Source organism: Schistocerca cancellata, chromosome 7 (assembly GCF_023864275.1).
Source record: "Schistocerca cancellata isolate TAMUIC-IGC-003103 chromosome 7, iqSchCanc2.1, whole genome shotgun sequence".
Classification (NCBI taxonomy): domain Eukaryota; kingdom Metazoa; phylum Arthropoda; class Insecta; order Orthoptera; family Acrididae; genus Schistocerca; species Schistocerca cancellata.
In genome coordinates, this window is record NC_064632.1 from 530,579,440 (window position 1) to 530,651,528 (window position 72,089).

The window sequence follows — 72,089 nt, forward strand, 5'->3', positions numbered from 1 at the left end:
AGTCTGTGGGTTCGGAGAGCCGGGTGCTGAATGGAGGTGGCGGTAAGTCGGCGAAATATTCCTCACTGTCCAGGTGATGTCTCATGAGTTGATCTGGAGACAGCCACTGGACATCTCCCCTTCTCCCAGAAATCCGCTATTGGTCTTCTGTAAATGTGTACTCTTTAGTCTAAAAGTTTACGGTGTCCAGGAACTATTGCCGTAGTCTCTACTTGCTGTTCCTTAATAAATAAACATTTCACACTTTCTATCCGAAAGACGACCAGTTTGGCCGGCACTTCTACGCTGAGCCGCCTGATGTCTCTGACACCCAAATCTCCAGATGTCGGACACCCAGATCGGTACCAAACGTTGTGTGTCGGTAGAGTATCAACCAAAGCACCGATTTAGTTCGTGCTATGTGCTGTCGTCCAGCGGATCATGCGTAAAAGGTAATTAAAAGTAACGCCAGAAATTCGGAGCCGAGGAAAAGCATATCTGTGAGAATTTATGTTATACATCTCCCGTGGGTCAGTAGGTAGAGCGTGAGGTGGAAGTATCGAAGGTCCCGCGTTCAACCCCGACTGATGGGCACTTGAGACAGAACATCACGTTTATCCGTACACATGTACTCTATAGGTTTGCTTCTTGCAACTAACGAAGCGAAAGCAGACTGCCAAAAGAATATTGCTTCAAAATCCTAAAAGTCGTTTCACACGTTAGGAAAATGTTCTCTCACATAACATTTTCACGCTTAAACAGTTAAGAAATTTGTCAGTCTGGTCTGAACGCGGAATCTTTGATACTTTTTTTTCATTTTGATCGTTATTGATCGTTGTGATCGGTCGTTGCGGACGTCGCAAGACATCCTGTTCAAGTTCAGTGGCTGATCCTTCCACTCAGTTTTTTTTATTACAGAGGCCAACCGGCTCTCTGACCGATCACGCTGAGCTAGCATGGCGGCATACTTCGACCTCAAGCTCTACCAACACACCCGCGGGAGATGTGTAGCGTAATTTCTCACAGACATGCTTTTCCTCGGCTCCATATTTCTGGTGTTACTTTTAATTACCTTTTACGCTTGTTCTACTGGACGACAGCACATAGCACGAACTAAATCGGTGCTTTGGTTGATACTCTACCGACACACAACGTTAGGTACCGACCTGGGTGTCCGACATCTGGAGATTTGGGTGTCAGAGACAGCAGGCGGCTGAGCGTAGAAGTGCCGGCCAAACTGGTCGTCTTTCGGATATAAAGTGTGAAATGTTTATTTATTAAGGAACAGCAAGTAGAGACTACGGCAATAGTTCCTGGACACCGTAAACTTTTAGACTAAAGAGTACACATTTACAGAAGACCAATAGCGGATTTCTGGGAGAAGGGGAGATGTCCAGTGGCTGCTGCAATCCGATACGCCAGTCTCCAGATCAACCCACGAGACATCACCTGGACAGTGCGGAATATTTCGCCGACTTACCGCCACCTCCATTCAGCACCCGGCTCTCCGAACCCACAGACTGACCACTGTGGGGAGCAGTTATAACTTCCAGCAGTGATGAAAGAGAACTGCAACTCTCCCACATGGGACCTAGTTTCTGCCTTGTCTGAAGCCGGTTGCACTTCACCTGGCCGCGATAGTGTCCATTGCACCGCGTTGTGGCACCTCACAGAAGATGAAAAGAAATCCTACTCACAATTTTTAAATTAATTTGCCGCATCATGATAATTTCCTGACTCGTGGAGCGAAGCCATTTTAACTCTTCTCTTGAAGGGAGGGCTAGGGTTTCCCTCAGTAGCTGCGTAGGAAATACCTTGAAACCTATGATCAACCGCTGCCTTCTCTGCGTCTTAGAGTCAAGATACCTATTTAGTCGCTTTCAGCGTCGGTTCCGGATGTCTCATTTCTTCATTTCTCATTTGATAGCCTAGCCATCCTGAAAGCACCAATAGGTTCATTTTTTGCCTTATAGAAGGCCTTTGGTACAACTTGGAGGCACAATATCCTTGGACAGCTCCATGAATAGGGCTTCTGCGCACGTCTTCCCGTCGTTATACGGTCCTTCCCCCCCTCCCCGCGTTATTTTAAATATCGTATTGGCGACGTCCTTTCTGACTACTTGAAACAAGAAATGAGGTGCAACTATTTTCATTTCAGGTGCCACACCCACAAATTCATTGAAGGACAGTTCTATTTCATACCCTGGATGTCATAAAATCACTGTCGTTTGTGCCACGATTAGCAGATTTGTGCTGTTTTATGGGTGAGTGCAAATATACATCGATCATTTTAATATGTAACCACTATTGCAGTAAACACGAGCGAGAACAGTATTCCATAATCGTCAATGGCTTAAACGTTGATCTCTTTCTTGTTTACTACGACAGCGGCTACATGTTAACATGATAGATGTACATTTGTGTGCATCCACAAAAAGCGGTGGTGTGAGTTTACTAGTATAGGACATGAAAATAGCAAACAGCCGAAATGAGATGATCGTGGTATAAATGACACTGATTATATAACAGCTAGGGTGGAAAATGGAAATACCCCCTATGAGTATATCTTTTCCATAGCTGTTAATAGTATAACATCGACAGTGAAAATTCCTGCAAGATTCGTTGTTTGTGAACGATTTCTCCGTCATTTGTTCCACCTCCAACTTTACAGGAACACCACCGGGTCATTTGCAGCTGTCAATTACAAAGACAGAGGAATGGATGGAGGAGAAAGATTTTAATTTTTCAAGCGATAAGTCTGTTCGTTTACTTTTTAACCGTTCACGTTCCGTTTTTTATTTTCCTGAAATGAGGGTAAGAGACATTGCTCTTAATTTTAAAGAAGTGGTGATATTTCTGAACCACGCTTTTGATTTTAAGTTGGGGACCGTATTTCAAATTACATTACCTTTAGCTGGCATGGATTAGACCGAGCCCATCTGCTCCAGAAGTAAGGACCCGGACCCTTTGGTGCAATCTCGTCTTGATTGTGGACGAGGACACCCATACCCGGGGGCAAGGGGAGGGGGGAGAGGGTCCATGGCACCTTCCTGCACCCGCCCCGCCCCCCCCCCCCCCCAGAAAGGAAACAAGTATAGTCTAGTCGCGTGTTTTTCTTTCAAGAAAATGATTTTAAAAAGACGATATTACGCAGATTTTTAACAGGCTATTCACCATCACCATTCGCCTCTCAAAATATTAAAAATACACCTAACCCCCAGTACTAGCCCACCTCTCTCCTACAAACTATCGTACGGGCACCATTGATTGTGGGTGCATGGTTTAAGCGTCTGGAAGACCTCACATTTATAACCATTGGATAATGAGGGAATTAGGCTGAACACAGTAGCCCTTAGGGCCACCCCTGTTCCGTGTCTCTGTGTCTCTGTGGCGTGTCACTAGCTGAGAGCCCGCTGCTTCGCTCGTGCGGACTCTATGGTCTGCACAGATTTTTTGTTTTGTTTTTCTTTAATCGAATTTTTATGTTGTTTAAAAACTGCAACACCTTCCAAACTTTTCAAGCTAATTAAGGCCAAACAAGCATGGCCTTTCCCGAATATATTTCTGACCAAAAATCGATTTTTGTTCCTAGTGCCTTTTGCGTTCTTGTGAAAATATTTCCACAGAAACTTTCATCCCTTAACACAATTCTTTATATCAGACCGAGAAGTGAAGCATCAATTTTCATAGATTTAGCTCTAAATATTATAAACAAATTTTTTAAAAAATTTTCACCACCTACTTCACGCTCTTCAGGGTTTGATTTCCAAATGCAGTGAAATACATTTTTTTAAATATCTAACAGCTTTGAAGGTGCTTTCATAATTAAATAATTTCGTAATGCTTTTCATCCCCTATTTCACATCCTGAGTGGGTTGGACAGCCAAAAACACCGAAACACGTATCTTTTTTTATTTTCTGACCGAGAAGTCAAATTCCAGTTTTTATAGATGTAGCATTAAAATGATGTAGCAGTTTCTTTGATAATGATTAATTTTCCAAAAATCTTTCACTCACTATTTTACCTCCTTAGTAGCTGAATTTTCAAAAACGCTGAAACACGTATTTATTTATTTCTGATTGAGAAACCAAACATCAGTTTTTGTAGTTCTAGCTTCATAACTGCCTTAACAGCAACGTATTTTCGGAAAGCCTTCCATCCCATATTTCGGCCCCGTAAGAGTGGAATTTCGAAGAATTTCTTCTTGATCGATTCCTAGAATGTAAGATCGATACTCTCTCCGAATTTTAAGTTTCTATCATTAGCGGTTTGGGCTGGACGATGATGAGTCAGTAAATCAGTCCGGCCTTGTTTCACCTCCTTAGGAGTTGATGTTCCAAAAACAGTGAAACGCATTTTTTCATTTCTAACCGAAAAACCAAACTCTAATCTTCAAAGATATAGTTTAAAAATACTTTGACAATGAAAATATTGTCATGAAACGTTTCATCCTCTCTTTAACCGCCTACCTTACAAATACACTGAAACACATACTTTTTATTTGTAACCGAGAGGTCAAATACGAGTTTACGTGGATGTAGATTTAAAAGTACTTTATCAGTTCGTTAATAATTATTTATTCAAAAGAAACCTTCCGCCCTGTAGTTCATCGCAATAAGAGTTACATTTCCAAAAAAAATAAATTTCTTTATTTTCGACAGAGAAACCAAATACCAATTTTTGTAAGTCTAGCTTCAAAATTGCCATAATAGCGACATATTTTCTAAAACATCTTTCGTCCCCTATTTCACCGCTGTAGGGGTGGAATTTCGAACTATGCTTACAGTGTAAGATCAACACCCTCTCCAAAACTGAAGTTTCTATCCTTAGCGATTTGGCCTGGGCGATGACGCGTCAATGAGTGAGCGAGTCAGTCAGTCGCGACATGGCCTTTGTGTATATAGAGGTGGGAAAAGCCTCCAAGCCGGCCGCTGTGGACGAGCGGTTCTGGGCGCTTCAGTCCGGAACCACGCGGCTGCTACGGTCGCAGGTTCGAATCCTGCCTCGGATATGTATTCTGTGATGTCCTTAGGTTAGTTAGGTTTTAGTAGTTCTAAGTTCTAGGGGACTGATGACCTCAGATGTTAAGTACCATAGTGATCAGAGTCATTTGAACCATTTGAAAGCCTCCAAAACCATATCCACGCCACTGACGTCTATATGCCATACCGTACTCGTCCGCTAGTGGCACAAGTATTCCGCAGCAGAACGCGAGCAACGTGGCCTCTTAGGATCTGTGCGGAGGTCTAACTTTCGGATATTATTGGTTTCAAAATTTTACGCCTCGATCTGAGTAAATCTCCACGTCGTCTGCTAAAGAGGCCTAGGATTATTTTAAATTCGACAATTTCAAGAAGGAGTCCATGGTAGATTCAAGTCCTTGTTTCATGATATTTTAGACGGCCAACATGATTTTAATGTAGTATCCGCTGATGGCTCGAAACAATTGGACATCCATAGCTGTCCAATCGTTTTCTTCGACCACATGACCCAGTTTTCTAATCAGTACATTGTATTTACCACAGAAGTGCATGTGATGAGTTGTTATCAAAGCAAAAGAACTCTTACCTGCACTAATTCATTCAGTGCCCTACAAGCTTCGCAGCAGATGTACACTACTCGCCATTAAAATTGCTACACCAAGAAGAAATGCAGATGGTAAACGGGTATTCATTGGACAAATAAATTATACTAGAACTGACGTGCGATTACATTTTCACGCAATTTGGGTGCATAGATCCTGAGAAAGCAGTACCCAGAACAACCACCTCTCGCCGTAATAATAGCCTTGATACGCCTGGGAATTGAGTCAAACAGAGCTTGGATGGCGTGTACAGGTACAGCAGCCCATGCAGCTTCAACACGATACCACAGTTCATCAAGAATAGTGACTGGCGTATTGTGACGAGCCAGTTGCTCGGCCACCATTGACCAGACGGTTTCAATTGGTGAGAGATCTGGAGAATGTGCTGGCGAGGGTGGCAGTCGAACATTTTCTGTATCCAGAAAGGCCCGTACAGGACCTTCAACATGCGGACGTGCATTATCCTGCTGAAATGTGAGGTTTCGCAGGGATCGAATGAAGAGTAGAGCCACAGGTGGTAACACATCTGAAATGTAACGTCCACTGTTCAAAGTGCCGTCAATACGAACAAGAGGTGACCGACACGTGTAACCAATGGCACTCCATACCATGACGCCGGGTGGCGATGACGAATACACGTTTCCAATGTGCGTTCACCGCGATGTCGCCAAACACGGATGCGACCATCATGATGCTGTAAAAAGGATCTGGATTCATCCGAAACAATGACGTTTTGCCATTCGTGCACCCAGGATCGTCGTTGAGTACACCATCGCAGGCGCTCCTGTCTGTGATGCAGCGTCAAGGGTAACCGTAGTCATGGTCTCCGAGCTGATAGTCCATGCTGCTGCAAACGTCGTCGAACTGTTGGTGCAGATGGTTGTTGTCTTGCAAACGTCCCCATCTGTTGACTCGGGGATCGAGACGTGGCTGCAGGATCAGTTACAGCCATGCGGATAAGATGCCTGTCATCTCGACTGCTAGTGATATGAGGCCGTTGGGATCCAGCACTGCGTTCCACATTACCCTCCTGAACCCACCGATTCAATATTCTGCTAACAGTCATTGGATCTCGACCAACGCGATCAGCAATCTAGCGATGCCATAAACCGCAGTCGCGATAGGCTGCAATCCGACCTTTATCAAAGTCGGAAACGTGATGGTTTGCATTTCTCCTCCTTACACGAGGCATCACAACAACGTTTCACCAGGCAACGCTGGTCAATTGCTGTTTGTGTGTGAGAAATCGGCTGAAAACTTTCCTTATATCAGCACGTTGTAGGTGTCGCCACCGGCGCCAACCTTGTGTGAATGCTCTGAAAAGCTAATGATTTGCATATCACAGCATCTTCCTCCTGTCGGTTATATTTCGCGTCTGTAGCACGTCATCTTAGTGGTGTAGCAATTTTAATGGCCAGTAGTGTATTCAGCGAAAGAAATTATAGAAACAGCGCAGCACAAACTACTCCCTCTCCAAGAGCGAGGGAAGCATGTATCACCTCTCTGGATACCAAGGCATGTGGGAATCTGTGGGAACGGCAAAGCAGACCAAGCAGTCAAGGAGGCCTGCAGCAGGGATAACGATGTGCCATTCCCCTGCAGGCTGTCAGCTTTATCAGAGAGCCATGATCGTTGGAGGAGGAGTGGCTAGCAATGAGGGAGGACGAGCTGCCGTCAATGAGGCCACCCAGCCGGCCTAAACGTACCTCATACCGGTCGCACTGGTACGCTAAAGTCATCCTGACGTTCCTCTAAATAGGGTGAAGTCAGATGCCTCATGGCCTCATACTCCAGCGAGAAGATCCACAGTCGATGTCTGTAGTATACAAATCACTGTTCACCACGTTTTAACTGAGTATATTCTATATTTTAATGAGAGTCCAGAAGAAAATTTTGGTGGGGACGTGACCTCTACAATCAGCTGACGACGAGACGCGTGTAGTAAAACTTTTAGAATTCTGTGTAGTGTCTTAGAACAGGGGTATCCAACCCGCGGTCCGCAGGTCGCATGCGGCCCAAATCGAGTACCAATGCTGTGGTGTCACCGCCAGACGCCACACTTGCTAGGTGGTAGTTTTAAATCGGCCGCGGTCCATTAGTACATGTCGGACCCGCGTGTCGCCACTGTCAGTAATTGCAGACCGAGCGCCACCACATGGCAGGTCTAGAGAGACGTACGAACACTCGCCCCAGTTGTACGACGACTTTGCTAGCGACTACACTGACGAAGCCTTTCATTTGCCGAGAGACAGTTAGAATAGCCTTCAGCTAAGTCCATGGCTACGACCTAGCAAGGCGCCATTAACCATATCTAGAGAGAGTCTCACTTGTATCATCAAGAATGCTGTATACAAATGATGGATTAAAGTTAAGTATTCCAGCAGTTACGTACTTTTCTTATAGCATTTATTACGTATCCTGTTTCAGACATAACGCCAGCCAGCGTGTGTAAACGCGTGCCTTTCGGTTACCCGTCACTGTGGACTGGCTGTCTTGTCAGTCCACAACAAATGCGACCCAAGAAATTAGTGTCCATCACACGATCGTTAAAAAAACTGTAAAATTTCGTTTACGTATAGTTATGGTGAATACTGTCAATATGAAATGAAGTGACCCATTGTGGGATGGTGCACTCCCAAAGAAGACAGTTCCCAGATAGCCCTGAAGTACACTAATTATTTCTCTAAGGAAGCAGCAAGAAAATGTTAACGACAGAAATTGAATCTCTGCAAAAGAACACAAGAAGTCGTCCTGACATAATAAGAATACTGTTATTCAGTGAATGTACACTGGTGTCCAAAGCTAAAGCAACAAACAGGTTGCGTTTATTTTGCCACAAAACCGTGTAAACAGGTGACAGTAAAGCCGAAACTATGTAAAGAATACGGAACGTAAACAATCGCAACATCCATACGGTAGACAAAAATGTTCTTCGTTATTTTCCAACGCATTTGCACAGACATTCCGACAACTGGTTAATGTGCTCAGTATGTGGAGTTGCCACCTCTGGTACCAGTACAGGCCTAACAACGACGGAGCATGCTGTGACTGATGTCTTCAGTCTCATGTTGAGACAATAACGCCCATTCTTACTGCAGTGGTTGGTGGATGCTGCCATGATGCAACCCGACTACCTAGTGGATCCCAGACATGCTCTATGGGAATCAAATCAGGAGAGCTAGCAGGCCACGCCATACATGCAATACCTACTGTTTCCAAGCAAACATCAACCACCTGTGGTCTATGAGGTCGTGCATTATATATTCTATTAGTACGAAGTCAGGGCCCACAGCACCTCGCAACAACCGCAAATGAGGTTCAAGATCTCGTCATGATACCTGACGGAAGTTAAACCTTGCCGATTCTCCCATACAATTTCATGAAGAGAGGTTCGAGTGGTAAACATAATCCCTACCGACACCATTAGGGATCCTTCTCGATATCGGTCTGTTTCCACAATGTTTGGGTCCCTAAATCGTGTTCTGCATTCCCTCCAGATGCGAATCCATCGAGAATCGCTCTCCAGACTAAACAAGGACTCATCTGCGAAAACAACATTGGTCCACTGATCGACTGTCCACTCTAGATGCTCTCTTCTGTGAAGACGCGTCGGAGGTAGACATACAGCAGGCCTCCGACAATAAAAGCCACTCTGCCGAAGGTTTCTATGCGCCTTTTGCCTCGATACAACACGTCTGGTGAATGCTGCCATCTCACATGCCAGATGCCGTGCAGTACTAAGGCGGCACTGTTGTTCCCTCACAACCAAAGAATGGTCCTCTCTTCTGAAGTCACACGTGGTCGGCACTGCCCTGGTCTTCGGGATAGAGCTTCTGTCTCTGTAAACTATCGCCGCATCCGAGAAACAACAGAACGATTCACAATAAGCCGTCGGGCCCCATCAGTTTGCGATTTTCCAGCTTCCATTCTTCCCCTGGCCCTCCACCGCAGAGACTCTGGCAGGCATCTTCTTTGTGCCATACTGCACCGTCTGTGATTGTGTACGCAGCGATTGTGGATGTGGTGCTACCCGGCAAATACTACGTCGTTTGGTAGGTGCCCTGTCGTCATCGATGGCATGGTTGCCCGTTCACCAGAATGCCATCTTCGGTGCAGAGCACGATCGTAAGGACACCTTGCATTGGTTCTTTATTCACGTGACCATTACGGCACTCCACCCCCAGTTCCCGATACCAGTAATATCGTACTACTTTTCTGCGAAGTAACAGACATATTTTTGTGACAATATTCACATTTGGTTTCATTAATGTATAGGTACTCCGATATATCGATATATTACAGTGATATGGTTGTTGTGTGTATTCATTTCTGTGAGACTGTCATAATCTTTGACGTACTTGTCACCGTTTTGGCGCGAATGCGCACAGAGCAGTCTTTGTTTCACTTTGCAGAAGTTAAGTTGTTATTTCGCTTTGTAAAAGAACAGACAAGTCTTGTGTTTGGTTAAAGTGGAAATTAAATATATGAATATTGATACAAAATTGTTTTCTTGATGTGACAATTAAGAAAAAGTATATGAGAATTTACAAGAAGTTTAATAAAAATGTGGATCGTGAACACCAAGTCAAAAATTATTTCTACCATACCATTGTTCTGATCCGGGATTGTTTGATCATTAAGAAAAAATGGCTCTGAGCACTATGGGACTTAACATCTGAGGTCATCAGTCCCCTAGAACTAAGAACTACTTAAACCTAACTAACCTAAGGACATTACACATATCCATGCCCGAGGCAGGATTCGAACCTGCGACCGTAACAGTCGCGCGGTTCCGGACTGAAGTGCCTAGAACCGCTCGGCCACCAAGGCCGGCTTGATCATTAAGAATTTCCTGAAAAACGCATTTGCTAGGTCTTCCAATATTGCTAAAATACAGATCTGCACCTTTTAGCAGTCAAAGTGGAATCACCCTAGAATCAACAAGATGAGCCATAACAACTTCGACGAAATCTACGTGGGAGTCCATTCAAGATATGTGTCAAAATTAATGACTTTTTTACTGTGACTTCATTATTTCCATTCTGACGATACCATACACAGTCAATAACTTTGTTGTTGCCCGATAAAGCGAACATATGCTACGTGAGCAACATTATTAATCTGATTTCTAACCTACTTTGCAAGTGGTGGTATTGTTAGAACCTGGTTGACAGTTTGTATCATTATATCGCGAATTAGACATAGGGCGGGGAAACAGCTGTTTGTTGCTTTAATTTTGGACACCAGCGTAGTTCTGCGAAGGTACAAGAGAAAACACACAGTCTGTCACCATCAATTACTCTCCAAGATCGGAATCAGTTGTGGTTCCGCTCGGCGGTGCATTGTCGTTGTCTTCAGTCCGATAGCGCTGTATCGGTGAGTCGTTTACTCGGCGGTGGACTCGGAGGGAAAAACGCTTTAAATAAAAAAGAAATGACCTTGGAAGGTCACAAGCCTGCTATCTCGTACGTCACATCTACTTGTTAAGCCTAGCAGACAGAATAAAAACGTGATGCATCTCTGTCGTAAATTAAACGATCAGCCAAGATTAACCGATTACTACCTGATCTCAGGATTTAAATAGAAGACAAGCATGATGACGATTTCAAAATCGTACATCCCGTGACGCAACTGGCTTGCTCCCGAGATAAAAACCGGAGGGTATATACCCGGAGCTCCTGCCGGACACGCCTGCTAGTGGTCAGAGCTTCGGGCGTCCACCTCGCCAAAGCCACTCCAACGCAGGTGAGTCGCCTGACAACCTTCGGCAGTTCGCCCTCAGATGCGCGCCTCCAACATGCATTCTGTTGTGCCGGGCGTGACTGGCATATTAATTTTTTTTTAGCGGCCCGTCGCGAATTCCTCTCTTATACCAACCTCTTCATCTCACAGTAGCACTTGCAACGTACCTCCTCAATTACTTGCTGAATGGGTTTCAGTCTCCGTTTCCCTCTACGGTTTTTACCCTCTACAGGCTCCCTCTAGTAACATGGAAGTCATTCCCTGATGTCTTAATTGATGTACTGTCGTCCTGTCCATTCCCTTTCTCAGTGTTTCCCACACATTCCTTTCATCTCAGATTCTGCGCAGAACCTCCTCCTTCCTTAAATTATCAGTCCACCTAATTTTCAACATTCGTCTGTAGCACCACATCTCAGACGCTTCGATTCTCTTTTGTTCTGGTTTTCGTGCCGTCCATGTTTCAGTAACATACAACGCTGTGCTCCAAACGCACATTCTCAGAAATTTCTTCCTCAAATTAAGGCCTATGTTTGACACTATAAGGCTTCTCTTGGCCAGGAATGCCCTTTCTGCGTTGGTAGTTTGCTTTTGATGTCCTCCTTGCTCCGTTCGTCACTCCTTGCACAAGTATTCCGCAGCAGAACGCGAGCAACGAGGCCTCTTACGATATCCGCGAAGGTCTGACTTGCGGATATTATTGGCTTCAAAATTTTACGCCTCGATTTGAGTAAATCTCCACGTCGTCTGCTAAAGAGGCCTAGGATTATTTTAAATTCGACAATTTCAAGAAGGAGTCCATGGTAGATTCAAGTCCTTGTTTTATGATATTTTAGACAGCCAACATGATTTTAATGTAGTATACGCTGATGGCTCGAAACAATTGGACATCCATAGCTGTCCAATCGTTTTCTTCGACCACATGACCCACTTCTCTAATCAGTACATTGTATTTACCACAGAAGTGCATGTGATGAGCTGTTATCGAAGCAAAAGAACTCTTACCTGCACTAATTCATTCATTGCCCTACAAGCTTCGCAGCAGATGTACACTACTGGCCATTAAAATTGCTACACCAGAAAGAAATGCAGATGATAAACGGGTATTCATTGGACAAATAAATTATACTAGAACTGACATGTTGGTTAGCACACTGGACTCGCATTCGGGAGGACGACGGTTCAATCCAGCGTCCGGCCATCATCATTTAGGTTTTCCGTGATTTCCCTAAATCGCTCCAGGCAAATGCCGGGATGGTTCCTTTCAAAGGGCATGGCCGACTTCCTTCCCTGTCCTTCACTAATCCGATGAGACCGATGACCTCCTTGCTCCGTTCGTCACTGCTTATTGTACTGCCTAGGTAGTAGAATTCCTTGGCTTCATCACCTTCGTGACCATCAGTCCCAGTTAAGTTTCTCGCTGTTCTTTTCTCGCTGTTTTCATTTCTGCTACTTCTCATTACTTTCGTCTTTCTTCGATTTACTCTCAGTCAATATTCTGTACTCATTACATTGTTCATTCCATCCAACAGATCATGTAATACTTCTTCACTTTCACTCAGGGTAGTAATGTCATTTGCGAACCGTATCACTGATATCCTTTCACCTTGAATTTTAATTCCACTCCTGAACTTTTCTTTAATTTGCATCATGCTTCTTCGATGTGCAGATTGAACCGTAGGGGCGAAAGACTACATCCCTGTCTTACATCCTTTTAAATCCGAGCACTTAGTTCTTGCTCGTTCACTCTTCTTATTCCCTCTTGGCTCTTGAACATATTGTATACTACCCGTCTTTCCCTATAGATTACCCTTGTTTTCCTCAGAATTTCGAACATCTTGCACCATTTTACATTGTCGAACGCTTTTTCTAGTTCGACAAATCCTATGAACGCGTCTTGACTTTTCTTTAGTCTTGCATCCATTATCAACCGCAACCTCAGAATTGCCTCTCTCGTGCCTTCACCTTTCCTAAAGCCAAACTGATCGTCATTTAACATAGCCTAAATTTTCTTTTCAGTCCTTCTGTATATTCTTGTCATCAATTTGAATGCATGAGCTGTTAAGCTGATTGTGCGATAATTCTCACACGTGTCAGCTCTTGCAGTCTTCGGAATTGTGTGCATGATATTTTTCCGGAAGTCAGTTCATATGTCACCAGATTCATATATTCTACACACCAACGTGAATGGCAGTTTTGTTGACACTTCTCCCAATGATCTTAGAAATTCTTGCGGAATGTTATTTATCACTTCTGCGTTATTTCATCTTCAGTCCTCCAAAGCTGTCTTAAATTCTGATTCTAGCACTGGACAGGTAACGTACAGGGTGTCCCAAGAGGAGTGGTCAGTATTCAGGGATATGACAGAAACGATCATTCCCTCCAAGAAAATCTAGTAAACACTGACTGTAAAATGGCTGCCTTACGAGCTGTCAGCTCTACTTCGTCTTCGATGCTTTGAAACAAATCATATTTCTTCTACTGAACAAGCTCATGTTTACTAGAAATTTCTTGTTGGCTTGGTCCATATTACATTCTCCCAAAGTATGGAAAGCAAAGAGGAGGAGGAGATTAATGTTTAACATTCCGTCGACAACGAGGTCATTAGGGACGGGGAAGGCGAAGTGTTTCTTCAAATTACCTATGATGAAGAAGTGCTCACAGCACTTAAGGTATCAATTTTACAGACTATGTTTACTAAATTTTTTTTCTTTGAATGGACTTTCTTGTCAAGTCCCTGAATATTGGCCATTTCACCTTGGACACCTGTACTTTACAATGATAAACATGTGATACCATTTTAAACTTTAAAGACTTCCAGTAATGTTGCAGACTGAGGAAACTAATTGCACCATAGTAAAATTTTAGCAGCTTTTGGTAATGGAAAATTTTCACAGACTGATAAAGATTCTCCTCTGAGGATTGAAGTCCAGAGGCAAGTTTAGTTCCTTTCATTTTGTATTCCTGTTACCTCAGCAGCTCGTGGCCTTGCGGTAGCGTTCCCGCTTCCCGCGCACGGGGTCCTGGGTTCGATTCCCGGCGGGGTCAGGGATTTTCCCTGTCTCGAGATGACTGGGAGTTGTTGTGTCATCATTCATCCTCATTACGGCAGGAGGAAGGCAATGATAAACCACCTCCGCTAGGACCTTGCCTAGTCAGCGGTGCGGGTCTCCCGCATCGTTCCCTACGCTTCTCGGAGTATGGGACCCCATCATCATCATACCCCAGCTACATTTGTTACTATACTGAAACAATCAAATGTTGTTCAGGTGAACCTTGTAACATTTTGACTTACTTTCTAATCAATTTCTCGACAGTGGTAGTCTCTCATATAGATCTAAATATACTGTTTACTGTTTTCATTTATTTATTTTGCACATCTTGTTCCAGCAGCCCAAACTGAAGAGCAAATCTCCGTGGCCATGCAACGAGTCAGTGCATGAAATTGACATCAGACAAATTAATAAGAGATAAAATTCCATGCTGACGACTAGCAGTTTAGTATACGAGTACACTGAGTTGACAGAAGTCGTCGGATAGCGATACGCACATATACAGACGGCGGTGGTATTGCCCACGCAAGGTATAAAAGCGCATGCATTGGCGGAGCTGTCATTGGTACTCAAGTGAGTCGTGTGAGAAGGTTTCCGACGTCATTACGGCCGCGCGATGGGAATCAACAGACTTTCATCGGGGAATGGTAATTGGAGCTAGGCGCATGGGATATTTCATTTCGGAAATCATTGTGCAGTCCAGCATTCCGAGATCCACAGTGTCTAGAGTGTGGCGGTAATTACAAATTTCGGGCATTACCTCTCCTCACGGACAACACAGTGGCCGACGGCCTTCACTTAACCACCTAGAGCAGCGTCGTTTTCGTAGAGTTTGTCAGACAAGCAACACCGCGTGAAATAACAACAGCAGTCAGTGTGGGATGTACGATGAACGTATCCATTAGGATAGTGCGGCGAAATTTGGCATTAATGAGCCGTGACGGGGGGAGACCAACGCGATGGCCTTTGCTAATAGCATCACCTGCAGCGCCTCTCCTGGGTACGTGACCGTATCAGTTGGCCACTAGGCGACGGCAAAACCGTGGCCTGGTCTGAGGAGTCCAGATTTGGGTTGGTACGCTGATGGTATGCTTCGAGTGCGGCGCGGACCTCACGAAGCCTATGGACCTAAGTTGTCGACAAGGCACTGTGCAAGCTGGTGGTGGCTTCATAATGGTGTGAGCTGTGTTTACATGGAATGGACTGGGTCGTCTGGTCCAACCGAGCCCAGCAGTGGCTGAAAATGGTAGTGTTCGATGATTTGCAGACAATTTGCAAACGATCGAATTGCAATGCGCCATGTCACCGGGACACGGTTGTTCGCTAGTGGTTTGAAGAACATCCTGAACAATTCAAACGAATGATTTGGCCACCCAGATCGCCCGACATGAATCACATCGAACACTTATGGGACATAATTGAGACTCAGTTCGTGCACAAAATCCTGCACCGGTCAGACTTTCGTAATTATGGAGGGCTTTTGAGACAGCATGGATCAGTATTTCTGCAGGAGACTTGAGCGACTTATTGAGTCATACCATGTGGCCCATGTCGTCGCTAGAATGATTCTCCATTTCTCTCTGTACTTTCCAAAGCCCATCACGTGCCCGTGGCGTTGCCAGGTGTCGCTCAATCTCGTAGCGGACAGTGGTCATAAATGATCCAAGCTTACAACAGTGCCAAGTAGTATGCCTACCGCAATATATCCATACCCAAATCGGAAATCACCCCTCTAAAACCCAGACGATGTCACCCAAACTGCTTCCTTCCAACAACAAACCTTGTCTGAAGCTGCACTATGCAGGACAAAAGGAGGACCGACACGACGTTTGGAGGCATCCGATGATTTTTGTCTCCTCAGTGTATATTATCATAACCTTGCAACACAGAAATTTTAATAATTTTTTTCCGCCAACTCCCCAACAGATTAGAAAGAGTGACTTATGAGGAAGTTCTTTAGCTTAGATTTGAATGTGCCTCGGTTAGTGCTTAGATTTTTTAAATTCTTGTGATAGTTCACTGAAAATGAATGCAGCAGAATAGCACACGTTTGTGGAGGGGGAACCAAATGCAGATTACATTTCTGCGAGCATTAACTTCGTGAAGCCTGCTAATTCATGGGACCAAGCTCGAATTGTTAATAATAAATGAAATTAAAAAAAATGCGCATGACGCCAATGTCAGAATTCCCAGACCAATGAATAGGGGCAACAGGATGTTCACGAACATATGCCACACTCTGGTCGAATTGCCCGCTTCTGAGCCAAAAATACCCTTTGTGAATGGGAAGAGTTACCCCTGAATTTAACGCTGTGTGTCTTAAGTGAATAAAAACAAGCAAAGTAGATTAATTTTTTATCGGACTATCACTTATTGCACGTGTGGTTTGATGGTAAATATGGTAGAAGTGAGTTTTTGAACAAGATCCTGAACATGGGTTTTCCATGACAGTTTACCACCTATCCGACCATCCAGGAATTAGAATTGTTCAGACTCGCAAATCATAAGCCAATTCTACTTAATCAAAATGTCAGCTTCAGTTAGAAACTGGAAAACAGTGAGTCTTACTGTGATTTAGCATTAATTTATTCACTACAAGCCATGAATATATGTCTTGAACAGTATTATTTGACACATTGCCTATGCTCCACTCAACATCGTTCATTACATGTCTAGTGTCACCAACAAACTGAAATAAGCCACTTCACTCGTCCCATCATTCGCAATACTTCCAAAAAATTGGAGAAAGTTGTATGCAACAGACTCAGCAGAAAAGGTGTCTGAATTTCCAAAACAACATACAACCAAACAGGCTTCATTTAACTTGACAAATTATTTACCAGAATCAACAAATTAGTAATTTGTACCATTGGGAATAATCTGTGAGTTGGTTAAGGCTTTTTATTGCGTGAACTACGATATCCCCATGCAGAAGTGAAAACAACGGAATAGTAAACACACCTGGTTTATGGTTTTCCATCTTATCGGAAGGACAGAAAGCAAAATATAGCAGATCCATGTTATATGTGGATGACACAGCATTTGCACTCTGAAGTCGAAGAAAAACGGCGTAGTGTATTACTGGGTTCGCCGGCCTCGGTGGCCGTGCGGTTCTAGGCACTACAGTCTGGAACCGCGGGGCCGCTACGGTCGCAGGTTCGAATCCTGCCTCGGGCATGGATGTGTGTGATGTCCTTAGGTTAGTTAGGTTTAAGTAGTTCTAAGTTCTAGGGGACTGATGACCTTAGAAGATAAGTCCCATAGTGCTCAGAGCCATTTGAACCATTTTTATTACTGGGTTCCATTCTGGGTTGTTTCTGATATACATAAACAATTTGCTACTTGCACCGACAGAAGGTTCAAATTTCGTCGTTTTTGCACATTATACAAGTATATAAATACAAACAAATGTCAGTATTCTTACTGCAAATTCAACTTAAGAAGTATCTGAAAACATGAAGAGATGGTTTAATGCAAGTGGATTCTCTTTAAATTTTAACAAGATTCACTTGCACACAGTTCTGTGCAACTTATAGAACAGAAACTATAAAAATCTGCTTGAACAATGAAATGGAACAGGTCTTTGAGGATGCATGTGCACCATAAGCTACTGGCCTGAATTGATGAATCGCCTTAGTTCAGCTACGTTCCACGAACGCGTAATTAACATGTCCCAAAGAACAGACTCCACCCATTCATATAACTGATCAACCTAGCTGGGCAATGAATCCACCTTCTCCACTCAGTTCCGCTTCAAGTGCCGATCGGGAAGGTTCTTGTTTATTTCAGTTGCCACAGCGTCGCTCGTGTGAAGTTTTCCTCGTTAGTGTTGTTCTGTTTGCGGAGTGAGTCGTAGTGCCTGCACTCCGCCTTACTGTTTGTTTAATGTTCGTCCACTTGCAGCGGCATCGGCCGCTCAGCTATGGCTCCCATGGTTTCCACGTGTGTTCCACGAAAAGGTACTGCGAGCTTTACTTTCGATAAAACAACACGACACGTGCAGCACGGGTTTCTAGGAATTCACGATTGGCTTATCGATACAATTCATGCGAACCCTGATCAGGCCCACACCACTTATTTTGACGCAGACCTGTACGTGTTTTACGTAAAATTTATGGACCCCCTGCACGTTGAAAGATTACTGTAGCGAAGTGGTTGTCAAGTCCCCTTCAAGCATCGCGATAATTCTGTTAGTATGGTGCGACCCGCAGATGCTGAAATTGACTACACCAGCGTTCGAGTCGAGTCTTCAACCTCCCGCCAGAGGCTGATGGCAGTTTTCTAAAGGACATATCGACTCCTTACGATAACTTGCAAAAGTCCATTGTGAACGTTGATATCCTCAACACTGATAACAGTGTCAAAAGTGAGTGGTTACCGCGTTACCGGTCAAGAGGGAATCTGCTTCCTATGTAGTGAAAGTGGACACTGTAGGGAAGCAGCCTACTCACGCCGTATAAAATTCACATCAGTCTTTCCATTGTGTGCCAGCCTAGTCTGCTGTAACTAGCTCTGACGTCATAAATGTTGCGCAATACTTTTAAAATCAAGTAAATAACCTGAAACGTTTCTGGCATGTCAGGAGTAATGTGTGTAATGAATGTCAGTTCAATAACTTTAACCATTTTGGAAATTTGGACGTTTTTCTGTAAAAATCATTGGCGCAACAGAAAAGAGCTAGAGACTTAAAACTTTATATTTAGATTCCTTTTGCATAATAATTTAGTATAAACAGTCTTCTGGATCTCACAAATTAAGATTTTAGTTGAAATTCAATATTTTCTGGTTTTTGTCTTAAAAATTAAGGAAGCAAGATAGATTAAGTAGGCTAATAAATAAGGCTAGGATGTTTAAATTTAAGTAGAATGGAGATCCGCTATAATTATAAAGATGTGAGAAAAAAATGGCTCTGAGCACTATGGGACTTAACATCTGTGGTCATGAGTCCCCTAGAACTTAGAACTACTTAAACCTAACTAACCTAAGGACATCACACACATCCATGCCCGAGGCAGGATTCGAACCTGCGACCGTAGCAGCCACGCGGTTCCGGACTGAGCACCTAGAACCGCGAGACCACCGCGGCCGGCATAGATGTGAGAAGTTTCAACTCAATAACTATATAACTATAGCGATAGCGTATCTCCAAAGGGCAAGTTCAGAGCTCGTCTACTGCGTGTAGTGTAATTAAATTAATTCTCTCGCCCAAAATATTTTACATAGCCACGTCAGACAGTTATTATGATTACTTACCTGTGTGCTGATTGCACATTTAAATTGAGAGCTTCATCGGCCATCAGCAAAAGAAGCTATGATTTATTCAATAACTTAAACTGGTGCATTACTAGCCCAGCGGCTACTTGGGAGAGCCGATTTGATCAGGTGTTCCCTTAGCCGTCCACACCGCGGCTTTATATACAAGGGAATTGCGCGAGGGAAAAAAAGGCCCCAGTTCACTCCAGACGCTGCTTAGCACACCATCTGTGTCGGGAGTAGCGTCGCGTTGGTATCATTGCTATAAACAGCCTCGGATGCCGTATTAAGTTACTCGGGATACGTGTAACCATGAAATCATTTTCGAGTGAAGTGTTAATTCTGGGATGACTTTAATGATCTATCTTCAGTTTCCGTATGTCGTATTTTCACGTGCCGTCGCGGGACAGACACTCTACCATTATTTAGCATGGCGTTTGATGAACATTATCATAAAATTATGGCGAGCATTCACTTAAACATTTAATTTGGACAGTTATAGTTGCATCAGCGCATTAGACTCTGAACTGCTCTGGTAGTTGGACTGTGTGGATTTTTTTATTTTTTTTTATTTTTGTTTTTGATCTGTGACATTCAGAATATAACGAACGTTTTTCCAGGATCGTTTTTGATTATGAATCCCAGACAATCTCCTAATTCCTCAGAGCTATAGGCTGTAGCTATAAGGGTATTTCTCAGATGAATTGGGCACTAGGAATTCTAATTACAGGCTTCACGTTTTGCTAATCACTTTCTGGTTGCCAATATTGTAGTTAGAGAGCCAGTGTTGAGAACGGCGAAAGACAGCATAAATAATAGGAACATTTATATAACAATTAATTCCAACCAGCCGCCCCACATATGGTTAAACGGCAGGGAAATGCAGTGTTTCTACAAACCAAATATTATTAACAAGTATTAATATCAACCAGCCACCCCACCACACGATAGCTCTAATTGCCCGTGGAGGGTTTTTGTACTGAAGCCGTCATTAGTGCAACGTCGCAAATTGACGGTTACTGACCTCGTTCCTTCAATTCCCGCCATCGGACCTACTTCTTCTTGGGATCATACTGAACAAAAATTCAGTTCTGATAATCGTGTAAATGAATATCCGCCTTTACCTCCGCGACAGGTTCAAATGCTATCGCCCCCAGGAGAGTGACAAACGAGCGACGTCGCATTCAAATTCGAGAGGGTGAGGACTTGCCTGCGCCTTCTGCCCCAACCTTCTCCGCATCGACCGTCTCTCCTGCCCCTGTCGATGCTACGATACATCCCGCCTGTGGCACGGTGGGTGGCGAAGATGTTAATCTCCAGCATCCCTCCTGCTCACGACGTGCCTCCTCCTGAGCTGCCTGTGTGTGGAGAGGGAGCCGAGTCCCTCCCTTTGTCTTTGCGTCGTCCGTTACAAGTCCTCCTGCTCCTTCGTATTCAGCCGCCTACGGTTTCCTGAATTTTCAGCCTACAAAAAAATGGTTCAAATGGCTCTGAGCACTATGGGACTTAACTTCTGAGGTCTTCAGTCCTGTAGAACTTAGAACTACTTAAACCTAAGTAACCTAAGGACAACACACAAATCCATGCGGGCTACGGCAAATCCCGAGGAGAATAAAATTAGCGACCCAGTATTATATTTTGCATTGGTAGGTCCACAGAATGCTTCCGCCTTAGTGGCTGGACCTGTGTTACATGACCCTTGTTCTGAGGGGCAAGAAGCTGTGCCTATGACCCCTCCCATACCCCCTTCTGCAGAGGCCGCCATGCCAAGTAGCCGACAGAAACAGCGTATACAACCTGACCGTGTGGTGATACGTAAGAAATCGAAGAAAAAAGGTTGTTATTACGGAGGTTCTGGTCCCCCGATGTCTGATTTATTTGTGGGCTTCGCAATAGACCTTGACGCTCAGCTGCCTGTCTAATTCTGCTCGGTTCGTTCCGTACATCCCTATATAACTGTGATCAATGACCCAAGCCTACACGTTCCTTTCCTTAAATGTTAATCGTGTGGAATCAGAATTGCGATAGGCCTCGCTGCGTCAGTTCATTTATGATTAATGTACAGACATAGTCTTCTTACAGGAAGTGTTATTTAGGCATCTCCTTACCTGGTTTTCGTGTCATCTTTATTATAACACCCGAATATTCTACGGGGACCGCCTTATTCTTTCGTGAAAGCATTCCTATTGCTGAGGTGGAAATGTTGGATTCTGGCTGGGGCACTGGTTGTCAACTTTTTAATCGTACCTTGGTTCTTTTATATGTCCCTTCTGGCACTGGTCGCGCAGTGGATCATTCGCGTTTTTATAAAGGGGAAATTGTTTATCTGTTGCGTAAGAGTCCTCCGGGTATTCTGTTGGGTGATGATTTTAGCTGGGTGTTTGGTCCTGCAGATCAATCTCCAAATTTTAATTTCTATCGTGAATTACATGAATTGGACGTATCGTAATCGAGCAAGCCGATATAGTGCGTAGCTTACACCAATACTATGTAGACATCTACGACATCGATGAGTCCAGTGAAACCTTCCACGATCCGCTAGGCAGAGTAATGCAGACACAATTACACCTGAACATAATGAAACGCTCTTAGCTGCCTTTCAGCCTGAGGAAGTTTGTATACGTATTGTGGGATCGCCTTCTCAAAAGTCCCCGAGTCTGCATGGAGATCTCAAGGAATTTTACGTGCGCTCTTGGCCGCTGTTGGGTGCTACCTTTACGTCCCTTTTGAATGAACTGTTACAGGGCAGAGTAATGCCGACCGCGTTCAAAGTGAGAAAAATTGTTTTAATCCCAAAACGCCCTGGATCTGCTGTTCCTGGTAGCTTTCACCCAATTACTTTGTTAAACTTTGATTATAAGACAGTGGCGAGAGCAGTTAATAGTGGGTCTCTGATGGAGACGATTGTTGCGAATCATCAAACCTGCGTACCTAGTCGTACCACTCTTACCCCTATAGTCGAGTGTCGTGACGTTGTTTCGGTTGCTGCTGTAACGTCCGTCCCTTATGTCCTTGCTTTTGTAGACTTTTATAAGGCGTTTGATCGTGTTAATCACGACTTTTTGCTTCGGATGCTGTAGGCAGTTGGTTTCACTGTTGACACACGGCGAGTGCTCTCAAACCTGTTTACGGGTATTTCAGCTTTGGTGGTTGTTAATGACCCCGATAAATATTCATCGGGGAGTGTCTCAAGGAAGCCCGCTTCAATGACTTTGTTTGTGTTGTGTCTGTAGCCCCTGTTTCGGATGATAGCATCTCAGCTGAAAGGTTGGACTCTTTCTGGAGGGGCTACAGCTGTCCGAACATACAGGGACGACGTGATGGTTTCCTCCGCAATCCTGCGGAGGTATCTAAACTGAAGGCTGTAATCGATGATTATTTTCGGAGTTCAGGTGCACACCTTAATGAAGGTAAATGCAGGCTTCATACTTTGCGAGGTTTAGATGACGCGGTTGTTCAATGGGCTAATGCAGTGCATCGGCGTACGCCTCTCGGTATCATCATTGATCGTTGTCCACTCAAAATGGCGACGCTCAACTGAAAGTCTGTTACGGAAAAAATTCAGGGAGCGATACTAGAACATGAAAGGCTTTCTCTTGCTCTTGTGCAAAGCTTACTACGTGGCCCAAGATTATCCGCTTCCCTCGACGATGACGAAGGCACTACAACAACTGTCTGCTCGTTTCTTATGGAAAAGACATACCTTTCTCTTACGGTATGAGGTGGTCACGAAGCCACGTTCCTTTCGGGGGTAGCAACCGACCGCCGTGTCATCCTCAGCAGAGGATGCGGATAGGAGGGGCGTGGGGTCAGCACACCGCTCTCCCAGTCGTTATGATGGTATTCTTGACCGAAGCCGCTACTATTCGTTCGAGCAGCTCCTCAATTAGCATCATTGGGCTGAGTGCACTCCGAAAAATGGTAACAGCGCATGGCGGCCTGGATGGTCACCCATCCAAGTGCCGACCACGCCCGACAGCGCTTAACTTCGGTGATCCGACGGGAACCGGTGTATCCACTGTGCCGAGACAGTTGCCTTTGGGGGGTAGGGTCTGGTTGATAAACGAAAGAAGACGCGTATGCTACAAGTGCGACACACTGTTTTGATGATAACTCAAGAAACTCACACTTTCACGTACCATATATTTCGCTGTATCCGTTCTGTTAGTCTAGATTCCCCTATTGATGATGGGCACATAAGTTACAAGTTAAAACATCTTCGTGACTTCTGTCTTGCGGTGAGCTATTTACAGACTGACATTTTATGGAGACCCATCATTACCATGAAATTCCTAAAGACTCATTGAGTAGGAGTTCCTTGCCAAAATCTCGAAGAGGATCGCTGAATAGGACCTGGACAACAGGTTGTTCCAGTATCAGCCTTCCGAGTTTGCCGATGGGCGTAGTATCTTCGTGGTATAAGGCAGTAAGTGACTTGATTCCAACGAACGACCGACAGGGATTTATGTCGTCATTGTACGTCTACAGATGCTCCATCGTTTTACATGTGGAGGTCATATGGGAAATTGGTCTTCGTTACTCGATCTTCCAAGACTGTATACACTACGGATATCTTAGTGCGCCCAGATTATTCCTTCTTTCGACGGTCCAAAACCCATACCTTTATGTGGTTGCAGGGACACTTCGTTCATTATGTTGTATTAGGCGAGGGGGAAGATCGCATGAACTTCATGCAGTACATGATCACGACCTATTGGACGTGCTTGCGAATGGCTAGATATCGAGACATCTTCGCCAACATGTTGAATCTTGTTTTCCGTCGGCAAGGTGTTGGTTAATCCCATTTTTCTGATGATAGGTGTCTTTTTTTTCGTTGTGTATGTTCCCGTCTGAAATGCTTCGGCTTGTTCTCTCCTAGTTTCCCTGCCCTTTCTGTTTTCTGTTTTGACTCCATATCGCTCCAGTTCTATTGTAAAATGTGTATGGATGAAGTATATATACACGTGAGCGCATGTAGTCCTTGCAATCAAGTTGGAATTTTTCTTAGTTTGCTATTTAGAATATTATAATACACTACTGGCCATTAAAATTGCTACACCAAGAAGATGACGTGCTACAGGCGCGAAATTTAACCGACAGGAAGAAGATGCTGTGATATGGAAATGATTAGCTTTTCAGAGCATTCACACAAGGTTGGCGCCGTGGCGACACCTACAACGTGCTGACATGAGGAAAGTTTCCAACCGATTTCTCATACACAAACAGCAGTTGACCGGCGTTGCCAGGTGAAACGTTGTTGTGATGCCTCGTATAAGGAGGAGTACCTTCACGTTTCCGACTTTGATACAGCTCGGATTGTAGCCTTTCGCGGTTGCGCTTTATCGTATCGCGACATTGCTGCTCACGTTGGTCGAGATCCAATGACTGTTAGCAGAATATGGAATCGGTGGGTTCAGGAGGGTAATACGGAACGCCGTGCTGGATCCCAACGGCTTCGTATCACTAGCAGTCGAGATGACAGGCATCTTATCCGCATGGCTGTAACGGATCGTGCAGCCACGTCTCGATCCCTGAGTCAACAGATGGGGACGTTTGCAAGACAACAACCATCTGCACGAACAGTTCGACGACGTTTGCAGCAGCATGGGCTATCAGCTCGGAGACCATTGCTGCGGTTACCCTTGACGCTGTATCACAGACAGGAGCGCCTGCGATGGTGTACTCAACGACGAACCTGGATGCACGAATGGCAAAATATCATTTTTTCGGATGAATCCAGGTTCTGGTCATCATGATGGTCGCATCCGTGTTTGGCGGTGAACGCACATTGGAAGTGTCTATTCGTCATCGCCATACTGGCGTATCACCCGGCGTGATGGTATGGGTGCTATTGGTTAAACGTCTCGGTCACCTCTTGTTCGCATTGACGGCACTTTGAACAGTGGACGTTAAATTTCAGATGTGCTACGACCCTTGGCTCTACCCTTCATTCGATCCCTGCGAAACCCTACATTTCAGCACGATAATGCACGACCGCATGTTGCAGCTCCTGTACGGGCCTTTCTGGATACAGAAAATGTTCGGCTGCTGCCCTGGCTAGCACATTCTCCACATCTCTCACCAACTGAAAATGTCTGGTCAATGGTGACCGAGCAACTGGCTCGTCACAATACGCCAGTCACTACTCTTGATAAACTTTGGTATCGTGTTGAAGCTGCATGGGCAGCTGTACCTGTACACGCCATCCAAGCTCTGTTTAACTCAATGCCCATGCGTATCAAGGCCGTTATATTCTGGGTATTTATTTCTCAGGATGTATGCACCCAAATTGCGTGAAAATGTAATCACATGCCAGTTCTAGTATAATATATTTGTCCAATGAATACCCGTTTATCATCTGCATTTCTTCTTGGTGTAGCAGTTTTAATGGCCAGTAGTGTATTTCATTGTCCTGCTTTGAGTCTACATAAAAACTAATATATATAACAAAAATAAGATTTTAAAAATTAATAAAACATAAAAAAAAGTATATAAAAATTGTTGATCCATTCATGAGAGCCTGGTGGTGGTTTGTCGGCTATGTTCTCGGTTTTTCCTTTCTCTTTTTATTTATTACTTTTTATCATAATTACCTTTTTCTCCTATTTGCAGCCTATATTACATGATGAGTTGGCTATGGTCTACTGTCAAGATAGTACCGAGTTACTCCGATAATTAAAAAAAAAAAAACAGTGGCTACCGCACCTGCCTAATAAGCAGGACATCCCGGGTTCGAATCCCGGTCCGGTACACATTTTGACTCGTCGCCGTTGATTCCGCTTACAGTCCCTCTGCAGCTGACAGCAGTGGTCCGCCTTCACGTTATATATAACCTTTCACAGCTACGGATTCTGCGTGGGGTCTGTTCTATCGAACATGTCGGAAAGAACATACGCTGCGTATTCATATAATTAAATTTATGTTTGATGGTAACGTATTTCTCTTTCTCAATGGCGCTCTTGTTGCTTTCTTTCGACTAAGGATTCTTGGTGATCCTTGCTTAGATTTTTCATCTAACTGATTACGAAATCAGTGTGACTCAGTTTATGTGGAGGAGGGTTTACGTTTTTGTTCCCATGCTGCCATTGTTAAAGTATACCGTGCACGGCAAAAATGACGCTATCTAAGGCCCTAATGTGATCAGGCTAAATAAACTATAAAAAAACCAATGTTAAAGAAATGTGAGTCATCCGTAAAGGCATGAATATAAAATATTTGTTTACTGTTTCTTGAGTACTGTTAACACGTCAGCGACTCGTATCCCGTTAGATCTACGGTAGAGTTTGGGATGATTCCGCTGCACGTTTTGTCACAAATATGTTTAGACAGAGCTAACGCTTAACCAAAATGATTTTCTGTCTCCAGAGGGATTCTCTATAGAAAGACATTCAGCATAAAGTAACAGCTTACTTCTACAATACTGGAAGTGCACACAGTGACAAAGGGCCAAGAAAACATTATATCGCCAATAAAAGTTTTCTGGGTGTGTGACTGCGTTGTCAAGTTGTACAGACCAAAGTTTCTTATGGTGTTACATTTTGTCATAACTAAAGCAGAAGAAACACGACACACCATAAACGGAAAAGTTGTTTTTTAAGTGAACGATTGCCGTGGATGCCTATGCTCACTGATACACGTCCCCGTCACATTAACACAACCATCGCCTATGTTCAGCATCATCGTGCAATAACCACTCACAGCCAGCAGGTGGTAGCACTAATCGAGGAGGGTATACAAAGCGTGTCCGGGGGACGACCGACCGCGGTGGCCGAGCGGTTCTATGCGCTTCAGTCCGGAACCGCGCGACTGCTACGGTCGCATGTTCGAATCCTGCCTCGGACATGGATGTGTGTGATGTCCTTACGTAGTTCTAAGTTCTAGGGGACTGATGACCTCAGAAGTTAAGTCCCATAGTGCTCAGAGCCATTTGAACCATTTTCCGGTGGACGTGGAAAACAATGCTGTTGTAATGCGAAAACAGAGCGATTTATCTGTCGTCGAAAAGGGCATGATCATTAGCTTTCTGATCACACATGTAAGAATTTCCGTAACGACTAAGTTTGTTTGTTCCCATGGTGCCATCATACGAGGTGCATTCAAGTTCTAAGGCCTCCGACTTTTTTTCTAATTAACTACTCACCCGAAATCGATGAAACTGACGTTACTTCTCGACGTAATCGCCCTGCAGACGTACACATTTTTCACAACGCTGACGCCATGATTCCATGGCAGCGGCGAAGGCTTCTTTGGGAGTCTATTTTGACCACTGGAAAATCGCTGAGGCAATAGCAGCACGGCTGGTGAATGTGCGACCACGGAGAGTATCTTTAATTGTTGAAAATAGCCAAAAGTCACTAGGAGCCAGGTCAGGTGAGTAGGGAGCATGAGGAATCACTTCAAAGTTGTTATCACGAAGAAACTGTTGCGTAACGTTAGCTCGATGTGCGGGTGCGTTGTCTTTGTGAAACAGCACATGCGCAGCCCTTCCCGGACGTTGTTGTTGAAGTGGAGGAAGGAATTTGTCTTCAAAACATTTTCGTAGGATGCACCTGTTACCGTAGTGCCCTTTGGAACGCAATGGGTAAGGATTACGCCCTCGCTGTCCCAGAACATGGACACCATCATTTTTTCAGCACTGGCGGTTACCCGAAATGTTTTTGGTGGCGGTGAATCTGTGTGCTTCCATTGAGCTGACTGGCGCTTTGTTTCTGGATTGAAAAATGACATCCACGTCACATCCATTGTCACAACCGACGAAAAGAAAGTCCCATTCATGCTGTCGTTGCGCATCAACATTCCTTGGCAACATGCCACACGGGAAGCCATGTGGTCGTCCGTCAGCATTCGTGGCACCCACTTGGATTACACTTTTCACATTTTCAGGTCGTCATGCAGGATTGTGTGCAGAGAACCCACAGAAATGCCAACTCTGGAGGCGATCTGTTCAACAGTCATTCGGCGATTCCCCAAAACAATTCTCTCCACTTTCTCGAACATGTCGTCAGACCAGCTTGTGTGAGCCCGAGGTTGTTTCGGTTTGTTGTCACACGATGTTCTGCCTTCATTAAACTGTCGCACCCACGAACGCACTTTCGACACATCCATGACTCCATCACCACATGTCTCCTTCAACTGTCGATGAATTTTAATTGGTTTCACACCACGCAAATTCAGAAAACGAATGATTGCACGCTGTTCAAGTAAGGAAAACGTCGCCATTTTAAGTATTTAAAACAGTTCTCATTTTCGCCGCTGGTGGTAAAATTCCATCTGCCGTATGGGTCTGTCATCTCTGGGACGTATTGACAATGAACGCGGCCTCATTTTAAAACAATGTGCATGTTTTTATCTCTTTTCAGTCCAGAGAAAAAAAATCGGAGGCCTTAGAACTTGAATGCACCTCGTATACCGTGCACTGCAAAAATGGCGTTATCTGAAACCGGCGCCGAGGCAACAGTGTGTGGGATGTGATGACGGTGGTGGTGGTGGTGGGTGGGGGGGGGGGGGGTGAATGACAGCTGCTGAGACTTGTACGGGCGAATAGGAGTGCAGCTGTTGAGCAAGTTGACCGCCCAGATGAAACATGGGGCTGCCTCCTCAACGACCGTTCAGAAAACGTTGCTGCACATGGATCTCAACAACAGGAGCCTGGTTTATACACCCATGCTAACTTCTGTCATCGGCGACGAAGGTTGGAATTTGCAGGCCAATACCGCAACTCGACATCCACTGAAAGGCGGCAGGTGCCTTTTCAGATGAATCGCGTTTTATGCCCATGTGAAAGCATAATACACTGCAACAGTTGTCGGAATCGTCTAGGCTGAAGGAGGGAGCGTTAGGCAAGGCGCGTATTGGAACACAACCGTCGAAGGGCAGGGGAGGACAGTGCAGCGAAGGAAATGGTTTGCGATACAGTGCGTGCTCCTGCTGGGAGGCCGTTTATATTGTCCCGCCTATACAGCGAGAGCAAGTGGTGTGTATTCAGCCCGTATGCTGCCTGGCACACGAGCAGTAAAATGTGTACCGGACATGGTAGGGCGAAGTGGAAGCAGGCACTGTGCTGCCATGCCCCCCCCCCCCTCCTCCACCCCACGGGCACATACACACACACATTCACTTTGCTTTTCCTCAGGCACAACGGCATGTACCGGCAGGACGATGCAACGTGTCACGCAGCTCACAGTATACTTGTGTGGTTCAAAGAGAACCAGAATGAATACGCTGTACTACCTTGGCCACCGAACTCCGCAGATTAAGACCCAATCGAGAATCTGTGGCACCACTGTATCGTGCTGGTCGTGCAACCGAGAAACCTAGTGCAGCTGGCCACTGCACTGGAGTTAGCTTGGCTCCAGTACCTTCCAGAACCTCACTTACTCCCTTCCTAGACGTCTCGCAGCTGAGCGCGTTCCTAAATGTGGTTATTCAGACCTCTGACAAGTGTTCACATTAATGTGACCGGTCAGTGTGTTACGTCCTCGTAATGATCATGAATGTAAAGTTCCAGAGATTCGAGTTTACACGGAGGAAAATTAATGGTTAACATCCAGTCGTCGTCGTTGTTACAGATGAATCTCACGTACGATTTGACAGGAATGCGAAAGGAAATCGACTCTGCCCTTTTCAAAGGAACAATCCCGGAATTGACATTTAGGGATTTAGGTACAGTACCGAAGACCCAAATCTTTAGTTGGACAGGGATTTGGACCTCGCTGAACTTAAGTTACACTAGGTTCCCTGAATCTTTCGGTTCAGAATTGTACTAATGTTGGAGCATTTTCGACAGAGTATTTTGACATAAGGAGCTAATGTTCAACAATGTATATTTAATTTTTGTTAAAATAAACAACTTAGACCTTACAGTAACAGCTTAATGTTATATCATTTTAAAGACACAACCGCCGGTCTCAGTTCATAGATTATAATATAGCATGACAGAACTGAACTCTGGGTTCAAATTAATTTATCCCTATTTCTTGCACATGTTGTTTGTGGCAGTATTGACTGATGCTCCGCTAGTATCCCCCATACGAATTTGCAAATGACGTGATACCACCTGCTCAAATTCTGCTATGTGAACAAATTTTTTCCCGAGAGCTTTGATTCAAAGACCCTTTTTTCTGGTCGTTTATGTCCGCGGTGATAAATTCCTTCTGGTCACTGAAGCGAAACTTATTTCTATACCTTGGTTCAGCTTTGGAGGCCCTGCAACCTTCAACACTGAATGCATTTCTGCCAATTAATGTAAAGCGTCATGATTCACCTTTGACTGTTTAACAGATCCACTGTAGACATACCACAGAATATTATGCATTGAGTTTCAACATAGTGACACCGACGATGATGCGGCAGGCAGTTGTTTGTAATGAAACATAACAAGTTTACAAATACCATGCCTAGAATGCAGTGCTTATTCGTTTCCGTACGTTGGTTACTTTCTCAAAAATCGTCTTTTTAGGCTCCTGTACCGTATGTATAGCTTTGACCCTAAAGGCTTGCAACAGCTGTGTGTGTGTGGAGAAGGAGACAGAGAGGGTGAATGATTAACTGAGGAAATGAGTGAGTGGGAATGAAAGAATATTCCAGATTATCATTATCCTCCACAATACGCATCTAATACATGCAAGGAAAAAAAAGGGCGCTCGCCACAAGGTGCGATGTAATGGCGTAAAGGTATTTAGTTGACACCGACGTTTTCTTCAGTTTTAGAGAATTCTGAGCGAAAAAAAATGGTTCAGATGGCTCTGACCACTATGGGACTTAACATCTGAGGTCATCAGTCCCCTAGAACTTAGAACTACTTAAACCTAACTAACCTAAGGACATCACACACATCCTTGCCTGAGGCAGGATTCGAACCTGCGACCGTAGCGGTCGCGCGGTTCCAGACTGAAGCGCCTAGAACCGCTCGGCCACTGCGGCCGGCTCTACGTTCGAAGGAAGAATAATCAGTTTGTCCTGACTATTGTAATGCACAACAGTGAAGAAATAAGCAACAGGGAAGACAAAAAACAAAAAATGATGTTGGTCTACAATGCAAGTAAGGGAGCAATTGACACACTGGATCAGCTGCTGGTACCTACACATGTTAAAGCAAAACCAGCCACTGGCCAATGATCATCTTCTACAGTACTATTTATTGATCCTTCTGTCTACAATGTTTTTGTGCTGAGGGGGGAAATATATCCATGGTGGAAAAGAAAATGTTCCTTAAAGGAGATCAACATTTCTAGATGATTTTGGAAGCCTCTTTACACTGAAGCTAGAAAAATGCTGCTACAAAACGAACATTCATCAACGGCCATTGTTAGCAGAATACAAACAGGTAGTCCATCAATAGCAAGCTCCAGACGCGGCAACCAAAACTGCTAATGTGCCATCAAATTCTAACAAGACACCAATCAAACTGTAACAAACACATTTATAAAGCTCACGTTAGTTACTACTGCCAGAATTGTGAAGTTCTAAGTAAAATTCTATTCCAGTTTTTCAACACTATTCTAATTTTTTCCGTGGTTGTCAGTTAACTCTTACTGTGCAACAGCTCATTAAGAGCCAGGGCTTAAATCATTGTTGAGATTGTTGGCATGTAATACTGTAAAATTTGTTTATATTACAGCAAATAAACCTTCATTTAAAATTATAATAATTTTTAAGAATTTATTATCGTCGTGTCCTGTAAATACCATACCAAAGAGCATATATGTATACCTGGAAGGTAGCAGATTAAATTCCGACTTCGCATCATTGCCTCTGGTGCTGCAACATCACTGATGTCTCTACAAGTGCATTGCTCTGAAGAACTAGTCCACTGATATTGTTTCAGGTGTCACCATGAAGGCCTCAGTAGCAGCCATCTTTGCTATCACCATGGTGCTGAGCGTGCAAGCGGCTGACCTGTCCTGCGGGAAGGGCGAGGTGTGTCCTGAGGGTCATTGTTGCATGATTGGTAAGTGCTACAGACTCTCGCTCACCAATTGCAGTTACAGGAGGGGCCAGCAGCGTCTTTACCCCGTTCATCATAAAAAAGATATAACAGATGTACCAGAGAGACTGCCTACACTACACTTATCCAACCTCTTCTGGAGTACTGCTGCGTGGTGTGGGATCTTTACCAGATAGGATTAACAGAGTACATCGAGAATGTTCAAAGAAGGGCAGCACGTTTTGTATTATCGCGAAATAGGAGAGAGTTCACTGACATGATAAAGGATTTGTGGTGGGAATCATTAAACAAAGGCGTTTTTATTCCGGGGGGGATCTTCTCACTAAATTTCAATCACCAACGTGGAATGCGAAAATAGTTTGTTGATGCCGGCCTACATAGGAAGAAACGATCATCATAATAAAATAAGGGAAATCAGGGCTCCCACGGAGGGATAAAGGTGTTGTTTTCTTCCGCAAGCTGTTAGAGAGTGGAATCATAGTGGGAGAGTGGTTCCAAGAACCCTCTGCCAGGCACTTAAGTGTAATTTGCAGAGCAGCCATGCAGAAGTAGATTCGGATGTAGAAAATCTTTGACGCTCTACTGTAGTATTTTTATCATACCTTTTATAAAAGTTAGAGCGAGGTCCTAGTATTTACAAGAGATATATTTCAAAGAAGTGTGACACTGTAATACAGTTCTTTGCACCTTGCAGTTGCAAGCAGGCAACAGCACTGCCAGCTACAGGGGTTCTTCTTTCGCCGACCGTGCTATAGGGTTTGGGAACCGGGACGAAATTTCTTTGGAGACGCATCTTTGAACTAAGCAAAAATGAAATGAGGAAAGGCAAAATAAAATTGGAGTAGAAGGGGGAAGAAGTAGTGGATAAAGACAAGCAGTAGTAGTAGTAGTAGTAGAAGAAGAAGAAGAAGAAGAAGGGAAAGGGAAAGGATTGTAGGTCACAAAAATTGTAAAGGGGCGGATGTGTGTGAAACTAAATCACGAGGAGATTCAAAGTGGACTCTGTTGGGCGAAAGGGGGGAGTCCCACAACTAGAAACGGCTAAATACACTCTAAGACAAAAAACAAACCGCAATCGTCATTTCACTACACCTATGCTATATGGACTGTAAGACAAAATGACGCACCACGAAGGAATTATTCAAATACGGCGGAAATCGATCTATGTGATGGACATGTACAGACAAACAAATGACAGTTTCAGAACAATCGGATGGTTTATTCAAGGGAAAGAGCATCAAAAAGTGAGCAAGTCAGTTACACGCTGGCCCTTACGCAAGCAGTTATTGGTAGATTTGTTGCGTGTCTCTCTGAGGGATATCGTACCAAATTCTGTCCAACTGGTTAGTAAGATCGTAAGATCGTCAAAATTCCGAGCTATTTGGAGGCACCTGGCCATAATGCTCCAAACATTCTCAGTTGTGGAGAACTCCGGCAACTTTACTGGCCAAGGTGAGATTAGGCAAGCACGAAGACAAGCAGTACAAACTCTCGCCGTGTAAAATGTAAGCCCAGTTTGGGTCGCCAGAAGGGCAACTAATCTGAGCGTCGAACAAGTTACACGCTGGCCCTTATGCAAGCAGTTATTGATAGAGTTGTTGCATGTCTCTCAGAGAGATACCGTGCCAAATTCTGTCAATCTGGATAGTAAGATCGTCAAAATTCCGAACTATTTGGAGGCACCTGCCCATAATGCTACAAACATTCTCAATTGTGGAGAACTCCGGCAACCTTACTGGCCAAGGTGAGATTTGGCACTCCGAGGAGCCTCCAGACAGGTCTTCGCAGGTAATCGGTGCTAAGTTCGAAGCTGGAGTCATCACTGAAGACAGTTCTACTCCAGTCAATGAGATTCCAGGCTAGATACGTGTCTAGTGACGCCCTAGACAGGGATGGAATACCAACCTGACTGTCGCCTGCCGTGATGGTCTGGGGTGCCATTTTATTTCACGGTTGGACACCTTTGGTTGTCATCCGCAGCACCCTTACAGCAAAGCGATACGTCGGCGATGTATTACGCCCTGTTTCGTTGCCCTTCCCTTCATAGCAAGTCAGCAAGTCATCCTGGACTTACATTTCAGCAACGTAATGACCGCCCGCACACTTCTATAGCTTGTCTTCCTTTTTTTTTTCTTTTTTTTTTTTTGGAAAAATGAATTTTCTGGACAGTGCGAACGCAATCTCGACTACCAAATTTATTTATGAACATAGCATCGTTACAACAATAAACAGTTCTAAAAAAAAATCGGTATGAGTTGCCAAATGTAAACAAAAATTGAGATAAGTGTATCAGGTAAGAAACTAAGAGAAAATGGAAAACTCTAATGAGAAAAAGAGAAACAAAAGGGATTCTTCCAGCGAAAGTATGCGCTGTAAGTGAAGCATCCTCTGATATCCGTACAATAACGCAACGCAACCGATAAAGTGTTGGCAAAATGTTCGCGGTACTGCGGTGAACATTGCAATCGTTGATGAGATCCCCACAGGTAGGCCATGTAATGCACGGCGCCACTGAGTTGTAACTCAAAAATGGCGTAGGCAGTGTGTCCCAGGAGCCAGGCCACCGCGTTGCACTTCTTTTTTGGGTGCAGTTTAAAGTCAGGACGGATAACCCACATTGGTATCACACTAGAAGGTGCAGTCTGGTTGATAAGCCCCACCATCAATCGGCACAACTCCCGTACTTCCCACACGTAGCGGCACGCTATACGGTGGTCTCTGGTGTCGGCAGCTCCACACTGGCTGCACTCGTTCGTCTGGCTGAGGTGAATGTCTGCTAGACGCTGCTTAGTTGGAAAGGTGTCACTGACGACTCGGTACCTCAACGAACTTGCTGTCCGACGGCAGGAATGGGTTGTTAATATTAGCCCATACCTGCTTCCACACGACCGTTGGCATCCGTATTTCCAGTTTTTGCGCCTAGGAGAGCTTCATAGATCCGTCGAGCCGACGTATTCCGATCTGTAGCCGCCTCTAAGACATAACTGCGTGCGAGATAAAATTCCCTGACGTAGGACATCTTGAAGGAGATGCCCACTACTGAAACTGGAGAGCATTGTGACTGAGCCCGGTATCGATCCTATATGGTTGCCGTTGTCCCGTTCGGATGGTCGGTCTGCAGCGTCTCTGTTCGGTGCATGAGGTGTGCCGTGCACTTCAGCCGGAAGTCGATCAATCCCAGTCCCCCGAGTGACCGATCGAGATCGCAGGCGGTGGCTCGCACTTTGAAAATGGAGTGTCGTCACAACTGCCAGCAAACTGCTTTCGTAATCGAATTTCCCAGAAGTTTCGGGGCAGTCAGCAGCTGGGCGACATACAACGCCTTGGCGAGGATCGTCGTGTTCATGACCGACACCACCTGGTGAAGGTTCAGACGTCGGTTGGCGTGGCAACTGCACAATCCGCTGATGGTGTGGAGGAGTCGCCTCCATGTGAGTGTCTGCATTTTCTGAGGGCAGGCACACACCGGCAGTCCCAACAATTGCCAAAGCCTAGCTTGGCCTGCAAGATCACCGGATCTCTCCTCAATCGAGAACGTTTGGAGCATTAGGGACACCGCACTGGAACCAGCTCGGGATTCTGAAGATTTAACGCGCCAATTGGACAGAATTTGACACGATATCCGCCAGGAGAACATCCAACAACACCGTCAATCAATCCCAAGCGGTATAACGGCTTGCATAAGGGCCAGATTCCGTAGAAATGTTGGAACACGTGAGGCAATACTGACCCTACGACTTGTCTTAGAAGCTGGATTAAGGAAAGGACAAACTTACGTTCCTAGCATTTGTAGACTTAGAGAAAGCTTTTGACAATGTTGTCTGGAATACTCACTTTCAAATTCTGAAGGTGGCAGGGGTCAAATACAGGGAGCAAAAGGATTTTGTACAGAAACCAGATGGCAGTTACAAGAGTCGAGGGGCATGAAAGGGAAGCAGTGGTTGGGAAGGGAGTGAGACAGGGTTCTAGCCTATCCCCGATGTTATTCAATGTGTATACTGAGCAAGCAGCAAAGGAAACAAAACAAAAATTCGGAGTAGGAATTAAAATCCATGGAGAAGAAATAAAAACTTTGAGGTTCGCCGACGACATTGTAATTCTATCAGTGCCAGCAAAGGACCTGGAAGAGCAGCTGAACGGAATGGACAGCGTCTTGGAAGGAGGATATAAGATGAACATCAGCAAAAGCAAAACGAGGATAATGGAATGTAGTCAAATTAAATCGGGTAATGCTGCGGGAATTAGATTAGGAAATGAGACGCTTAAAGTAGTAAATGAGTTTTGCTATTTGGGGAGCAAAATAACTGATGATGGTCGAAGTAGAGAGGATATAAAATGTAGACTGACAATGGCAAGGAAAGCGTTTCTGAAGAAGAGAAATTTGTTAACATCGAGTATAGATTTAAGTTTCAGGAAGTCGTTTCTGAAAGTATTTTTATGGAGTGTAGCCATGTATGGAAGTGAAACGTGGACGATAAATAGTTTAGACGAGAAGAGAATACAAGCTTTCGAAATGTGGTGCTACAGAAGAATGCTGAAGATTAGATGGGTAGATCACGTAACTACTGAGGAGGTATTGATTAGAATTGGAGAGAAGAGAAATTTGTGACACAACTTGATCAGAAGAAGGGATCGGTTGGTAGGGCATATTCTGAGGCATCAGGGGATCACCAATTTAGTATTGGAGGGCAGCGTGGAGGGTAGAGGGAGACGAAGAGATGAATGCACTAAGCAGATTCAGAAGGATGTAGGCTGCAGTAGGTACTGGGAGATGATGAAGTTTGCACGGGATAGAGCAGCATGGAGAGCTTCATCAAACCAGTCTCTGGACTGAAGACCACAACAGCAACAAGGGCCAGATGTGAACCAATGCGTTATTGACCTGCGCAATTTGTGAAGCTTCTTCTCGTTAATAAATCAACCAGTTTTCCTGAAATTGTAATCACTTGTTTATCTGTACATGTACAGCCCATCTACTGATTTCCGTCCCATTCGGATAATTTCTTCATGGTGCGTCGGTTTCTGTTTGCTTTTTCGTTTTTTGTATTAGTGCGTGCACTGTAGCGGTCCATTTCAGTACGAGCATCTCTGCGATGGGCTCACAATGGCGCCCGCCGGCAAGCCAGTCATACTTTCTCTATACAGACAGTTAATTAAGATAAAAATGTTTTTCCTCTGTCTGTTTTTCCTAACTGCTGTCTGACGGCGACTCCTTCTTGTTACAGGCGGCGGCAGGTACGGTTTGCCCATCTGTTCCCTGAAGGGTGTGAGTGGTGACTCCTGCCGGCCGAACGACCAACCACAGGACATGTGGCTGACCGCCTATCCGGGCGATGAGGGTTCCCTGTACACGGGTGTCTACAGTTACGTCTGTCCCTGCCTGAACGGCCTTCAGTGCGCCGATGGAACCTGTACCTACTAGTGGGCGTCTCAGGCGCTCACCGACTCACCGACTCACTGCGACAACTTCATCAGCATCAGTACGAAGACGCAAACTGGAAGACTCGTTATATGGAGTATTCAGAGGTTGTAAACCAGAGGCAACGTAAAATACGTCACGGCAGTCGCATGGAAAAGCGCCAATTCGGCATAGATTTCATCTCCAACAGACATCACAGGCCCCTCCACCCCTCCCATCTGTCGTCAACCATAAAGTAATTTTAATCAAATTGCAGTTGTCTGACTGTGGATAGATTGTTGTTGCTAATCCAGCATCATCTCTCTGCCCCATTCCTACCTTTCTCCCTTCCCAGTCTGTATCTTACCATTTCCCATATCGTATTCAGTGGCTCAGTGTTTCGTCTGTAGTTAGTACCAATTAAACTCAGACATTGTGTTAGGAGCACTATTCGCACTGAAATTACTCATCAAGATACGCTTTAGGAACACTTTAGATGTTTTAAGGGCATCTTGCATTATGTGAAGACCCAAAAAGTAATCGAACTGGAAGAAACTACATTTCAGCATTACTAGAAATGAAAGGAAAATGCATGCAAGTGTTGCTAACTTAGTCATCCCCCCCCCCCCCCATTAGCCCGCATCTCGTGGTCGTGCGGTAGCGTTCTCGCTTCCCACGCCCGGGTTCCCGGGTTCGATTCCCGGCGGGGTCAGGGATTTTCTCTGCCTCGTGATGGCTGGGTGTTGTGTGCTGTCCTTAGGTTAGTTAGGTTTAAGTAGTTCTAAGTTCTAGGGGACTTCTGACCACAGCAGTTGAGTCCCATAGTGCTCAGAGCCAGCCCCCCCATTATTTTATTCAACAACTGTTTACTTTACGTTTACCCACTATCCACACCACCACCAAAACGAAACACATGAAGCATTGTATGTGACTTTCAAATCAATCATTTAGTTAGTTACGAGATCTATATGGCAAATAGACATACCTAGGGATCGCTGCCTTTTTCTGGCCCGAACAGCTTCCTACGTCTCAACTGTGCTTTCAGAGGAATCTGCCATTTTACATGTAAACAGTATACAGTGGAATACTTTATGTAGATTATATCGAGTGAGGTGACACTGCAGTTGTGGGACTTGGATTTCACATTCTGGGCGAGACTAGTTGAAACTGAGCCTGTGTCCATCCCAATTTAGATGGTCTGTGGTTTCTCTGAATCCCCCAAATCAAATGCCAAGGTAGCTCTTTTCGGGAATAAAAGAGAAAGACTTACCCTATTCCCCGCTTCATTCTTGATCCTTGTACGGTTAGAGTTTGTATTCTTATACCTAGTCAGCCTTAGGATGAACCCTAATTTCGTCCCTTTATGTTTTCCCATAAACGAATCCAGAAATCGGAGAAGTATGATGGGCGCTATTGGCATCTGCAAAGAAGATAACAACATTACTTGGCACTAAATTCCATTTTAACACGGTAATGCGGCCAAATGTGGATTTGAGGTGTTGAAATTTCAGTGTCTCTCATGATTTGGAGTCACGTCCAAAATGCAATTCTTTCTCATTGACTTTCGCAGTGGCATCCCGTGACCGATAAAAATCCGAGCAGAAAATGGCTGACTCTTGCAAGCTACACACCTGGTTCAGTGATGTAAAGTACACAGAGCGACACCTCTTTCTTTACATTCCTTGTACTTTTTCTTGCTATTCTGCGGAAATCGTTAAACACAAACCCTGATAAATTTCATAAAAATTCCTTCATGTGTTTCCCTCTCATCATTCATCTTTATTTGTCCCCATTCCTTGCCAATAAATTTTGTGGATGGGTTCAAATGGTTCAAGTGGCGCTGAGCACTATGGGACTCAACTGCTGTGGTCATCAGTCCCCTAGAACTTAGAACTAATTAAACCTAACTAACCTAAGGACATCACACACATCAATGCCTGAGGCAGGATTCGAACCTGCGACCGTAGCAGCAGCGCGGCTCCGGACTGGAGCGCCTAGAACCGCACGACGACCGCGGCCGGCTTTGTGGATGGGTAATTAAATACAACTCTTGTTGTTTTTCTGCGAAGGGATCATTTCAGACTGTGTCCATGCTACGAAATTACTCTACTCATGACTTAATTTTATGTTACTGTACATTAATTTGACTACCTTGTACACTGAAGCGAAGAAACATCTGCACTATTACATTTGTTTGTCAAAGTGTTTGTAGGACATGAGAATAAGCAATAATAAAAAAGTTATATATGGTGATATAAAGTGATTTATTTCTCATTCCTTCATTTAAAATGACTGTTGGCGCCAGTGATACATTTTGCTGTAGTTAATTAGTTTAATGGTTAAAAACCTGTGCCTGATCTATTGTAGAGTGTATTCACTTGCTTTAGAAGTGAATTCACAGATATTGTCAGAGCGTATTCGGAAATGGTGGTCTTCGCAGTCTGCACTGCCCACGTTGCCCACAAAATAAAAAAAAATGAAAGTAAAAGAAGCACAGAACAGTGTTTACAAATAACGAGAAAATCAGCAAAGGTAAAGGAACTTGTTGGGAACTTCATGGTTCAATGAAGAAATTAGAAATTTGTGGTAAGGTCTTATGGGACCACAATGCTGAGATCATCGGACCGTGACAAGGCGCCTAAGACCGCACGGCTACCCCGCGCGGCACGGCCCAATAACTCAGAGTTCCGCGTTCTGTTAATTACCTACGTGGAAATACATCACTATAACGTAATACAGATGTATTTGCTTTACTAGGGCTCATAATGTGAATGAAACACAAATTTATGTCGGTCTGTCCTCTGAAAATTTAATAGATGGGAAGATAACATTTTTCATTTATTACAGTCCCTGCTTTCATACATATTTGGGAGCCACGAACTGAATAAGCATCTCATACTGATGCTATGGCAAACCATTCAGGGTGCTGAGTAGAGATGGGGGATCCGCTCTTGAACTAATTCATAGAGTTGAATCTTTCAAAGGAGTGAACAATCAGTTATTCAGAAAAAAAGAACGGTAGCTCCAAACGTTTCCCACGGCAGAGAGAGAGAGAGAGAGAGAGAGAGAGAGAGAGACGGAGCTATCAGCAGCGCCTCTGCTGGTCACAACACAGTGCATGCCACACAACACAGCCAGCGCCGGCCTCTGCCCTGCTTCTACCTTGGCTGCCTGCATTGTGCAGTGCCCCATTGGATTTTGTGTTTCACATATGCCGTGCCGTCTCTGTGCGTCGTCTGCCGCGTGCAGTGTCTGGTGCAGCTTAACTTCGCATCGCACTCTGTCGGCGATCATTTCAGTCACACGTCCTGCCCTCTGGGCAGTTGATGCGAGCAACAGGACAGAGACCCACCTAGCGGATAACATAGGAACTACTTGCAACAACCTGCTCGCAAGGGAACGGACGATTTGTCTCAGAGCGGGTGAGTGGTGGCCGTTCACCGCTCCCCCCACCCTCGGAACTCGCCCGCTCAACGCTCACCCCACCATTCTCGACTCTAGCCAGAGCGTTGAGCAAAGCAACTCAGGTGTCACTCTGGTCTCTGCGGTCTTAGCTCACGCACTAATACAGCTCGCGGCTCGACCTGCTCGACTCAGTGCTTCTGCATCGGAGTTCGTCTCTACTGGATATTGTTCTTCGTAGTAATACCGCTATGTATATTACATTATTATGTTATGTATACATCATTTGTTTTTATTTTATTCTTATTTGTTTAAACTGATCAGATTAGGTTCCTGACGACTCCTCTTACTATAGAATTTTTATTATGGACACTCAAATTTACGCTTTAATTACGAGCGAACCGATAAACGTATCGCAAAATGTGATACACCAATATTTTCCTTGTTTTATTCTGCATAAGGCTATATGCAGCACTTTCGTTTTACAGTCAAATTTATATTTTTTTTCTTATTCTGGTACGGATTTTGCGATTTTAGGCGTTTTCGGAAGGAAACGTTCACTTTAAAAATATATGGCTTGCGATGTATTTGTATGAGGTTAATGAAATTTTAATATATTATAGACAAATATATTGTTAATGTAAATCTCAAGTTACAACATTTTCCGATCACCCAAAAAACCACGATAGTGCAAAATAAATCAATAATCAAAAACTATGTCATATCGTGAAAATTTCAATAAACAATACAAAATTCTTACTCATTATCTGTGTTACTTCAAAATAGGATCAAATAAGATCAAAATACAGGTATAGTACTGGAATAAACCAAGTTTAAAGGGCAATGTGCCTTCCATTTATTTTCTATTGTAAATGAGTGGTGAGTCATGAAAAAGAGCTAATTCATTTCAGGGAGTGAACAGTTCTGATCCAATCTCTGAAAAGAACAGTTTTGCTCATCTCTAGTGCTGAGTGGGTAATTACTTACATTACGGTTCAACTTATGAAGAACAAAGTTTGATTATGACGAGGTTCAACAACATTTCTCTCTCTACAATATGATATTCACTGTTTTAATTTCGGTTTTTACAGTATGGTTAGCCTACGCTGCCTATGGCTGCTCATCCTGCAGTAAACGTCACAGAGAGTTTTTGCCATACACAATAAGATGCGCGACATTTTCAAAGCGGGTAATTCGTTGTCATTAAGGGCGCACTGTGATCACTTGTCAGTTGGTTTTTAAGTGCTCACAAATTGCGTTTGATGACTACTTGACATGTTACTTTCCTAGTAAGATACTGTATTTTAACTGATGAGGATTACCAGTTGTCTGTAATCTGTCCACAAAGTGCTGTCAGGACATTTGTGAATAAAACAGTGTCTTTCAAATAGACCGCATGCCGTGTCACATTTAATTTATCGGGTTTAGCAACAGTTGTATGAGGGCAGTTAAATGGAAACCGAACACCCTTCACAACGGGGCCATCGAATGGTACCATTTGAAAGAAATCACTACACGCGTTAAGACATTTATCCCACTGGGAGATGAGACAATCAGTTCTCGTTTCGTAGAACACCGTCGGCCGGTGACGGATACACAGCCGCACCCCACTCTTCCTCTTTCGACTGGAACTGACATCCACTCATGCCTTTCTCAGGTTGCCAAAGATATGAAACTCACACAGTGAGCCAGCCGTGGTGGCCGAGCGGTTCTAGGCGCTGCAGTCTGGAACCGCGCGACCGCTACCGTCGCAGGTTCGAATCCTGCCTGGGGCATGGATGTGTGTGATGTCCTTAGGTTAGTTAGGTTTAAGTAGTTCTAAGCTCTAGGGGACTGATGACCTCAGAAGTTTAGTCCCGTAGTGCTCAGAGCCGTTTGAACCATTTCACACAGTGAAAGGCCCGAGCTGGAAGGAAGATGCTGCAGTGTTCCCGAACCAAGTCACTGAAGTGTAGCCTTCGCCCAACTGGCAGTGTGGTGGTGGGAGGTCATCGTCAACAGGACTGCAGGGGTCCTCTGGTGGAGTTCCTCGAACGTTGAACCACAGTCAATGCGCAGCGCTATGAACACACTTTGCAGAATCTGCGACGCGTCAGGAAGTCAGTCGCCCAGGAGTGCTCTCGGACAGAATCATCCTGCAGCACGATAACGCCTGCTCCCACACTGCCGATCGGACAAAGGCTATGCTTCAGCGATTTGGTTGGAAAACACTGCAGTATCATCCGTACAGCCAAGATCTTTCACCGTGTGATTTTCACGTCTTTGGCGACCTGACGAAATACACTAGTGGACGTCACTCTCATTCGGACGACGAAGTGCAAAATTGTACAATTGTGGATCCGTCAGTAGCCGACCGTGTTCTACGAAATAGGATCTGATCATCTCGTGTCGCCGGCCGAGGTGGCCGAGCGGTTCTAGGCGCTACAGTCTGGAACCGCGCGACCGCTACGGTCGCAGGTTCGAATCCTGCCTCGGGCATAGATGTGTGTGATGTCCTTAGGTTAGTTAGGTTTAAGTAGTTCTAAGTTCTAGGGGACTGACGACCTTAGAAGTTAAGTCCCATAGTTCCATAGTGCTCAGAGCCATCTCGTGTCCCTGTGAGATGAATGTCTTGGCATGTGTGGTTCAATTCCGTGGCCTTGTAGCGGGTGTTCGGTTTATACCTGACTGTCTCTATTTGCCACCTGTTTCATCGCAGAAAGGAGGGAAAACCCAATTCCTTTTTTATAAGACGACTTCAGTTTTTCTCCATGTTTCACAAGTCAGCCCAAGGAGGTAATCAGGTTATACAAGATCGGTAAAGATTTAATTATCACTTCAGAAAATAAATTCACATTATTAATTATTTGTTTCCAGATACGTGTCTGCAGTCCTGGTTCACTCTGAAGTTCCCGCGACACTGTAGCGTAGCACGCCGATAGAGTGCAGCACATATCCACTTCATTAAAGGGGTTGCGCCATTTTGTTTCCTTTCCCATAGCGGCGTGCTACAATACTGTGGCGTTGGAATTCCAACGTGTACCAGGGCTGGAGATATCTGACTAACCTGAAAACAAACAAAAAGTTAGTTATGTAATTTTCATTTCTTCGAGATTATAATTGCACGTATTACTTCGCTGACAGTTCCTCAGACTGTAGTGTCATTCACTCTGCTGTTGTAGTCAATTTCATTGTAGGACTGATCGAGTACATCAGTCAAAGCCTCGTGTATGAAACTGTGCAGTTGTCACAGAGATCAAATTAAAAGGAAAGACAGGAAAAGTGTTCTTGCAGGTAGTATTTAAATGCCATGGAGATGCGTAAAACAGATGCAATTTTCTATTAAGTTCATGATGAACAGTCTAAATTTCTTCGAAAGTACCGTTCTTTATCAAGCTAAGAACTGCACTGCACTGTTTTTAAATTGGACATCGGAAAATTCACATGAGAATTGCGGTTTTTTTTCAGGTACTCAATTTCCCAAAAACGTCTGTTTAGAATCGGAAAGATTATAATAAAACCAGAACTTTGTGTCAAAATCAGACTCAGATTCTGAGTTGCAATGCATTTTACTATAGTGACGATCGTACTTTGGATTGTGAATTCCCAGCATTTGCAGACTGCGAGCTGGTTTGCCATGAAGATGAATGAGACTCCTTGCATGGGACGCCTGTGTCTGAGCCAGTATACTGGCGTTCCAGGCCTGGGGCGCTCTGGTCCGCCTATAGCTGCCCTTGCGCCCCGGCATACGACTAGCCAAGTGTGTGAACACGTAGAAAGTTTCGTTCTGACTCCCCACATGGTCAAATGCCAAGGTAGGTGAAAATTAAGCCAAGTGAAATTACACCTACAGAGGATACTGGATAGCCAGTTAATTACCTTTCCCATAAGATTTTAGACAAACTATCTGCTAAAGCAATAGAACTTTTCGTAGCTTAGAGACTTATTGATGAGTTCATGGTGAACCACCTTTATTTTCCTTCGCGATATTACTATTGAGAAATTAAGAAATTAACGCATTGGCCGAAATCGTAGCATTTGAAATGAAAAATGGGAGAGTTACATTGTGTCTAAAATGTTGATAACATGCTGAACATTTTCGTTAAATTGGAGGAGATCCGTATCTGTCTCCAATCTCAAGAAATAGATTGTAATAGTGTACTCGTTCCTCCTCGCACATGAAAACAATACAGTGATAGAGAACTGCTGATAAAAATCCAACATATCTGACAAATGGTTCAAATGGCTCTAAGCACAATGCGACTTAACATCTGAGGTCAGCAGTCCCATTCAGAACTACTTAAATCTAACCAACCTAAGGACATCGCACACATCCATGCCCGAGGCAGGATTCGAACTGCGACTGTAGCAGTCGCGCGGTTCCGGACTGAAGCGCCTAGAACCGCTCGGCCACCAGCGCCGGCCTGATAAATGGCTCAATATATCAAAAGGAGTTTTTGGTAATGGGAACACACAAACAAAAGGGTATTTTGCCGTAAGATTATCATGCGAAACTTTCTTTCACTGCTACACACTTCGAGCAGATCACTTGCTTCTCTTTGTTGCACACACTAACAGATAACCTAGATGCAATAATTATACCCTTACAGCAAAAAATTAAAAACAGCGCCAAACCCTCATTTCCGATCAAATTTTACATGAGGTTTCTGTTTGATCTAACGTAAATCTGAAGAGTGCGAATCCGCTCCAAACTGTGAACGGCACTGTCCCACACTCGCATTCTGCCATTTGGCAGAGAATGCGTAGTGAGTTAACATTACAATACGAGAGGTACATGAGCTGTACATAGTAATAGTAGCATAAAAGTGGTGGTCGTAGTAGTAGTATAGTAGTATAAAATACAGTAACCATTACAATGTTTATAGTACATATGCTAGTAATAAATCCCTCACGCCTCACGGGCGTCTTATGAAAGCTGCACAATATTTCAACGAGATAGCTGCTCGTCATCTTCGCCAATACATCAGCCGGTTCGCTAGAAAATGGCAGGTGCCAAGGGGTGGTTCTGTAACGTCATCGTAGACGACTCATAGAACACGGCGACACCCAGTGCCCCCTACCGGAGAAACGGCCCACGGTCTTCGCACGCGCGACGTGGGAACATTCATTCTTCTACGACCGACGATGCCTTAGTACTCTCCAGTACGGGTTCCCAAGCTTTTCTGAGCTGAAATCCCGTACGCCTATTAATCAAGTCGTTACTTACAAGTATATAGATTGCTTCTTTAATCATGGAGTTCCAATACGTGGAAGCGGACGTAAGGATCTTTGTCTCTCCGTAATTAATGTCAAGACAGTGTTCAGCAACAGCAGACTTTTTACGGCTGACCCAGTATGATGTGACGTCAATGTTGAGCCCATCTATCTCTAACAGTGCGACATGTCTGGCCAGTGTATGATTTCCCACACTGGAACCGGATTTGATTCATTCCTGGTCTCCTTAGGCCTAGGTTGTCTTTCACAGAACCCAGCATCGTTTGCACTCGCGCTGGATGGCGGAAAACACATCTTATTTGACGTATCTTGAACAGCCTGCCGATCTTAAAGAATACGCTGTTCTTGAGGTTTAGTGTGAGCAGGTTGAAGTGCATTACGAATCTACTTATCAGAGCACCAGTTTTGTACAAACACAGAGCGAAGATGGTTAAGCTCTGCTGATAAGCTCCCTGCATCCGAGATAACTCTAGCCCCATGGGCGAGAGTCCGTAATACGCCACTGCGTTCAGATAGGTGATAGCAGCTTGTAGATCGTAGCTATAGGTCAGTGTTAGTTGGTTCACGTAACACACTGTGACCAACTTCTTTTCTGCGGACCAAGACATCTAAGAACGGGAGAGATCTTCATTCTTCTCCACTTCCTTGGTGACGCAAGTACTCGGAAGGAGGAAGTTAAGTAGTTCCAAAACATGCAGGAAGTGTTGCTGTTCCATGTGGTCGTAATACAAAGGTGTCATCCACATATCTCCAGAAACATTTAGGTTTCAATACCACAGACTGACTTACTTTTTCCACACAGTCTTCCAGATGATAAAAAGCCATCCGTAGGAACACCGTCAGCTTGCTCAAAATATTGTTCATTAAATAAAGTCGAGGTAAGAAAATGTCTTAATAGATGTAAGATGTCCTGCTCCAACTTAGCTCCTATCAGTTGTAATGGCCGGCCCATGTGGCGGAGCGATTCTAGGCGCTTCAGTCCGGAACCTCGCTGCTGTTACGGTCGCAGGTTTGAATCCTGCCTCAGGCATGGCTGTGTGTGATGTCCTTAGGTTAGTTAGGTTTAAGTAGTTCTAAGTCTAGGGGACTAATGATTTCAGATGTTAAGTCCCGTAATGCTTAGAGCCATTTGAACCATCAGTTGCAATGAATCCACCAGAGGTACTCGTGTGAACAAAGAAACCACGTCGAAACTCACTAATATGTCAGCAGTCGACATACAATACGTATAAGCAACGACCTGATCAATAGATACATGGCATTTCAGCTCAGTAAGGCATGTGAAGCAGCACTGGCGGTACTAAGGCACTGTCGGCTGCAGACGAACTAATCAGAGTTAACACAGATGGGGAACAGGAATCCGCACACTTAAGGGGCTCCGGAAAGGCTCAAAATCATGAAAAATTCAATTTTTACTTTTTTGCGTTTTCTCAATCTGCAGACTATTACCTTTTAATAGATATATAATTTATTCAATTCCGAAGACTACAACTATTTTTAATTTTTTTTAAATGTGTTCTACATGGGCGTGACCCACTGTGGCGCTGTGCGATATGTTAATTACCTTGGTGACGGTGATTCTAAAAGTTTCAAACATGTTCAAGGACTGAAGCCCTATGGTGATGATGGTGTAGTGCAGAAATTTGAGTGTATTGGACACGTACAGAAGCGAATGGGAACAAGACTTCGGCGACTGAAAGCTTCGTACAAAAAACAAAAACTCAGTGATGGTAAAGGATTGGATGGGAAGGGAAGGTTAACTGACAGTGTAATTGACAAAATACAGAACTATTATGGAATGGCTATTAGGCAAAATACACAAAGTGTCGACGAAATGAAGAAGGCTGTTTGGGCTCTTTTTTTTCATACTTCTTCAACCGATGAAAATCCCCAACATAGCTTGTGTCCCAAAGAAGAAGACAGTTGGTGTAAATATAACAAAGGATTGCTAACTGGTGAAGTGTACACTCATAAGCATAGTCTGCCTCATGCAACAATGGAGGTGATAAAACCTATTTTCAGAGACTTAGCAACACCTGAACTGTTGAAAAAGTGTATTCACGGAAAAACTCAAAACCCCAATGAAAGTGTAAATAGTGAAATAGTGTTATATGGTCGAGAATCCCCAAGACTGTATTTGTTGGAATAGAAACACTTCACTTTGGTGTGTATGATGCTGTTGCGACTTTCAATGATGGCAACATTGTAAGGTGCAAGGTATTTAGAAATATGGGAATGAAGATAGGTTCTAACATGGTACGAGCGATGCTTGCTTTAGACAAGGAACGCCTTCGGGCTGCAGACAGGGCTGTAAAGAGTCTAGAAATACAAGCAAGAGTAAACAGGAGGAGGAACAAGAGGGAGCTGGAGGAGGAGTTTGCAGAGGATGAAGATAATCCAGCCTATGGACCTGGAATGCACTAAAAAGTTAATCCAATCTTTGTCGCTCGATTCCCAAAACTTTTATTTTCTCGTACTAATTACATGTTTTCTAAGGATCTTCCAAACATATTTGTTTCAAACTTTCAGTAAATGTTACACAGTACCTTCTGCATAATGTAACACAGCCTTTTTCCAAAAAACTGTATATTTTTGAATATATAAATAAAAAATTGCAAAAAAATGTTGTGAATTTTCATTACAATTGAAAAAAAATCATCTTTAATAACTGAACTAAAATTTTGTAAAATCCCTGTGTTAAGTTGTAGCCCATATTCCAATAAATAATCTGTAAAAAGTTCAACTTCCTACCTCAAATACTTTGTGAGGAAAGATGTAATTTATAAGCGTTATTTTAACATTGCTAGTATAGGGCGTTCCCGGGCCCCTTAAACCGGGCGCCAATAGTTTGGCCGCGCGCCCGGTGAGCCGCGATTTCCCAGAGACCGAGGCCCGATTCTCCGGCAGGGGGCACTGGATGTCGCCGTGCTCTATGATTTGTCTTACGATGACGTTATAGCGCCATTGTTTGACACTTGCCCTATCCTAGCGAGCCAGCTTATGTATTGGCGAACCACTGCAGCAATAAGTCAGTAAACACCTGAAGATGACGAGCAGCTGCTTCGTTGAAGTACTGTGCAACTTCCACAACATTTTCCGACGCGACGCCGTAAACCAATGAAGCAGTTACTACGTCGGAAAAGTCTCAAACAGCACAATAATATTATTACTATAAATTGCACGTTAGACATGCAGATGACCACGGGCGGAATAATATCGACTTGCAGGCATAGAATAAGTGGATGCAGAAACTGTGGGATTTCTGACAGTGGTGTGAGATCAGGTCTTTGGACTACAGGCAAAATAATCTACTAGACTTAGAGAGAACCATATCAGTTAGTCAAAGACTTTAGTCAAAGACTTTCCTCCATTCTACAGATACGATCCTCTCACTACTGTGGTAAACAGAAATTTCATTATTTACCGGAACCGCAGCGTAATAACCAATGAAACAATCCGTTGTAATAGACTTAACATAATAATGATCAACAAAGCCGGGCAAGTCAATTTCCTCGTAGACATCGTTGTCCCAATTCCCATAATCTACAAACCACCTGCAATGAGAATACGGTCAATTACAACAACATGGTAGATGAAATAAACGCCATGAGACAATAGAATTCTGTACACATTGGCCCTGCGGTAGTATCGAACACTGAATTGGCCGAAAACGGGCTATAGGAATACTGGAGGATCTAAAACTGTGTCCTTCGCTCTGTTGGCCACAGTGTACTCAGCACCTGTAAAACAGTTCGTCTGGTTGTTGGAGAACGTAGTCAATTTAATGATAATTTCTTACTTACCGGAATTTCAATATCATGAGAAAAAGACTGTTATAATATATAATAAGAGACTCAGTAGCAAATGTATTAGGATATATTCATTACATTAGGTTGGTGCATAAGTTTGTAGCGTTTTTGTTTTCATGTTGGTATTCCGGTTGCTATGGGTTTATTCATCGTCAGTCATTTTTTATTTGTACTTCACTGTTGCTATTTGAGTTTACATATTGTCATTTGAAGATAGTGTAGTTGCGGACAGTAGTAAATGAAGTACCAAAGATCACAATATTTCCGACATATTCTTCTGTTTGACTTCAGTACAGGGCTGACAACAGTTGAGGTAGCGAGAAACATTTGGGCAGTGTATCCAATCGCAAAGAAAGCAGCTGTTGACAGATGTGAAAATTACCGAACTATCAGTTTAATAAGCCACGGCTGCAAGATACTAACGCGAATTCTGTACAGACGAATGGAAAACGTGGTAGAAGACGACCTCGGGGAATATCAGTTTGGATTCCGTAGAAATGTTGGAACAAGTGAGGCAATACTGACCCTACGACTTAACTTAGAAGATAGATGAAGAAAAGGCAAACTTACGTTTCTAGCATTTGCAGACTTAGAGAAAGCTTTTGTCAGTGTTGACTGGAATACTCTCATTCAAATTCTGAAGGTGGCAGGGGTGAAATACAGGGAGCGAAATGCTATTTACCCTTTTGTAAAGAAACCAGATGGCAGTTATAAGAGTCGAGGGCCATGAAAGGGAAGCAGTGGTTGGGAAGGGAGCGAGACAGGGTTGTAGCCTATCGCCGATGTTATTCAATCTGTATATTGAGCAGGCAGTAAAGGAAATAAAAGAAAAATTCGGTGTGGGAATTAATATCCATGGAGAAGAAACAAAAACTTTGAGGTTCGCCGATGATATTGTAATTCTGTCAGAGACAGCAAAGGACTTGGAACAGCAGTTGAACGGAATGGACAGTGTGTTGAAACAAGGGTATAAGATGAACATCAACAAAAGCAAAACGAGGATAATGGAATAGAGTCGAATTAAATCGGGTGATGCTGCGGGAATTAGATTAGGAAATGAGAAGCTTAAGGTAGTAAATGAGTTGCTATTTGGGGAGCAAAATAACTGATGATGGTCGAAGTATAGAGGATATAAAATGTAGACTGGCAATGGCAAGAAAAGTGTTTCTGAAGAAGAGAAATTTGTTAACATCGAGTATAGATTTAAGTGTCAGGAAGTCGTTTCTGAAAGTATTTGAATGGAGTGTAGCCATGTATGGAAGTGAAACGTGGACGATAAATAGTTTAGACAAGAAGAGAATACAAGCTTTCGAAATGTGGTGCTACAGAAGAATGCTGAAGATTAGATGGGTAGATCGCATAACTAATGAGGAGGTATTGAATAGCCTTGGAGAGAAGAGAAATTTGTGGCCCAACTTGACTAGAAGAAGGGATCAATTAGTAGGGCATATTCTGAGGCATCAAAGGATGATCAGTTTAGTATTGGAAGGCAGCGTGGAGGGTAAAAATCGTAGAGGGAGACCAAGAGATGAGTACACTAAACAGATTCAGAAGGATGTAGGTTGCAGTAGGTACTGGGAGATGATGAAGCTTGCACAGGATAGAGTAGCATGGAGGGCTGCATCAAACCAGTCTCTGGACTGAAGACCACAACAACAAGAACAACAACAACAACAACATGGTGATAATGCCTTTAGAGCACGGCAGAGAAAATGGTTTTCTCGTTTTAAGGAGGATTGTTTTGACATTAGTGACCCCTCCACGTTCAGGAAAACCTTCTGGGTTTGATGAAGAACGCTCAAACGCATTAATTCACAGTGATCCACGTCAGTGTACTCGAGAACTGGTAAATATGATGAAATGTGGTCATTCCACTGTAATGCCACATTTTAAAGCAATTGGGAAGGTTAAATATCGGATGTATGGGTACCGCATGCTCTAAGCCAAGATCATAAAAATCAGCATGTGGCAATATGTGCAACTCTGCTTGATCATCATCAGTTGGCTCATGAACAACACCGACCATTCCTATCCTGCATCGCTACTGGTGACACGAAATGGTGTCTTTATGCTAACGTAAGAAAGAGAATGGAACGGGTGAGCACAAAGTAGCAACTACGCGTACAATGACCAAAGAGAATCCACAAAAGATAATGTTACGCATCTGACGGAACAGCAACGGTTTACTACGAACTGCTTCCCCAAGGTGTAACCGTCACTGCTGACATTTACTCTGAACAACTGAGACGTCTTGCAGACACAATCCAAGGACAACGACCAGGAAGACTGCGTGAAGTGACGCTACTCCACGATAAAGCCCGCCCGCATTCTGCCATACTGAAAAAAAAGAAAGTAAAAAAAAAAAAGAAAACACTGTACAGGAGTTGGGTTGAGAAGTCATTCCGCATCCGATCTTGCGTCCTCAGATTTTCACCTTTCCCGCTCTCTATCGAACGACCTCAAGGAACTTCCTTTCCGGATGAAAATGCGCTCCGAACATTTCTCGACGAGTTCCTCGCCTCAAAATCACTGCAATCACGGAATCGAAAAGCTACCCCCGCGTTTGCAGGCTGTTGTAAACAGTGAAGGAGAATATATTATTGATGACTGAAGTCTCTTTTGTGTGTATCTGTCGTGTTTATTAAACTCTTGGAAAAATGCTACGAACTTAACGCACCAACCCGGTAAGATCACGTAAGAAATCAAACTGCCGCGCAGTGGTGTATTAGCACCAACAAAAGCCGGCCGCTGCGGCCGGGCGATTCTAGGCGCTTCTGTCCGGAACCGAGCTGCTGCTACTGTCGCAGCCTTTCTGGAGGTTTCCTGCTACGAAGAGACTGTCAGCATCGAGACAAGAGGTAAATCTTTAGTTTATCACGAAATGGACTCTGATTTTGTGAATGTGAATTGACGTCTGCTGTTTGCGGCACATGAAAATATGTGCCAGACCAGGACTTGATACCGGATTTCCCATTTATTGCGAACGGTTGCCTTAACCCCTTTGTTTTCGCTGTCGCCGTACCATCTTTTTTCAGTCTACTTTTTTGTCGCGAGCGGTGGCCTAACCATTTTTTTTTGCGTTGATTTTCTTACTTATATTGCATTTTCTTTCTTTTCTTTTTGAAGAAACAACATAAACACTTCTAGAACTCACCACATGCGGCAGCGATACTCCACGAGCGCCGCAGTCTACCACGTTTTCTTAATTTTTTATTTCATTAAGTGAGGAGCACAGTCAGTGGCAGGCTGGAGGGGGGAGGGCCGGGGGGGGGGGGCAAGGCGATCTGGGGTCTAATTCCGAGGCGTGGCCACAATGTCTCCCCCCTCCTACCACCGAAGTGCACTGTCACAAATTTTTTAAATCAACAAATACAAGGGAGTTATACGCCAAAAATTATGAAGACAATGTGAACGAAAAGGAGCCATCTTGCCTGTTGGGATCACCTTGTCAAAGCGGGCGGCCAGTAAGAGGCGGTCGTCATTTCATCGGGCATCACCAGACGTCAACCGTCGGTGTGTCCGGGACCGCTGCACACAGTCAGAGACTGTTTCTGTTACCGTAAAGAGATCGTGGAAACATTACGTCTGCAGCTCAACTTCGCCCATCCGGCACACATTAGCTGGGCTGCGGGTCCATGAACGACGACCCCAAACAGTTAGAAAAGAAGTTCCGGTATTGCTGTCTGTTCGTTAAGACAATGATACCGTCCCTCATGTATTGTCACAAATCGAGGACTTCCTTTTCGCCATCGCGGTACATGTAGCGTGTCGCCATTCCTTTTAGCCAACTGACCGCATCCGGGTCACAGGGAAACAGACGGCGTCGGGACGAAAGAGGTCCAGGGGCACAATCGAAACGGAGGGGTGGCGTAGGAGGAAAGCCAGTATCTGGCGGATCAGTTTCCTGCACTCGCGTGCGGGGCCACAGTTCAGTCTGTGTTCGGGGGCACATGGGATCGTCAGTTAGCTCGTAGCTTTCGTCGAGTCGGAAATTTCTCGTTAGTGACCACATACCACGTCGATCGCACTAAAGTGGACAGGAAGGGTGCGTTGGTGACACGCCAAAACCCGTGTCCTGCCGACCTGGGATATGGCCGTGCGATATCGTTAGCCGGATTCCAGCGTTGGAGAACACTATGATAAAACTTCGCTGTCGCATTCCGTGTCTCCGGTATAACTCTCGACACACAGCTTCCTAATATGCGATAGCGAGGGAGATAAATGTCCAACAGGTACCTGTGGGCACAGTGTGTGTGGGGCCACCTATGCTATCAGGATGCCATGTCGATTGCCTCTTGGTGAAAGCCAGAGTCGCCCCACTGGGCGAAGGTACAGCGCCAGTGCTTTGTGCTTGACGTGATTAAGCCAACACCTTTGTGGAAGGATAAAGTAAGAATAACAGAACAGATCTTAAAAACTGCACCAGCTTTCACCACGTGTCAGAACACTGACTGTATGCTGGAAGCCATCGTGTCTGTCATCGGTCATAAGTGGGCGTAATGGTTAAGTTGAGAAACAATATACGCATGGATGTACTGAGCTCGTTGCAGAATGTCCAACAATCTTAAGTTATTGAAGCGATCTTGTGTGCGGAGTCGTTGTAAGACACTATGATACGTAAAGGCCGCCGTACGCTGTGTTTGTCCATTGAACGATATCCTTTAACATTTGACCATTCTGCTGTGCACTACTCCGCGACAGACCAACACCTCCATATGTCTCAGAATCTACAACCCTTGTGTTAGCACATTTCGTGATTCCCACACAGGGAGTGGCAAATATTTTATACTCGTTTTAGCCTGCCGAGAAATGGATATGTTATTGACGGTTACAAATGTGTGTACGGTGTTTGTACCTTCATATTAGCGCATCAACATGTCTGAAGGGCACTGTAATGTAAAGGCAGAGGCACTGTATAAACACAGACAGTATAGGTATCATGAGCAGCCAGCATCAAATAACGTGAGATACGGTGTCTCGATACCGGTTATATCTTCTTTTTCTTGTCCTCATATAGTGTCCTCACGGGGTCGGCATGTTGATCTGTTTGGCAATACCGGATGCCCTTCGTGTCGCTATCCCTTCCCTCCTGGGAAATGTTACCCATGTGGAAGTGTGAGAACGTTTTTCGAAATATTTGCGAGTCGTATGACTGATACGGGGTGTGGGTAACAACCCGGTACTCACCTAATCGGATGCGGGAAGATGCCTTAAGGGGCTCCGGAACGCCCTATACTTGTAATGTTAAAATAACGCTTATAAATTACATCTTTCCTCACAAAGTATTTGAGGTAGGAAGTTGAACTTTTTACAGATTATTTATTGGAATATGGGCTACAACTTAACACAGGGATTTTACAAAATTTTAGTTCAGTTATTAAAGATGATTTTTTTTCGATTGTAATGAAAATTCACAACATTTTTTGCAATTTTTTATTTATATATTCAAAAATATACAGTTTTTTGGAAAAAGGCTGTGTTAAATTATGCAGAAGGTACTGTGTAACATTTACTGAAAGTTTGAAACAAATATGTTTGGAAGATCCTTAGAAAACATGTAATTAGTATGAGAAAATAAAAGTTTTGGGAATCGAGCGACAAAGATTGGATTAACTTTTTAGTGCATTCCAGGTTCATAGGATGGATTATCTTCATCCTCTGCAAACTCCTCCTCCAGCTTCCTCTTGTTCCTCCTCCTGTTTACTCTTGCTTGTATTTCTAGACTCTTTACAGCCCTGTCTGCAGCCCGAAGGCGTTCCTTGTCTAAAGCAAGCCAAGCATCGCTCGTACCATGTTAGAACCTATCTTCATTCCCATATTTCTAAATACCTTGCACCTTACAATGTTGCCATCATTGAAAGTCGCAACAGCATCATACACACCAAAGTGAAGTGTTTCTATTCCAACAAACACAGTCTTGGGGATTCTCGACCATATAACACTATTTACACTTTCATTGGGGTTTTGAGTTTTTCCGTGAATACACTTTTTCAACAGTTCAGGTGCTGCTAAGTCTCTGAAAATAGGTTAGCCACAACACATACTTTATCTCACATCACTAAAATGTACCTGATGATCACGGACGTTAATAATAACACCATTTGACAGCAGTTAAACAGCGCCACAGTGAGTCACGCCCACGTAGAACACATTTAAAAAAAATTTAAAAATAGTTGTAGTCTTCGGAATTGAATAAATTATATATCTATTAAAAGGTAATAGTCTGCAGATTCAGAAAACGCAAAAAAGTAAAAATTGAACTTTTCATGATTTTGAGCCTTTTCCGGAGCCCCTTAAGCCAACACCTTTGTGGAAGGATAAAGTAAGAATAACAAAACAGATCTTAAAAACTGCACCAGCTTTCACCACGCGTCAGAACACTGACTGTATGCTGGAAGCCATCGTGTCTGTCATCGGTCATAAGTGGGCGTAATGGTTAAGTTGAGGAGCTATATATGGATGGATGTACTGAGCTCGTTGCAGAATGTCCAAAAATCTTAGGTTATTGAAGCGATCTTGTGTGCGGAGTCGTTGTAAGACACTATGATACGTAAAGGCCGCCGTACGCTGTGTTTGTCCATTGAACGATATCCTTTAACATTTGACCATTCTGCTGTGCACTACTCCGCGACAGACCAACACCTCCATATGTCACAGAATCTACAACCCTTGTGTTAGCACATTTCGTGATTCCCACACAGGGAGTGGCAAATATTTTATACTCGTTTTAGCCTGCCGAAAAATGGATATGTTATTGACGGTTACAAATGTGTGATGATGTTTGGTTTGTGGGGCGCTCAACTGCGTAGTTATCAGCGCCCGTACAATTATCCAATCTTTGCTCAGTCCAATTTCGCCACTTTCCTGGATGATGATGAAATGATGGGGACAACACAAACACCCAGTCATCTCGAGGCAGGTGAAAATCCCTGACCCCGCCGGGAATCGAACCCGGGACCCCGTGCTCGGGAAGCGAGAACGCTACCGCGAGACCACGAGCGGCGGACAGTTACAAATGTGTGTACGGTGTTTGTACCTTCATATTAGCGCATCAGCATGTCTGAAGAGCACTGTAATGTAAAGGCAGAGGCACTGTATAAACACAGACAGTATAGGAATCATGAGCAGCCAGCATCAAATAACGTGAGATACGGTGTCTCGATACCAGTTATATCTTCTTTTTCTTGTCCTTATGTAGTGTCCTCACGGGGTCGGCATGTTGATCTGTTTGGCAATGCCGGATGCCCTTCGTCTCGCTATCCCTTCCCTCCTGGGAAATGTTACCCATGTGGAAGTGTGAGAACGTTTTTCGAAATATTTGCGAGTCGTATGACTGATACGGGGTGTGGGTAACAACCCCCATGCTGGTCGGGTCACCGGCCCTCGTCATTTATTTGCTAGCCCGATTCAATCCGTTCCCAGAATGCCGTAAGCAGCGTACTAAATCACGCGGCTATCTGGTTGCGTTCTGCCAAATATATATATGCGTTACTAACAACAAATATGCCACATCTTGTGCACGAGAAAATTTCGAAATTTGCACATTGATTAAAGTTTTTATCAACAACAGAGAGGAGGAACATCATCAGGAAATGTCATTGGACACTTAAGTGCTTCATTTTTATAAATTCGACGCAAGCCGTATAGGAGAAGTTGTATTACCTCGTATACCTCTATAATTTGGTCCATTCCTTGTAATCTTGCATTTAGTTCTGAATAAATTAGTGTCAATCATTTCACTAATAAATGACACTAAATATAGTTACAGTCTTCTGTCAGCCTTTTGTGCTCGTAAAGCCCGTCGAAATGTTAGTTCAAATGGCTCTGAGCGCTATGGGACTTAACTGCTGAGGTCATCAGTCCCCTAGAACTTAGAACTACTTAAACCTAACTAACCTAAGGACACCACACACATCCATGCCCGAGGCAGGATTCTAACCTGCGACCGTAGCGATCGCGCGGTTCCAGACTGTAGCGCCTAGAACCGCTCGACGATATGTTTATTGTTTTATTCAGTTTTTAGGAAGTTTACACTCTGTGCCCTATCTTTCACAAGTTTTGAAAGCTTCACCTGGCACTTTGTACAATGACAGTGCCGTTTCCAAAATGATGCAGTGTAACACTATAGGTTTGGTAAAAAAAAAGTTTGTGGAAGGAGAGAATACCGTTACACAGCCGACGAGAAAAAAATTATACATTTAGTGATGTGGATAAAATTTATCTGTGGTGTCTTCATACCTTTTCTCGTGGGAATGTTGACATTTTTTTATAGCCAAAGGCCGTAGTTGCAAAATAGTGAGCTTCGTGACACTTGACCGTTTAATTGTCACTGTCAATGCAAAAAGTTAGCTTTGCTTAAAAAACAGCAACGATAATCGAACTTCATTATAAATAGACAGCAGGCTCGAGTGATGTGTGTAGTAATTTAGTTTGGAAATGATGGCATACTTATGGCCTATATATACATAATTAAGTCCCAGTTAGTTATTACTGAAAACATTTTTCAAGAGTACACTTATTACATGACCTAATCGTTCAACGGCTGTGGGTAGAAAGGTAAAGAAGACAACAATTCGTCATTCACATTTTTTAAAAAGGAAACCACAATCAAAAATTAAAAGGTATATTAATTCGTAACATTGATATAAACTCCATTATAAGCACAACATTTGATCGCTGATTTTAGCGAAATCTAGTGGTTCGGTTTATTGCTCCCTTGAATGCCGAAGACAATGTGTGTTACAGACTTTGGAAACTCCATGCAATAACGTTTCACTCAGAGACTCAGCTCTGACACAATGGTAGTAGTTATATACTTTTAGTTAGTGAAATACGAAGTTGCTTGCCGAAAGAGTGTTTGGTTGTAAGTAAACAACAGATTTTTCTATACAGTTTCAGATAATTAATATGAGAAAACTGATATTCTTGTCATGACATCCAGGTAAGACCTTTTATCGTAGCAGATTGCTTAAAGTTTGTGATAAAATATTAGGTGTCAGGACTTAGAGTTAAAGTCTGGAATTATTTCTATTCTCAGAACTATTTAAGTAAATATTTGCCGCCGGTCTCTGTGGCCGAGCGGTTCTAGGTGCTTCAGTCCGTTACCACGGGGCTGCTACGGTCGCAGGTTCGAATCCTATCTCGGGCATGGTGTGTGTGATGTCCTTAGGTTAGCTAGATTTACATAGTTCTAAGTCTAGAGGACTGATGACCTCAGATATTAAGTCCCATAGTGCTTAGAGCCATTTGAACCAAATATTTGCTCCTTCCGCCCTCCATTTGGGCATAGTAAAAAAAAAACTGAGAAAACAGCAACATGGCCTTCAGACGTTAACATTTTACAGAGTTCGAGTTGTTATGAAGCACTGAACGGTACAGAACAGCACTGAGAACGGTACAGAACAGATTACACATACTAACTCTGTTAAGTATGGTCCTTAAAAAAACCGTTTTTTCAGAATGTAGTGTTCAATAAAAATTATCATTTAGTATAAGTTTTAGAGACTGTTTATAAAGCTCAAATTCGTTAGAAAAACTTTCAGCTTATGTGATTAAAACCACACACACACACAACTTTTAATTTATGTTCTCATTATCATTGTTTCTCACAGACAGCACCACACAAATAATACAATGTACAGTATGGCTGCAGAAAAATGACTTATAATCTGTATTACAGTGCCAGAAAACAGGAGATGCTTGATGGCGGTGATGGCTGAATGGTTTTTTGTAGACGATGACATGGAACGATGGATCCAAGGGCATAATGTAAGCGACGTTGTCAGTCATCACTGCACTCAGGAACCAGAAAGAGGTTGATGGTCAGACAGCAGGAATGATGATAATGATGATTTGGTTTGTGGGGCGCGGTTATCAGTGCCCGTACAAATTTTCAACTTTTGCACAGTCCAAACTCGCCACTTTCAGGAATGATGATGAGATGCTGAGGACAACACAAACATCCAGTCATATCGAGGCAGGTGAAAATCCCTGACCCCACCGGGAATCGAACCCGGGACCCCCTGCTCGGGAAACGAGAACGCTGCCACGAGCAGCGGACGACAGCAGGAATGCCATTTCATCATATCTCAGATTGTGTCTCATGATGTCATCAGATACTACATCATTATCAGGTTACATGCTAAGTTTTTGCTATAGAATCACTATTATGTAATATACAACCTACATAGGTTGTACTGAAAGAAAATCCTTTTTAAGCTTACAAGTTAAATTTTTATACAAATAGAAATCATTAAGGGTAAATTAACTACCTACATCAAATGGATCCATGCTAGTGTCGGGTGACTTTTTTTCATTCCATCTATGGAGCATAACCTAGTATTCAGTACACAGTGATTTAAACCACCAAATTCTGTGATGAACGGGTTTGTAGATTTGAAATCAATTTCGTAATTAACGTCCACGACGTGCACTTTATACTGGTACACGTCTCTGTAGGGCAGTTTTTCATTACTGTGAACAAACAGTTCAAATCAAAAATCATGGCGTGCACATTGTTTCACAGACAAGCAGACATTCGACTTCTGATGTTACGGACCTTGTGTTGCTACCTGCTATTTTCTGTTCAATGATCGTCCTTTAAATGTTGGTATGACTTTTGAGAAATGAATTAATTATGGTGTAATAATAAGGAAGTACTTGTGATAATCACAGACCCTTTGCTCAATGATTGAATATGTAATAAGTTACAAGAACTAAATGAATATGCAGTCATAAGAAATGACATTCTTTACCAACTTACGTTGACGGGAGCACAAGTCACTTATACTGTATAAGAAGGAATTGCGTGTATATTCATTTATATTTGTTCTTAATATCTCCCACAGAAATTGTATTATATGAACTTCTGTGTACATAAATGTATCTTTGAGCAATGATAATGTTCTATTCTATGATAATTTAAACGATTTGTAATGCTATGTACATATCAACTCTACGATCTACTATTAATTGATATTTTTTAGATATGTGACCGTTGATGTCTTTGGACAAATCTGTATATTATTCAGTGATGTTATATGTCACATATTTTGTATGTTCTGGATCAAGACATGTACTTTGTGGTACGCTGTGTACTGTACCATCAGAAAATGAAATTATACAGAACAAGTTTACCACTAAGTGATTGGCCTAAACTTCATATTTACAACTGTACTTCAAGGAACTTGCCACACTTATATAATTACCTGTGGTCATACATATTTTGAGTCATTTACTGAGTACTGAGGTTATGTGCCTCTTCACATAATACTGACTTTTATATCCAAGTTCATATACCTTATTGTTTATTTATTTACTATGACTTGTATCTGTTACAGTGTTATATGTGAGGCTTTTGATCTCTTACTTTAGTTATGAGAACTTGTTTTCTCAAAGGAATACATCACTGTTTTATGATCATAATGAATTCTTTGGTGCTCATACTTTTACTACTGATTTTGTACGGTATCTTTATCTGAACATGAAAAGGAGTGACAGACTAAAGCATTTTGGTGTGGTTGTCAGTGGATTTCATGTCTGTCATGAGTCCCTCAGTCTGCTTACACCTCAGATTTGTGTGTAGTCAAATGAATATATTGACATTTCGGTGTAGTTGTCAGTGTACATCTTGTGAGTTGTCCCTGAGTCTGCTGCACCTAAAACATGTGTTTCTTTACCTGGTTTTGTACTGCCAGATGATTATTACTCTGTTAAACATCTATGAACAATATTTTGTTATCTTGTCAAATGAACTACCACCACTGTCAGGCAGATTTGAGTGCTCACAGGCACAATGATACCTGTATATTTAATTTCTCTCCCTTTGCCCTATTTGTAATTCTATGTAATATTTGTATTCACACAACTGATTGAATTTTTTTTCCGCTCTTGAAGAACTATAAATAACATTTTGTTATCCTCTCAAATGAAGGGCTGTCAATGTCAGGTGGTTATGAGTGCTTACATGCACAAGATGATACTTGTATATTATTTTTTCTTGACTACATGTTCAGCTTATCAATTTCCTGTCATGTACATAACTTATGTGGTCTTATGCTTATGTTTATGTATTCCAACACTTTTGTAAAACATCTTAATTTTGTTATGTAAGAATTTTGCATTTGTTCCTTGCCAACATATTAGGCAAGAATCACCCTACAAAATTCTTAGAAGTGAGTGTGGGTGCTATGAAAGTTGAAGGTCTATGATTGTGCTGTGTGCATACATGAACTCTGAGTCTGAGATATTATTATCACGAGGAGTAGCAAGCGAATAGTAATCGAGGGGCGTTGGAAGTGGTTGGACACAGCGTGTGCTGGAAAGAAGCTGCATGACATGAGAGGTCACAGCCTGCCATGATTGTGCTGGTAGTGCCTCATGAGACTTTGGTATTAATTGAGGAGCTTTCATTATTTACCTTTTCACTGCATGTAGTTGTTGGATGCTTACACAGTGGAGAGAATTTGTCAGATTTGTGTATCCATACATTGAAACCAATATTTGTATCTTTGTTGTGGCCAGAAACATGTTTATTGAGTATAGACACCGTGGAATAATTAAAAGTCCAAGTAAAGTTTGTCAGTATTTAAATAATTTTACAAATATAGTAGACTACAGACTTTATTGGTTTCTTCCATTTTCCTTTACATCATTTGAGGCTAGTTGACCAGACCCTCATGATCCTTCAATTTCTCTGTATAAAATTATGGCAGTAATTGTTGCCATTAGTCCATGCACTGAACTATGCATGGATCGCAGTATTGCTTTTTGAAATATTTTAGCATGTTGCTAATCACGCAGTTGCAGCAGCAAGACGAGGTAAGTTGTCTGTTGTAAACAGGAGCATTGCAGGACAGTTGTCAGGAGACATTAGAGAATTATTTTAAAACTCACAGTCAGATAGTTGTGAATTGGTCTCTCTATAATTCGTTTGAGGAATAATTAATTTCTGTTTCTTTTTTGTTCTCAATCAGGAATTTCATTATTGTCAGATTTGGATGTCACACACACATTTCCATATGTCTCACAAAATAATTACCGAACACTTTTCAACTGGTTTCAACACACTAAACACGCCATCATCGGATCTGTGAAGGTATAACATGACAGGTTTGAGGGAGGGCTTACTTTACTGTTAGTACAGTACCACATACCTGAATGTAGATTAACATTTATAAACCATTTGGATATAACGATACATGAGGCAGACCAGCTGATATAAAATCATTGTCACAAAATAAAAAACAACTGGTCTCATGGTCATTCTTTTCCATGGGATACATAAAACTGAAGTCACAAGATGTGAGCGGCTGTGGTGCTGGAGTAATGCTGCTTTAATGGTCTCATACTTCTTGTCTGCTGGGGTGTTTGATGATGATATCACTTATTGAGCTTGCATGTTACCCCTAGTAGATTAGCAAATTTTGTGCTGTCAGTGATGAGATTACTTGATGCGAAGATGCTTTCCACAATATCAAACCATAACTTTGAATGGTCTGGCCAGAATGCTGGTAGTTTTAGATGTTTTCTGCAGCTAATAAGTTGCAAAGACAATCTTCAAAGTGGAAGAATGGCTGAGCAAGTACTGTCCATATACAATACAGTATGATGTGTGATAAACAACGTGGGAGGCGATGCAGCCAGCTGCATGAGGTTCGAAGTGATGAATCTACGCATGACAAGGTAGATGTCTCCGCAAAAACAAGTGGACAGTAATCCAATAACTAGGAACATTGCAGTAGGTTACCATTACCAGAAGATTCATAGAGATACGAACATGTCAGAGCATAAACTTGTGATAAGTGACACTAGCTTTTACATGACAGAAACAAAACAGAGGCCATTGCTTACAACCAGTGCAGATAGCATGAATAAGCATAATTGAGAACCTGTAGTTCCCTCTATTGGAGTAAACTTCCAAGAAGCTATAATTTATTGAGGACCATCCCCAGTAAATGAATCTTAAAATATGGTATACCTTGGATAGACAAGTTAGATAATGAGTTTCTAAATGTATAAAAACAAGCAACAGAATTTACATGCAAATAAAGTCATAAAGGACATGCTGAATACCCAGTGGGCTTACGAAGGTAGTTTGAAAAGTTCTTGGAATGGAACAGAAAAAAGTACCCTTATCACTGAAACAGTTTTATTTTTCAATGTAGTCTCCATGTAGATTAATGCACTTGGACCAATGATGTTCCAGTGCCTTGATCCCATCTCAAAAATGAGTTTCTTCCACGCTTGTAAAATAGTTGTCAACTCTGGCTATCAGTTCTTTGTTTGAAGTGAATCTTTGTCCACCAAAAAATGTATAGTTTTGGGAAGAGATGGAAGTCTGATGGAGCCATATCAGGTGAATAAGGTGCGTGTGTCAACAACTCATACCTTAGTTTGTTTAATTTTGCCATGGCGGTGGCACACGTGTGTGGACGCACGTTGCCTTGACGGAAGATTACTTTCTTCTATGCCTGGCCTTTTTTTGCTCATCTTTTGTTGCAATTTGTTCATGAGGTTAGCATAGTACTCTCCAGCAATTGTTTCCCCAGTGGGGAGATAATCTACAAACAGAATCCCCTTCGCATTCCAGAACACTGATGCCATCACCTTTTCTGCCGAAGGAATTATCTTTGCTTCCTTTGATGGTGGAGAATCAGCATGCTTCCATTGTTTTTACTGTTGTTTTGTGTCTGGTATATAGTAGTGCAGCCAAGTTTCATCTGTGGTCACAAAACGGCGCAAAAAATCTTGTTTGTTTCTACTAAAACGGGCCAAACATTGTTCTGATATTTCTATTCTCATGCGTTTTTGATCCAGCATCAAGAGTCATGGTACCCATCTTGCAGATAATTTTTTCATTTCTAATTCTTCAGTTCAAATGTGATATACCCTTTCAGATGACATCAGACAAACATGAGCAATTTCATGCACTTTCAACCAGCTATCATCCACTACCATTTTGTGCACTTTTGCAATGATTTCTGGAGTAGTGACACATCTTGGCCAACCACTGCGTGCATCATCATCTAAGCTCTCCTGACCAAATTTAAATTCATCTGTCCACTTGTCAACAGCTGAATATGAAGGAGCAGAGTCCCCCAGTGTATTCTGGAAACTGGCATGAATTGCCTTTGCTTTCATACCTTTCTTTACGAAGTACTTAATCACTGCTCGAAACTCTATTTTTTCCATCTTCGCAAATCACTCCGTGTGAACAACAACAACAACAGCTCTCTTCCAAGACCACTGACATGGCACGTGTTTACAGGCAACAGTCAAATGAGTATCACATGAACAACTCGTTGCGCTAGTGCTGACCTCTCGTGGTGATTCCGAGAACTTTCCAGACCACCCTCATGCATTGCGACAAAGGCATTTGAATTTTATAATAAGACTAGTGGATTAAACTCCATTTACAAAAACTTTTATATAACATATTTCTGTCAAAAGGTATAAAGAGATATCATGAACAAAACCTGAACAGTATACTGTAAAGTAAAATAACACAAAATCATGCCATAATACTCATGAGGTGCCCTCTCTAGGATTACATTTGAGTGAAGGAATAATCTAAAGAGCTTCATGTTAAACAACCAAATATTTGGGCAAATATTAATTTACACACTTTCTTATTTCTGCCTGTTACAAAAGTGGTTATCACAACTTTTAAAACCTGAGAATTTTTTTGATGAAGATTGTTCTTGTAGGAAAATATACAAATGATAGATAAAAAGCTATCATCTATATGATGATACTCCACCTCTCCACATCAGGTCATTACTTAAATGTAAAAAGAAAACCATTAGATTAAAAATAAAATGGAGTTACATTGTTATCACGCCAACTGATGTTAAAATAAATAATCATTTGGAAGATAAAAACCACCAGTCTCTCATACAGGGAAGGGCCAGTGCAGACATTGTACGTTCTCAAGATCAACCTCTTCAAAATCCATGCAATAATTATAATACGGCAGACCACCAGCACTTTCCATCTCCATGACTTTTACCTTACCATTTATGAGCATCCTATCTAGTCAACTAATATATTAAAATATCTTGGAATAATCCTTGTCTGGCTACTAATGGGGAACTCTCACCTTCTACAAATCCAACAGAAAGCTCACAATAGACTAAAACTATTAAACTTACTAACAGGCCAACTTGGGGATTACACCCCTCAACTGTTCACCACATCTACAAAACCCTGATCCAACCCATACTCTGCTATGCAAATGCTGTGTGGATCTCTATCCCACCAAAGTTCAGTAAGTCCCTATAAGTCCTTGAACATCATGCACTCTGTCTCACTTCCCGCATATGTTTACCTTGCAACACATGGATCCCCTACTGTCTCACCAAATTCCCACCCCTCTTCATGGACATTGAACACCTCTATATCTTCTGTAGTGTCCGCAAACTAGATTCCAATAAGCCCATTGTCTCCCCTCTGTGAACCAACCCTGGTGTGATGTCATTCCTTTACAGACATGTCCCACCATCACTACTCCTACATAGACTCCATGCCCTATTCCAATGTAATTTTAACCAACACCTTCTCCCAGACAATGAACTCCACCCAAATATTTATCCTTCCTGCCAACATTAACTCTTCCACACCTATCTCACTCCACACCAGGGCTCCTCTCTTCATGTCCCTCTCTATCCATCCCTATCTCCTTCCTCTTGTTACCATTACCCTACCCACACACCAATCTCCTCCCCACACTCTGTCTTACGCATCTTCTGTCTTCACACTATCCACGCCAACTCCTACCTTCATCTCCATAGTTTTCCTACCCCTCAACTCTATGGAACATATCCTCTCCTGCTGAAATACTTTTTTCCCAGTGCAGGTCCCTCAGATCTTATATGAAAGTGCAGTGCTTCAGCGTTTTTTCTTAGAAGAATTTCACGATTCTGTGATATGTTTTGAAATGTGTGTGTGGGGTCTAAAATATATATATATTTTAATTTAATTTAAAATTAATTTAATTTAAAATAGAAAGTGCTCCTCATGTTCTTTTTCTTCTTTATTATATTTTAAAAATGCTCTTGGCTGAAGAACAAAATAATATACTGCTGACAGAGGTTGAATATACCTCTTCAGTTGTAAAGTTCTTTTATTATCACGTGATCGGTTTTGGGCTCTTATAAGCCCATCTAGAGGTCTTGTAAATTGGTGCTGTGATCCCTGAGCGCCACAGTGGATGTGAACTAGGTGCAGTGTGCTGCTGACAGCCCACCCCCACCTATATGAGTCAAGGGGATGAAAAAAGCATTGGACACATCACCTTTTCTCTTTGACAAGCTGGTCTTAAAAAAGCTCCCAAAAATGGGTATTTCTTATTAGCAGAAGATGTATGATAGACAAATATCAAGACCTCCTCCAGAAGGTCCTTAAACGATCCCTCCTCAGCTCAGTGCAGCTACTTCTTATGTGCCATGATAAAATATTTTTCCAAATATTTGGTTCTTTAAGATAAAGTTTTTAAAATTATTACCTCATTTAAATGTAATCCCAGAGATGACACGTCACGATTCTTATGGCACAATTTTATGTTATTTTATTTTACAGTATATTTTTCATGTTTTATTCACAATATCTCTTTTTACCTTTTGACAAACATTAATGAAATATGTTATATAAAACTTTTGTAAATTTTATTTTATTAGTCTTACTGTAAAATTCAAGATGGCTCTTTTCCAATGCAATCCCACAGGGGATGTGACATGTCTTTTAAGGCTTTATCTGCATGTAAATTCTGTTGCTTGTATTCATGCATTTATTAGTTTGCTATGTAATTTGCATATTGCAGATGTACTGTATTTTAAGATTCATTTACTGGTTATGGTCCTCAATAAACGTAAAATATAGCATTTTGTATTTGTTCCTGCCACAAAAGCTTGTGTCCTTTGTCACCGTTTTATGCTCTGGCATGATAGTACCTGTGTGAATCTTCTGGAAATAGTATGTTATTGCTATGTCCCCATTTATATTCTGTATAATTATATTTTATACATAATGTCACAGAAGAAGCTGGGTAGTAATGTGGTGTAGTGGTTATGGCACTGAACTACTGAATATCAGTCGGCACTCAGCCGTGGCAGCGTGCGGACGGCCCCGCGCGCCGGCCAGTGCTCCGCTGCAGGCGTTGTTTACTTCCGCGTCGTAGCTTTAAGGCTTGTGTCCGTCCACCGTGAACAACATATCGAGCGCTTACCGCCGTGCGACCCTTAAAGTTTCCTTCCCAGCTGAACATGAGCGACCTCGTGCACATGAAGTCGAAACGTTCATACGTGAAGGAGTTCGTTTAGATCCTAACCACGTTATCGGAATCCATTTTTCGATCACGAGTAGTGTCGTTTATATTAAAATGACAAACACCGAGGTGTGTGAAGATGTTATTCGCCGCCATGCCAATGGACTTAAGTTCAAATACTCTGATGGTCACGTCGGAACTGTAACACTTGAACTCGCAGAGTACGGTCAACGCACGATTAGGGTGTTTGAACTACCTTTTGAAGTGCCGAAGGACGAAGTTGTCTCTGCGTTACAACCATATGGTAACGTCAACGGTTACGTAGAGGAAAAATGGCAAACCTTCACGACCTACCATGTCCTTAATGGTGTGCGTCAGGTCAAAATTGAACTGAAAAAACATATACCGTCATACCTGACAATTGGCGGGGTGCGAGCCATTGTCATGTACGACGGCCAACCCCGAATATGTGCGGGTTGTGGACAAGAAGGCCACGTCAGATCCGCCTGCATGCGACGCCGCCTGATCCAGACGCCGGTCGGCGAGGAAGCGTCCCCAGCGGTGATCGCTCAGTTCCCTGTCACATATGCCAAGATTGCCAAGGAAGGTAGCACCTCTACACAGGGTCTTCCGGCTCCGTTGACGTCATCTGATCAGGTAGATGCAACCGCTACTGAGATTCCTTCTGAGGTGCCACAGACGCCAGATCCTGACCTGCCGAATCTTCGCAGCACTGTGACTGAAAATGCTACTGAGATGGACGTTGATTCGGGAGTGGTACCTACTTCTGCTTTCCTTCAGGCTGGTCCAGAGTCGGACGAAAGCCACCCACAATCAGACTCTGAACGACATGTTCGAAAACAAGGGGCGACACGAAAGAGAAAGAAACGTAGCCGCACACCCCGTGATGAATCCATTCTACGGATGGATACCAGGGATGCAGACCCGAAGATGGACGACAAACCGCTCTTTGATGACCAAAAGTCTGATGCGAACGACCCGCCACAGGCGACCACTGGCAACGAACCCCCCTCCTTACTGGCACCGTCGCCCCCACAGGTCGACGTTGAAGAGAGCCTATCCGCTGAGCCGAAAACTACGTCTCCTCTCTACGTGGATGATGTGCACAGCCGATGCCCTACCGCAGTATCAGTCTCCTGGGCAGACGACGTGGAGATCGAAGGGACTGGGGTGGACGGTGCTGATGATGGGGCGCCCCCATCGATTGCGCCCGCGCCCGCAAACTCTCCACAATAGCAACCTCTTCGGCGGACCGGCAAGATCGACGACCTCTCTCTCCTGAAGAAGAAGCCCCACCTGTGCCTGTGGGACTCCAACACCAGCATTATCGTGTCGCAACGATTAACCTCGCCACCATTCGTTCGCCCCACAAACTGGCGCTGCTCCGCGATATGATTTATGATGCGGACATACACTCCTGGAAATTGAAATAAGAACACCGTGAATTAATTGTCCCAGGAAGGGGAAACTTTATTGACACATTCCTGGGGTCAGATACATCACATGATCACACTGACAGAACCACAGGCACATAGACACAGGCAACAGAGCATGCACAATGTCGGCACTAGTACAGTGTATATCCACCTTTCGCAGCAATGCAGGCTGCTATTCTCCCATGGAGACGATCGTAGAGATGCTGGATGTAGTCCTGTGGAACGGCTTGCCATGCCATTTCCACCTGGCGCCTCAGTTGGACCAGCGTTCGTGCTGGACGTGCAGACCGCGAGAGACGACGCTTCATCCAGTCCCAAACATGCTCAATGGGGGACAGATCCGGAGATCTTGCTGGCCAGGGTAGTTGACTTACACCTTCTAGAGCACGTTGGGTGGCACGGGATACATGCGGACGTGCATTGTCCTGTTGGAAAAGCAAGTTCCCTTGCCGGTCTAGGAATGGTAGAACGATGGGTTCGATGACGGTTTGGATGTACCGTGCACTATTCAGTGTCCCCTCGACGATCACCAGTGGTGTACGGCCAGTGTAGGAGATCGCTCCCCACACCATGATGCCGGGTGTTGGCCCTGTGTGCCTCGGTCGTATGCAGTCCTGATTGTGGCGCTCACCTGCACGGCGCCAAACACGCATACGACCATCATTGGCACCAAGGCAGAAGCGACTCTCATCGCTGAAGACGACACGTCTCCATTCGTCCCTCCATTCACGCCTGTCGCGACACCACTGGAGGCGGGCTGCACGATGTTGGGGCGTGAGCGGAAGACGGCCTAACGGTGTGCGGGACCGTAGCCCAGCTTCATGGAGACGGTTGCGAATGGTCCTCGCCGATACCCCAGGAGCAACAGTGTCCCTAATTTGCTGGGAAGTGGCGGTGCGGTCCCCTACGGCACTGCGTAGGATCCTACGGTCTTGGCGTGCATCCGTGCGTCGCTGCGGTCCGGTCTCAGGTCGACGGGCACGTGCACCTTCCGCCGACCACTGGCGACAACATCGATGTACTGTGGAGACCTCACGCCCCACGTGTTGAGCAATTCGGCGGTACGTCCACCCGGCCTCCCGCATGCCCACTATACGCCCTCGCTCAAAGTCCGTCAACTGCACGTACGGTTCACGTCCACGCTGTCGCGGCATGCTACCAGTGTTAAAGACTGCGATGGAGCTCCGTATGCCACGGCAAACTGGCTGACACTAACGGCGGCGGTGCACAAATGCTGCGCAGCTAGCGCCATTCGACGGCCAACACCGCGGTTCCTGGTGTGTCCGCTGTGCCGTGCGTGTGATCATTGCTTGTACAGCCCTCTCGCAGTGTCCAGAGCAAGTATGGTGGGTCTGACACACCGGTGTCAATGTGTTATTTTTTCCATTTCCAGGAGTGTAGATATTGCGCTTTTTCAGGAAGTGCATGTCGCCGATTTTTCACCACCACATGGCTTCACGGCGCATCTTCCTCGCGCTTCGGACACCGGTAGTGGTGTTGCCATCATCTTACGAGAAGGTCTTCCTGTCGAAGATGTCCTATACCTCCCCAACTCTCTTTGGTGTACGCATCGTCAACATTTATGCGCCGTGTGTCAGCAACGGAACATCGAATAATTCGTGACAAGGTAGAGAAAATGATGAAGAATAATATCATTCAGCCTTTGCAGAGCCCATGGTCACACCAGTGGTCCTCATCAGGAAGAACGATGGCAGTTGGCGCTTTTGTGTTGATTACAGGATGCTTAATAAGATAACTAAAAAGGACGCCTCTTCCACGAATTGACGATACACTAGATTGTCTGAAGGGGTCTAAGTTTTTCTCAACAATGGACATGTACTCGGGATACTGCAAATTGAAGTAGATGATGAGGTTGATCGTGAGAAAACTGCATTCATTACCCCTGAGGGAATGTATGAGTTTAACGTAATGCCGTTCGGTTTGTGTAATGCAACAGCAACTTTTGAACGGATGATGAATAAATCTTCTACG

The 72,089-nt window shown here is 43.6% G+C and overlaps 1 protein-coding gene across 1 annotated transcript; it reads left to right on the forward strand.

Moving 5' to 3' along the window:
* Positions 1–11,256: 11,256 nt before the first annotated feature.
* Positions 11,257–38,571, forward strand: LOC126092379 (astakine-like). The gene is made up of 3 exons (XM_049907937.1): positions 11,257–11,309; positions 32,436–32,558; positions 37,781–38,571. The coding sequence occupies exons 2-3, from the start codon at positions 32,444–32,446 to the stop codon at positions 37,975–37,977; spliced, it is 312 nt and encodes a 103-aa protein (XP_049763894.1). The 5' UTR covers positions 11,257–11,309; positions 32,436–32,443; the 3' UTR covers positions 37,978–38,571.
* Positions 38,572–72,089: the final 33,518 nt, after the last annotated feature.

Excerpts from the sequence above, each read along its gene's own strand:
- LOC126092379 (XM_049907937.1), top strand. The coding sequence starts at position 32,444 with ATGAAGGCCTCAGTAGCAGCCATCTTTGCTATCACCATGGTGCTGAGC. Across the intron at positions 32,559-37,780 it reads GGGTCATTGTTGCATGATTG|GCGGCGGCAGGTACGGTTTG; the intron begins GTAAGTGCTACA and ends TTCTTGTTACAG.